The sequence below is a fragment of the Lissotriton vulgaris genome, chromosome 12 (assembly GCF_964263255.1).
Source record: "Lissotriton vulgaris chromosome 12, aLisVul1.2, whole genome shotgun sequence".
Lineage (NCBI taxonomy): Eukaryota > Metazoa > Chordata > Amphibia > Caudata > Salamandridae > Lissotriton > Lissotriton vulgaris.
Genome location: NC_141700.1, coordinates 617,421,531 through 617,493,619, shown reverse-complemented (window position 1 = coordinate 617,493,619; position 72,089 = coordinate 617,421,531).

Genomic DNA, 72,089 nt, shown 5'->3' with positions numbered 1-72,089 from the left:
TGTCTTCTCTCATCCCACACCAAAAAAACTCCAACATGCCAGTGAAATAGTTCCCTTTATAATCTCACAGCAACTCAACGGTGCCATAAGAGCACCACATATAACCAACATACCAGCAAGGCTGGTTATGGAGGGTATTCCTGGTGGTGCCATGGAAAAAGAAAAAATTACAGGTTAACCTTTCTGATCTTCTAAAGTGTTCTCTGCTGTGTTCTAGTAAGGGAACTAGGTTTACCTCATAAAGCAGAAAGTAGAGTTTCTATCTGTCCAATCCTATCACTCTCCCTCCTAAGATTTTATACCTCTATGGCTGATGGATGGGGTTAGTTGTGCCCGATGCAAAGGAATTCCCATGGGTTAATGATTCAATCAAACACTATTTATGACTTTTCACAAGCATTCATCAACCCTTTTACAGACATACATACCACATCTAGTCTTCCTTTCTCATGGGATCTCCATTGATAGTCATAACCACAGAATAGTCCCACCCACCTGCTGGGATCCCGGAGAACTTTTCAGAATATGTTTTTTTAAGTGTAGATGTTCTCCTTTTGTTCAGGTAGGCCTGTAGACAGACTTAAGACTTGAATATTGTGCAGCCTATAAGAAAGGCTATAAAGGCACATTTCTTCAGATTGCATTTAACATAGGGTAATAAATACATATGTTTATATGCATTCAAAGCCAAATGATTGGCAAAAAGTTATTTGATTACTTAAATATATTTTACAAACCCTTTTAAAAAGGAGAAGGATGAATACTTTAAACCTAAAAAGGAGAAGGATAAAGGACAAGAGGACAGTGTAGCCCTATAGGCTGCCATTATGTAAATGTGATAGCAGCGTCTGTGCCTTTAAGGGCCCAGAGACCACCATTATCCCATCATGCCCAACAGGGGGCAGTTGCGTCAGTCCTTTTTTCCGGCTCCTGGTGACAGGATCTTGGAGCACTGATCTTAGCATTTTTGGCTTTTTTTCAATCAAAAATCCCCCTAAGAAAATGTTAAAAGCTGTTTCACTGAACGGATTTCATCTGTCTCTGAGTTCTTTCTTTCTAGAATTTTTATTCTATTGGTGAAATAAAGTGCCACCTTTATTTGACAACTGCCCTGCCTGTGGAAAAAAGAAGGCTAAGTCAGACTCATCTGCCTTCCTGAGAGCCTTGTTACTAACAGATGTCCACACTGCAGGAAGTTTTCCAGTCGCACACTGAGGGAAAGGGAGAATATTCGCCTCCATGGTACAGAGGAACGATGCAGGCAACAGGCGCAGTCAGAAAGTGGGACATCCTGAGAGCGAGGAGAGGGTCAGTCCTTCTCCAGGGCTCTTCCACCTTCCTCTGAGAGCTCCAGCTATGGGAGGGCCAAAAAGAGAAGCCGACTTAAAAAACAATGTAGTTCCAGGTTGACGTCGAGACAAGGTACAGTACCTGCATGTTCTCCATCGAGGGGTGGATCGACGTTGGAGAGAATGACATAGAAGTATGAGGTCGAGGAGTATGTCGATTTTGAGATTTAGGGGAAGATCAACATCGAGGTGTCTGTCAACGTCGAGTCCATTCAGACCTGCAGAAAAGGTTACAAAAATCAAGACTCCAGTCCACTATCATCTACTGAATCAAACTATTCCAGGGTGTATTCTCCTTTGTTGCCTATATTGCTGTCAGACCCTCCTACTCTTCCGCCACCTCTTTTACCTCTGACTCTGCCTCCTCCAAGGGCGCCTCTTCCACCTCCAGTGCAAGCATCTCTTACACAACCTGTGGAAGCCCTTCCTTTGAGTCCTTTAACTTCTCCGGGACTATCTTGTTCCAGATCTCATCATTGTTCTCAACATTCCAGGTATCTCCACATGAAACCTTTGAAAGAATGGCTTAAGGATCAGTGGGACCAATACTTGTACAATTGGGAGGACAAAATCACACTCTCTCCCAAAGCAAAGCAGTGTCTGAAATGGTGGTGCTCTCTGACAAATCTGCTTCAAGGGATGCCATTTCATCAGGAATTTTCCTCTCATACATTAATGACAGGTGCCTTTCTGCTAGGATGGAGTCCATATGGATCACCTTAAAATCCAGGGACCGTGGTCTCCGAGAGAGTTGACTCACCGGATCAGTCTCCTTGAGCTATGAGCAGTTCACCTAACATTTCTCATGTCCTCCAAGATGCAATCCCTGCTTGTTCAGACAGAAAGCACGACAACTATGTACTTCCTCAACAAGCAAGAGGGAATAAGGTCCAGACCATTGTCATACAAAGCCCAGACATTTTGAAATTGGTTAATAGCCAGAGACCTGCGGATCACTGCAACTCAACTCCCAGGTGTTCAAAATGTTCAAGCAGACTTCCCAAGCAGTATCCTTCAGGAACATCACGAACGGGTCCTTCACAACGACATTGTGCAAAACATTTTCAAAATGTGGGGTGCTCCCCACATTTTGAATTATTCACCACTGCAGAAAACAAAATATGCCCAGGCTTCTTCTCGAGGTACTTCCATCCAGAGATTCTGGGGAATGCCCTATGATTCGACTTGTACAGCAAATTTGCCGACGCCTTTTCTGTGATCACCCTGATCCTGTCATTTCTCATCAAACTGATTTACTAAAGGGCCAAAATTATCTTTATTGCTCCGTAGTTGTTCTGGCAATGGTGGTTCTCAGACCGTCTACACATATTGGAGCGTCGACATCTGAACCTCCTATGCAAACCGGATCGTCTCTCGAATGCCAGATGGTTTACCCCAACCTGTCCTCTGTGAGTTTGGCTGCATGGCTCTTGAGCTAGTTAAATATGGGCATTTGGACCTTTCACAAGAATGCATGAACATTCTCAAGGAGGCTTAACGACCTTCAACATGTTCAACATTTGCATTTAAATGGAAGATATTTTGTATTTGGTGTTCTGACAAAAACGTGAATCTAACAACCTGCCACGAAGATAAGCTTCTTCCATATTTACTTTAAGTGGCCTAATCAGACTTACAATTCTCTTCCATAAATGTTAATGTGGTGGAAATTACTGCCTACAGAAAATGTCCTTCACAAACCTCTTTTTTCAAAATGTGTGCTTTCAAAGATTGTTTTAGAGGGTTTGAAAATGGTTTTCCCTCCCATAACGAATCCATATCCTTCCTGGAAACTCAATATAGTACTCTCATGCCTCATGCAGCCCTTTTTGAGCCCATTTAGAAACCCACCTTCCAACATCTCTCTTGGCGAAGTGCTTTCCTCGTAGCGATCACATCAGCACATAGGGTTAGTGAAATTCAGGCGTTCTGTTCTCGTGAATCGTACATAGTTTTTCATTCCAGTAAGGTGTTTGTAAGCTATGGGCCTGTCCTTGGGGCGGTCTTATCAGGCATTTTCGGCTCTGCCTAGTGAGCTGACAGCAGTTAGACTGAGTGAGGACGAGCTGACAAGCGCTTGTGCAGATTACCAGAGTGTGCAGCAGAATGTTGGAACAGCTTAGTGTTCCCCTTTCCCCCTCGGTTGTGAGGCATTTGTGGTGCTGCTTTTGTCTGGCTGTGTCAGCTGCTCGACCGTGCTGGCAGTGGGGCGAGGTGCTCAATTTACTGAGGAAGAGGGGGTGACCCACAAAATCTATGTTGTCTGTACTATCACGCTACTTATCTGTATTTTTGTACCATTGTTGCAGGGATTCTGTGAAATCAGAAAACCATGCTTGGGCCATAGAACCTTAGTGGGCAGGGACAGAGTTATCCTACCACCTTAGTACTCATGAGCCTGGGACCGACTAGCTATAGTGTCGCACTTGCCCTCCTACTCACTAACAGAGTATCAAGTGATTAGACACCCAAGAACACAACACTCCTGACCCTCCCAGAAATCGTGGTAACAGGACACACCGTTTCGCTCTCACACTCGTACTTGTCCACAAAAAGATCTGATAGAGACACAAGAAAAGTTAAAAATATTTATTTTAACTATCGTGCTCTAGTATGCAGTATACATGCCACAATAAGTAAAAGATGCCTAACACAAACACTGTCAGCATAGTAAGTAATCCACGAATCATGATTATAGCTGTCATTAAATAAGACAGGGTAAATTACCCCCCTCCCGTTTTACAGAAGCAAAGTAATTATATATGAAAAGATGCACTCCTTACCTTAGCATGCACAGATGAAGGGTCTACTTGCCCCAGTATTGGAACTTTCATAGATTCCCATGCTTCTGTATCATTCCCCGTCGTCGGAATGGGAGTCTCTGTAACAAAAATACCATAGCAGTAGGTACAAAAGAGAAAGTAAAAGGCCTAGGCCTCATTCCCTTTTGTAGCATATCACCCTCATTTTGCAAAAGAGACCAAACTTAGGCATCAGCCAATCAGAAGTGCCTCACCCCATAGAATCCTCCTGAAGGAACCTCAGAGCCTTAGATTTTCTACCACACGTTGTGCTTAGGGAGTCTCCTTTGAGCTCTGCTCATTTCATCTCTTTTGAAAGGTTTTTCTTCAAGTTTTCTCTTCAGGATTGTGAAAGGATGGCTGACAAGCAAAAGAAGAAGGCCCTTTTCAAGCCATGTTCCACCTGTGGCATGAAAAGGTTGTTTATGGAGGAAAAACATAAGGATTGTATCTATTGCTTCTATCCGGATCATAAGGCAGAGGACTGCAAGATCTGCCGCACTTTTTCTACCAAGACCCTCCGGGTTCGTGCTGGTAGACTTCTGACCTGGTTTCAGAAACAGAAGGAAAGGAAACACGGAGTTTCCAGTGACAGTGAGGATTCATCGTCAGCTGTGTCATCTAGAAGGTCAGTCAAAAGGGGTAGGGGTTCCCCTCTCCTTCTGTGGAACATCCTTCTAAGGCCTCAAAAAATACCCCCAGAGAGTCTGAGAGCCTAGGTCCAAGCGAATCTCCTCACCATAGTGAAAAGGAGAGGGTAGGACCTTCTACGCCTTCTAAGGGTTTGAAGACTGATCCAGCCTTCAAAAACCTTCTTCCCAATCTTCTGACAGGAGTTCCAAGTCCTTGACAATGAAGGCGTCATCGACGGAGGCGTCGTCGACGGAGGTTCCGTCGACGAAGAAATTGAAGCCAAAGTTAAAATTGGTTCCATCGACGGACTCATCGACGGGACATTCTACGACGAAGGGATCGTCGTCGAGAAAGGAAGTGTCGACTAGAGTTCCAACAGCGTCGACGGGAGGGTCACCGACGACGGCATCGTCGACGAAGGCGTCGACGACTACAGCGACGTCGACGGCGAAGTCGACGACGAGAGTGACAGCGTCGACGACGATAGCGACGACTTCGACGACGACAGTGTTGTCGGCGAGAGCCTCGACGACAACAACTGTAACAACGACGACGGCTGGATCGTCGACGATTTCATCGTCGGCGACATCGACGACGCCTATCTCGTCGACGAGTGTACAAGCGTCCACGAGGTATGTTCCGTCGACGGAGTCGACGACATCTGCACGCACAGTACCATCGTCGACAGGACTGTCGACGATTTTGGCATCGGAGAAAAGGATTGCGATTTCTGTCACAAGAATTACGCCGGAGATGACATCTCCGAGAAGAGTAACTCCCTTGCCACCAGCTCTGCTATTTGATGAAGGAGAGTCAGATGAGGATGATCAGGACACATATAGATACGCTAATAGTCCCTCTCAACTTCTGGTCAAGTGTCAGGAGACGGACTCTGAAGGAGGGTATGACCAGGAAGATGGTTATCATCATCAGGCGGCCCAATCACAGCATTAAGCATTATTCAGGTCAAGATATGGTTACGGTACCATCTTCTTTCCTACAGGACCTGCATAAGATGCTGCAGGACTACAAATCTAAGGCTACAAGGCCGGTTCCGGCTCCAGTAGCGCCTGCTGCGCCTGTCTCGTCTCCTGCCTCAGAGGCTGCTCCGGAATTATCTGCTCAGGCGTCCCCTCAGCCACAGGCATCAATTCCACAAGAGCCTTCCAGACCTGCAGACAGCCATGATGATTCCTCGGATGAGGATCGTGATTCGGATCATGAAACTGATCAAGCTACTGAATGGGATGAATACATCATTCTGGACCCTCCATCCCCATGTCCGGATCTGGTGGATTCCCCTCCAGCGGACGTAGGGGGTTTTCATCAGCTGATGGAAAGAGCAGCTGGCAGGTTCAAGTTGGCTATGCCTGCGGTGGCCACGGAATGTTTCTTGCATGACTTCAAGGAACCTTATCGGAAGATGACAAGGTCCATACCTATAGTGCAACATCTGTGGGAGGAAGGCCTTAAGGCTATGAAAAACCCAGCGACGGTGGTCCCTGTACTACTGTGTCTAGATAAAAAGTACAAAGTACCTGACGATGGACCAGCTGCCTTAACGGGCCACCCAAGACCGGACTCAGTTATTTCGCAAGCGGCGCAGAGGAAATCCCGCAACCCCTCTGCTCCCTTAAAAACTTCTCCGGACAAGGAAGGACGGAGATTGGACAATGCTGGAAAGAGATTCTCGTTGATGGCGAGTCTTCTGGTGCGAGCTGCCAATGCCCTGACAATATTGGGCAGATACGACCACCAGCTTTGGTGTGAAGTCGCTCCGTTTCTGGATCAGCTTCCTCCAGAATCGAAATCAGAGGCAAAAAAGATCTTACAGGAGGGGGAGGCGACTTCAATGGAGATCATTGACTGTGCCATGGACATTGCCACGACAGCGTTTCGTTCGTTGGCTGGGGCTGCAGTCCTCCGTCGCCAGGGGTGGCTGAAGGCGACCTGGTTTCGACCTGAGATCCAAGATAAGGGCCTAGATCTTCCCTTTGATGGGGAAGCACTATTTGGAAAGTTAATTGATGACACGCTCCAAGACATCAAAAAAGACACTGAAACCGCCAGATCTCCTTTTAAAGGGTCCAGAGGCAGAGGTACGAACTACAGAGGATCCTATCAGGAACAGCGATATTCATCCTACGGCTCAGGTTCCCAGCAATACTGCCAGCCTTATCAACAGAGGCGGGGGCAATCCTCTAATTACTCCAGGCCTTACAACAAGGGGAAACAGGCTTGCCAGGGACGTGATACGTCCAAGCGACAATAGCGGCCCCCTAGCTCTTCCTACTGTTCCCTCCTCCAAGAAGTCATCAGTTGGAGGCAGGGTAACCAAATACCTTCGGAATTGGTCCAAGATAACATCGGACCGTTGGGTGTTCAACATCATTCGAAAAGGCCATACCTTGGAATTTACGCAAATCCCACCACCCAAGCCCCCTGCAGCCATTCCATCGGAACACACGCGTCTTCTGTGGCTCGAAGTCCAACAGATGCTCCGGAAGGGGGCTATAGAGCCGGTTCCCTCTGACCAAAGAGGACAAGGATTCTATTCCAGGTTATTCCTGGTAAAGAAGACGCTGGAGAAATGGCGCCCCATTTTAGATCTCATGGAGCTCAACACCTATCTCATCTCCCTGTCTTTCCGGATGGTCTCTTTTCAAGACATCTTGCGGCTGATCAGTCCGTGGGATTTCATGGCCACGCTCGATCTCGAGGATGCGTACTTTCATGTACCGATTCACCCAGCACACAGAAGGTTTCTACGATTCACAGTAGCCAAGAGCCATTTTCAATTCAGGGTTTTACCCTTTGGTCTTCGCTCAGCCCCGAGGATCTTCACGAAGGTGCTGGCGCCAGTAGCAGCATTCCTGCGAAGGAACCATTTTCAAGTCTTCCCCTACCTGGACGACTGGTTGCTGAAGGCCCCGTCCAGGGAAGCAGCGCGGGACGCTGTTCAGGCTTGTACAAACTTGTTTCAAAATCTGGGACTCACTTTAAACAAAGAAAAATAATCCCTGATTCCGTCCAGAAAGGCACGTTTCCTGGGAGCCATCCTGGATTCAAAACTCTCAAAAGCTTTTCCGACCCTGGAAAGGAGGGAAAAACTGCAGACCTTGGCTCAGGACTTACAAAAAAGAAGATGTCTTTCAGTACGCCGCTACAAATCTCTGCTGGGGGTATTTTCATCATGCATACCTCTGATTCCTCACTGCAGACTGAGAATGCGTCCTCTGCAGGAACAACTAGACATCCAATGGAAACAGATTCACTGGCCATTCGACGACAGGGTGACCGTCACTCCAATGAGGAGAGGAGCGGCCCTATGGTGGACAGCTCAGAGAAACTTGTCCCAAGGTCTATCCTTCGTAAGCGATCCGTCTCCTCAAGTAGTAACAACGGACCATAATTGGAGGTTTGGGGAGCAGTGATGCAAGACCTACATGTCAGTGGCCATTGGCCTCCTCACGATCGACGGCGCCACATCAATCTTTTGGAACTAAGAGCAATAAGACTGGCTCTACAAGCTTTTCATCCTTGCCTAGGAGGTTTACAAGTGCTCATCGGGACGGACAACACCACGGCCATGCATTACGTGAACAAAGAAGGAGGAACCAGAGCACTTGCCAGGAGTTCTAAATGAGAACGCCGACAGGCTGAGCAGGTCATCCTCAGTCAGCCACGAGTGGGAGTTGAACCAGCGAGTTCTGGAAGAGGTCTTCAGCCAGTGGGGCAGACCAGCAGTGGATCTCTTTGCCACACCGACCAACAAGAAATGACGGTCTTATGCAAGCAGGCTTCACCACCGAGGGTCATTGGGGAATGCGCTTTCGATAGCCTGATCAAGGACATTTGTCTACGCCTTTCCCCCATTCCTCTGATCTCGTGGCTCATCAGGAAGATCAAGGTGGAACCATGCAGGATGATATTGATAGCCCCTGCTTGGCCGAGACAGTTCTGGTACACGGAGCTCCATCTGTTGTCGCTAGCTCCTCCTCTCCCCTTGAGGACTATTCCAGATCTCCTCATAATGTCCGAAGGACAGGTTTGGCACCCAGATCCACAGTCATTACACCTGACAGCATAGCTCCTGAGCAGCAAGAATTTATGAATCTCCCCATCTCAAGCAAAATTAAGGAGGTCCTCTCCCAGGCGAGGGCTCCTTCCACGAACAGGACTTACTGCTTTAAATGGAAAAGATTTTGTATTTGGTGTAGGAGAGAAAAAATTGACCCCTTTACTTCAAAGCCTCATCAGCTTCTACCTTATCTTTTGTCCCTGGCTAAGTCTGGGCTGGCCCGTTCTTCCATAAAGGTTCATTTGATGGCCATTTCGAGATACAGACGGTCTGGGTCTGGACCTTCGTTGTGGTCTTCCAGGATTGTTAAGCAATTTCTTAAGGGCTTGTTTCGGGTCTTTCCACCAGTGAGGCCTCCACCTCCTACTTGGCACCTAAATCTAGTCCTCACTCAACTCGTGAAAAACCCATTTGAACCAATTCATCGTTCTGATATGAAGTTCCTTTCGTGGAAATTGGCTCTCCTTCTCGCCCTCACATCGGCAAGACGTATTGGAGAATTGCAGGCCCTTACTATCCAGGAGCCTTTCCTACAATTTAAAAGGAACACTGTTATCTTGGGAACTAACCCTAGGTTCATACCCAAGGTACCCTCGGACTTCCACTTGAACGAGCCGGTCATTCTGAAAGCGCTCTTTCCTCAACCAGCTACACCAGCGGAAAAGGCGCTGCATTCTCTGGATGTACAACGGTGTTTTAAATTCTATCTGGATCGTACCAAAGGATTTCGGAAATCCTCTCAATTGTTTGTTGCTTTTGGTGGTCCAAGCAAAGGTCTCCCGCTGTCAAAACGGGATAGCAAGATGGATTACAAGTGCCATTCTACATTGCCATACTGCAGCAGGGAAACCTCTCACTGATCATTGGCTTCTTCAACAGCCCTCTTTACGGGGGTGCAGATTAAGGACATTTGCAGAGCTGCTACCTGGAGCAGCGTTCATACCTTTACTAAGCATTACTGCTTGGAATCCTTACAGCAAGAGGATGCGGCAGTGGGCCAGGCTGTCCTGAGGAACCTCTTCCAATAATTGGTGAGCTTTCCTTTCAATCCCACCTTCCGTTATTTTGCACATTTTGTATCTTTATGTCATGTTGGCTTTTACAATGTATTTATTACACAAAATGTGTTTGTTATTGCTAACTGCTTGCTACTCTGATACAGAAGCATGGGAATCTATGAAAGTTCCAATATTGGGGCAATAAAACAAGTTACTTGCCTGTAACTTTGGCTCCCCAGTATTGGTAACTTTCATAGATTCCCATGCGCCCACCCACCTCCCCGAGGAAAGCTCAGCCTACAACAGATATGGTGACTACCACACAACGGTTACGAAAATCTGAGGCTCTGAGGTTCCTTCAGGAGGGTTCTATGGGGTGAGGCACTTCTGATTGGCTGATGCCTAAGTTTGGTCTCTTTTGCAAAAAGAGGGTGATATGCTACACAAGGGAATGAGGCCTAGGCCTTTTTCTTTCTCTTAGGTACCTACTGCTATGGTATTTTTGTTACCGAGATTCCCATTCCGACGACGGAGAATGATACAGAAGCATGGGAATCTATGAAAGTTACCAATACTGGGGAACCAAACTTACAGGTAAGTAACTTGTTTTCATCTCAGGTGTAGTCACGATCTCTTCTGTCTATTTGCCTGTCTGTGCCAACCTATGTGACAAAGAGTACTTGTTCCCAAGTAACAGCTGCATGTGTGTGTTTTGTCTAGGTGCTAAAACCTGACCAAAACAGAATAACAAGGGGCATTGTTGTTTGACCTTGTCTACTGTGTTCAGGCTAAATCCTAGGAAAATACAGAACACACAAATAACAGTGAGTTCTGTGTGAAAGTAAAGAGTGGCACAAAGCAAAATATGTGTATTTAGAACTGAAGCACCTGCAGGGCGTGATGGGATACTGGTGATCTCTGGGCCCTTAAAGGCGCAGATGCTGTTTTCATATTTACATCCTCTTGTTCTTCATCTTTCTTTTAAAAAGGGTTTGTGCGAGAGATTTAAGTAATCAAATAACTTTTGACCAATCATTTGGCCTTACATTTATATGTATATGTGTGTGTATTCATTACCCTTTTTAGAATGCAATCTGAAGAAATTGGACATTATAGCCTTTCTTATAGGTGGTACAATATTCATGTCTTAAATGTTTCTACAGGCCTTCCTGAAGAAATGCGAACATTTACACTTAAGAAGGCATATTAAGAAAAGTGCTCTGGAATCCCAGAACTATTCAGTGCTTATGACTTCAACTGAGATTATCCTGGGAGAGAACTGGGATTACAGGTAAGAAACCATTCCATACTTGTACTCTATAAATTAACGATCTCATAAGACATTGTATAGGATTCAACACCTTACCAATAATTCTTGCCTCAAGTCCTTCTTCTTAATGCATCATTGATTTTGAAGCACGCATAATAATGAAGAACATATAGCATTAATAGTCTTGCATGTCATCTTTACATAGGTCGTTTCTTTTCTTTTCTGTTCAACTCTTCATCTCAGCATCACAGCAGAAAACGTCCAAGGTCAACATTGCTCTTCCGACTCATTAAAGATTTCTTGTCTCTACAACCCTTAGAATGAATTGCTTCATTAAAGTAAAGCAACCAATGAAGTTGGAACACAGTCTTTTCTATAAATAAAAAAAATGCAGTCTTTTCTGATGTTTACACTAGGCACAGGCGCTTGTTACCCTCGGACACAGGTCGCGACCTTTGTACAAAGAATTCCCTCTGAGAATGAGAAGTGCCAGATTATGGGCGAGACACGTGTTACCTCGAGACTATGTCCGAATCTTTCTGTATGGCCGCTGTGGTAGTGAACAGCGAACAACAGGCTCCAGAAGAACTTTTCCTCTGAAAAAAACGCTGTTTCCAAGCTCTGGCTCCGTGCTCTGCCTCCAAGGTCAGATTCCAAATTGCGTTCGCCAAATACCGGCTGGGGCTCCTTTTATACAAAGGCCCCGCCCAAGATGGCAGTAGCGCATGCAGGCACACCTGACAGTAGCACATGTAGGTGCACAGGAGCCTGGGACAGGTGGTCCCCATGAGAATCTCTCCAAAACTGACTCTCACAGGCCTAAACATGTGCAATGTCAAAGGCGATTGGACTGAACACCCTGAAGGCGCTTCATAAGGAGAAATTTAGCACCAGGCCCACTGACCGTTTCCCCTCTCCCCAGCGCCTTTTCGGTGCAGGTTTCAGAGGGAACCTGCAGTGAAACTAATGGCCCAATGTCTGGGTATGAATATGAGAATTTGGCTCAGAGGAGTCAGGTTCTGAAGAATAGTCCTTCCAAGATGCGAAGTACCAGAGAAGCTGCCCACCTTTTTAGGTTTCGCTGGTGGACAGAGCCGTTAGGCTCCGCCTCCAGAGAAATCTGTAGTTTCTAGTATGGGTGACTTGAACACGCCCCTCTGCTTCATTGGCTAGCTCCATAAATGGAGGCTAGCCATTGGAACAGAGAGGCGTCCGTCATGGCCGGAGGAGACACGGGGGCGTTCCCGAGATTCTTTGGCTTTTGGCTACGTCATGATACGTCAGCCAAAAGCCGGGAACGCCCCCGAGTCTCCTCCGGCCGGGCCGTGCTTGCTGCTGTCCTGGGCATCGTGAGTGTTTTTCCCCGGCACGTTTCCCGCCTCCCTCCCGCCGTTCGTGTTCTCTCCCGCCCCCCAGCTCCTTCGTCCTGCTCTGCCCCCCCCCTCACTCTGCCCGCAGCTCCGTCGTCCTGCTCTGCCCCCCCTTCCCTCCGCCCGCAGCTCCGTCGTCCTGCTCTGCCCCCCTTCCCTCCGCCCGCAGCTCCGTGGTCCTGCTCTGCCCCCCCTTCCCTCCGCCCGCAGCTCCGTCGTCCCGCTCTGCCCCCCCTTCCCTCCGCCCGCAGCTCCGTCGTCCCGCTCTGCCTTCCCTCCCCCCGCAGCTCCGTCGTCCTGCTCTGCCCCCCCTTCCCTCCCCCCGCAGCTCCGTCGTCCTGCATTGCACATAATGTAATACCCCCGTAACCTGCAAGGCCTCTATACGTCTCTCGTGAACAAGCTTTCAGTCGTGAGCAGACGGTCCGTCACCTGGCTCCCTGAACGAACTGATCAAACGCTCACTCAGGCAGACCACTAGAGATCAGTCCTGTTCCGCGCCGCCACCCTTTTAATCCAAATGGCGCCTATTCTGGTCAGCCCAGCCCATTAGAGGATTATAGTCCGTTCCAGAAAGGTAGTCCGTCATTAGCTGTCGTCCGCCAACTTCCTCAAAATCGGCTCGGGAAGAGGTAAGTAAATAAACTCCACAGCTCAGGATTTACGCCTCCCTCCCGCCGTTCGTGTTCTCTCCCGCCCCCCAGCTCCTTCGTCCTGCTCTGCCCCCCCCCCTCACTCTGCCCGCAGCTCCGTGGTCCTGCTCTGCCCCCTTCCCTCCGCCCGCAGCTCCGTGGTCCTGCTCTGCCCCCCCTTCCCTCCCCCCGCAGCTCTGTCGTCCCGCTCTGCCCCCCCTTCCCTATATACCAGCCAAGGCTCCTTACCCCGCACCGCCTGAAAGGACGAGATAGCATTCAGTGCATGGTGCACCGGGAGGATTGACGGAATGTGCTGCGCACACCGAGACAGGCTAGGGCGCCTCTTGGGTAGCACAGCATTACCGGGCATGCCCCCTGATCACCCTGTAGTGAGGGCGCTCTTTCCAAGGGGTCATTCTAGTGCGCAGACAGGAGCCGATATGCTATTTCGCCACTTTGGGGTCTCTTCCGGGGTGGAGGCATAGGGGCTACGAGTAACCAGCTCCCACCTGTGACCTCCCTTTCTTTTGGCAGCTGCAGCAAGGAGCACAAGTATCCCCCCTCATCCCTTAATTCTTTGGCTATTGTGTCAGTCGCTCCCCAGGACAGATGTAGTTCTCATATGTATGTGCCCCTAACATTGTATACTCCGTTACAGTGGGATCATGACAGTCAAGTTGGAGTTGTAGAAACAATATTTTAACCTGGGTTCTCTAGGTCGAGCATTGTTGATTTGTGATATTTCTCGAGAGGCTCCTGGTAGGCAAGGGGGTCCCGAGACGAGCAAAGGAATCCCTAGTGCGTTGTGGTGCACAGATACCCTGTAACACACGTTGTTCTCGTGTTCTTACTTATCTGGGGGAAGTGCGCTTTTTAACCCATATCACGAGCTTACGTGGTGGGAACCTGTGTGTGAGCCTTCCAGGTGAAGGCGGCGGATTGTGTTGGGAGACGTTACATGTAGTACTTGATTCACTTGCAAATACTACGGTTTTGTGGCGGGGGCTTAAAGTTGGTGTTCAGAAGTCGTGATTGGTATTTTCAGGGTAGCGTATTCGGCGTTTTTATTTTATTTTTACCCCTTCACCCTTTCTCTATGCACCTCGATTATGTTCTCTTCCCGAAGGAGCCATTTTAAGCCATGTACTCTGCGCGCCTGTGAACAAAAGCCGCCAGCAAAGCGCCTTCCAAACGTGGCGGATTTGAGCCGAAACCCCTCCCAAAAACAATCCATCCTACTGTTTGCTAACGATGAACATGTATAAATCCCTAATTCGATCAAACGAATTAAAGATTATTTGATTTGTTTTTAATCTTATGAGTCGTCCCAAAAAATAAAACGAAATATCCTAAAACCCAATTGGAATACTTTCCAATCCTCCTTCAGTGGTAAAGACTGCTCTTGGGGACCCCGTGCTCCCCGGGGGTTCTGAGCCGCTGTGGCTGGGAGCTGCAGTGGCAGCCAACATGGCCTCCTCCCTCGCTCTCTGCCTCTCTCCCTCTGTGCGGCTCCCCCCTCGGCTCCCTGTTTATATAGAGCCATTGCAGCTCTCTAATATAGACTCTGCAGGATGGGAAGGTGCTTTGGAGGCCCACGTCACTGCCTCTCCATTTATACAACCGGGCCAAAATTTTAAATAGGGAGACGGGCTTTGGCTGCCAGCAAGGGAGGTGCTGCTGCGGTGGGAGGGTAGAGAAAAGGATCTGCGGCGCTGGGAGGTAGCGAGGCAGGGGAATCGCTTATATATGGGTTGTGACAGTGCGAGGATGACTACAAATGGAGGAGGAAGCAGGGACTCTAATGTTGAGCGATTTGTTATGTTTGAGGCAGGCTTGGCGAATGATCTGCTTCGAATTCATTTCAATGTATTCGATTTGTGTGGTATTTCTGAGTTAGTGGGGTAGTTCGAGTGAGGGCAGGTCCATGAAATGAGCTCCTGGCTGGTGATGGCGACAAGAAGAAAGGCTTTAGGCTACTGCTTACCGGGCATGTTTATCACAAAGGCGGCTCTCGAAATTAGTTGCTTTGCTAGCTCTCCCGAGAGTAGTTGTGCATCCCCAGTCAGATGAACACTGAGATGCGAGCTTGTGCCAATTCAAGATCGCTCTTGCTGTTTAGTTATAATTGTGCACTGTCAAATAAATATTCTTCACTCTACGCTGGAAGTGGTAACATTCAGTTTCCGACTTCTCTTATTTTACCGGGCTGCTGCTTTGCAATTTTAAAATAACAACCATCTTGCGCATTATTCTATGCTTTATGTTTAGTAATTCAAAAAACGAAACTTTAGCATTATATTACAGTGCAGGGTATTTATGATAATTAATGCTGCTCTCTGTCGTGACTTACTCTTTAGCTTCATATTTAGTCATAACATACCTATAAATTGTCAAGGCACAGCAGGTTAGTGGGGGTCGATATCATTTAAAAGCAAGGGGGTCCGTGTGGTAGGTGGGTGTGTGTGGCTCTGTGTGTGGGTGTGTGTGGCTCTGTGGTTCTGTGTGTGTGTGTGGGTGCAAATGCAATAGGTCACACATTTGCGAGAGATTAAGCTATTGGCATTGTAAATGACAATGCCATTTATTTATCTGTTTTCAAAAACAACACATAAATAAAACGTTTGTCATTTAAAATGCCAATAGCTCTAACTTTTGCAAAGGCGAAACCGTTGCATTGTAAATGCTTGTTGAGTCCTGCAATTGTTCCACCTCGTACTCCCAGTGACCGTCCCAAAAGACTGGGGCAGTGCACAATACTGAACCGCTGAAGCCTGTTTGATTAATCTTGTCTTGTAGACTAGGTGAATTCCGAGGGTGGGCTGGCAATTTCAACTGAAATGCCACAAGATTGATCTGTTTAATGACTGATATTTGAAATGGATGTTCTTGGTGGATTGCCACACCTTATCCCCAGGGTGATAGATAGGACCCTTCTGCCTGTGATGATCTGCCCATTGCTTATAGTTTGTTTTGTCAGTTTTAAAATGGGTTACACACTTTTTCCTAACGTTTGGATAGTGCACACATGTTTAGCAATGTCAAGAATCAGAGTGGCTCCAGCTAAAATGGGCACAGGTAAGGTTTGAGGATGAAATCCGTAAGTGGCATGAAAAGGTGATGTCCCAATAGATCTGTGAAAACCGTTATTATGTGCCAATTACACCAACCAGAATTACTCTACCCTTGACTCTGCTGCATCAGAAGTATAACAAAAAAGATACACTTTTAAGGTTTGGTTTGACGCTCTAATTGTCCATCGGATTGAGGATGAAAACTCTGGACATATTAGAAAAAATATTCAGAGGATTGCCAAAATTGAGCCCTGAACTGCAGGCCGTAATTGGTAAGGATAACATCTAGTAATCCATGTAAACTTATCACACTAGATAACAAAAGGTGAGCCAATTGAATTTTTACACGTAATGAAGTGGCCAAATCTCATGAGACAGTCTATTATGATAACAATTGCTGAATAATCTTTTTTTTTTTTTAACTTAATTTTTATTGCAGGTACAGACATTGCATAATCACAACAAACCACATTCCTGCTTTGAGTTAAACAAGGCATAAGACGTGCAATAAGACACTACCAAGCTTTCAAGCCCGCATCTTGAAGGTTAGGCAACATTGTCCATAGAAGCGCTATATGCAATGTGGCAGGATACGAATAACACTGTTCATGAAAAAGTCTTTGCCCCACCCCCCCTCCACCCATACCCCAACTTGTTGCCCGAAACATTTGTACTAGGTTGCATAGAACTGGACTCTGTAGTCACGTAAGCAGCTGCGGCCCTCCCTCTAGCACCAGTCCCTCCCTCCCAAAGAAAACCCACAGCGCACATGCGGTACATCACAGAATTGTAGAAAATGACCATATATCAAAATTCCAATTTCTCTATCCCCCCTCCATCTCCTTCCGCCCTCCCATACATACATCGCTATCACCCCGGTAGACTCAATCATTCCCCAGTCCCCCATCGAGACCATGGTATTGTCTCCACTTGGTCCAAATTCTGCGGAACTTCTTAGGGCACCCTCTAGATTTGTAGGTCACCCTTTCAGCCGCCATGTAGAGGTCTAGCCCTTGCCTCCATTCCTCCAGGTCCGGGGGAGTAGGGGACCCCCACCGTTTCGCGATGTCCCTTTTTGCCACCACCAGTGCTAAGACCAGAAAAATCAACAGTGGGCGGGGTAAATCCACATCGTTAGACATCCCTAGTAGAGCCAGCTTCGGCTCCTGTGGCACCGGGACTCCGAGTACATCCTGCAGTTCCGAGAAGACCTGGGACCAGTATGCCTGAATCACTGTGCAGTCACATATTGTATGATAGAAGCCCCCCCCCATTCCCCTGACACCGGAGACATTTGTCATTCTCTATCTTCCCCATTTTATACAACCGTACCCTGTCGTAGTATGTCCTATGTAGTATATTATACTGGATGAGGCGGAGCCTCGATTTTATCGCTACCTCTCGGGGGTGCATCAGAACTAACTCCCAGTCTAGATCTTCCAGTGGGCCTACCTCACTTTCCCATGTATCCCTAAGCTTCGCCAGGTCTCCCAGCATGTTGTTGGTTAGTGTTTTGTACGTAAGTGAGACTGCTTTCCCCTGAATCCTCTCCTGCAGGAGCCGCTCCTCTAGCGGAGCGTACTCGGGCAAGTCTGACAGCTGTATCTGTTGCGCTTTCCACGCATGTCTGAACTGGGTGTACTTAAACAGCTGCGAGCTTTGTAGGCCATAGTCAGCTTTCATTTTCTGAAAGGACTTCAGTTCTCCCCTGGCTATGACATCGCCGATGGTGGAGATACCAATGTCGTCCCATCTTTTGAAGCCTTTTAATTTGTGCAGCTCGCGCAGCCACGTACAGTGCCAGAGGGGCGTCTGACGAGTGGGGGTCTCGTCCCACCCTGTGCGTCTCATTGCTTTCTTCCAAACTTGTAGTGTCAGGCGCGTAGCCGGGAGCAGTTTACTCTGTGTCGACCCTCCGTATAGGTAGTGCAATAGGTTGTGTGTGGATAGTGTGTGTCGCTCTAGGGCATAGGTGGGAGGATCTGCTGGCAAGTGGAACCATTCATTAATCGGGGTCATGTGTTCCGCCCAATAATAGGCTTCCAGGTTTGGGAGCGAGATACCGCCACTATATTGGTGCCTCTGAAGCGTGGTCAGCGCTATCCTAGGTTGCTTTCCTAGCCATAGAAATGCCCGGAGATCCGAGTGTATCCTATTGAGCAGTGTGTCTGGGAGGGAATAATATTCATTCTGTAGGGCATACAGGTATTTGGGAAGTATGATCATTTTATAAAGGGCGGCTCGTCCTAAAAGTGTAAGTGGCAGGCTTCGCCATCTCTCCATGTCTGCGGTCGAGTTCTGTGAGACCCTATCTATATTCTTCTGAAGTGAGAGTGACTTGTCAAGAGTGATAAAAATCCCTAGGTATTGGAAGCCCTCCGTAGTAGTTATTAGTTGGTGGGGCAGAGTCGTCCAACGGCCACCTCCCCCTGGGTCATATAATATCGATGTATGCCAATTAATTTTATAACCAGATCAGGCACCATAATTTTCCAGTTCCCTGAAGAGCTCCGGGATGGTCGTCTTCGGGTCCGTGATGTATAGGAGGACGTCGTCCGCATATAGGGACAACTTTTCCTGAGCTGTATCTGCGTCTGTCAATCTGAAACCGCTAATTGCCGTGTTCTGTCGGACCCTGGCCGTCAGGATTTCAATGGTGAGCGTGAAGAGAAGGGGCGACAGAGGGCATCCCTGGCGGGTCCCTCTCCGGATCTGAAATTCTCAGGACATGCTCCCGTTCACTCTCACCCTGGCTCGCGGCGCCGTGTAGAGGAGACAAACCCATGCTCGGAATTTTGGGCCATCAGGGAGCCTCCCGTCTTGGTAGGAGCCCGCAAAGAGGTTTCTCAAGTGCGGAGTAAGGATGTCCGTCGTGCATTAAAAAATTCTGCTGGGAATCCACTGGGCCCCGGTGCCTTTCCAGGCCTCAGTTTACTGATTGCTGATGTGATCTCGTCTGTCGTAATGTCACCGTCCAGGGCTTTAGCTGAGTCTGGTTCTAGGGATGGAATGTCCACCTGACTTATATAACGGAGAGCATCCTCGCTCGAACCGTGATCCCTTGCTGTATAGAAACCCTCGTAGTGGACAGCGAAGGCCTCTGCAATGTGCGAGTCTTGACAGGCAAGGCCCCCAGTTGCATCCCTAACCTGCTCGATCCACCGCCGCCCGTTCCCTCCTACTAAGCCATGCTAGTAGTCTGCCCGACTTGTCCCCCACGTCATAGAGACGGTGAAGGGTAGCCAGGTTTTGTGTCTTAGCCTCATCCGTCACTAGGTCCCTGTATAGCTGTTGTGCATCTACCAATTTCCTCAATGCGATGGGGGACTTGGTGGACAGGTGTTCCCTCTCAAGATCCACGATAGCCTTTTCGGCCTCCGCTACCGTTTCCTGAAGTTTTTTCTTCTCCTCCCTAGTTCTGCTCATTATCCTGTCCCTCATAACCGGCTTCAGGGCTTCCCAAAGGGTTACTCCTGAGTCCACCGTTCCCTCGTTGTCAGCAAGATAGACTCGCACGTCGGTTCGCATCCCCTTCAGGAATACAGGGTTTTTGAGGACCCAGGCGTCCAGATGCCAGGTGGTCCCCGGTGTGCAATGTCTGTGGCCTATTCTGATCAATAGAGGCGAGTGGTCTGAGATTCCCCTCGCCCTGTATTCAGCGGCAGAGTCCGTGGTTAAGTCTTGCCTAGACATAAAGATATAATCTAGCCTTGAAAACACTTTATGGGGAGCCGAATAAAAGGAGTATGTAAGTTGCCCCGGGTGTAGCCACCTCCAAACGTCAGTGAGACCAATCGTGGTAATCATTTGAGCCAGTGGTGTCTGGGTGTTCTTAGCCTGCGTCGACCCTGTGCGATCTAGTCGCCTGTCCATGACATCATTGAAGTCCCCGCCCACCAATTGGATGGTGTCGGCCGATTCTAGAAGTATGTTTGCCAGCGTCTTGAGTGCGTTAGCCTGTAGTTTGGGGGGGGGGCATATACTGACACTAGAGTGTACGTGCGTCTACGCCATTTCCCCTGTACTCCAACACATGTGCCCTGCGGGTCTACCCACGTGCGTGTGATGCTGAATGGGAAGGTAGTCTTAAGGATAATGGCCACACCCCTTGAATCTGACGTGTACCCCGCATGGGCCAACACTGTATATCGACCCCTGGCAATGAAGGAGCAGCTAGACCCCTTGAGGTGTGTCTCCTGTAGAAGTATGACATCAGGACCCAGCCGTTTAATGTATGCATTCACAAGCCCCCTCTTAATCTTATTACCGAGGCCATTCACATTCCAGGTCAGGAGACTGAGTCTGGAGGGGTCACTCAGTTGTGTGTCTAGTGCACTTGCCATTCCGACGTTGTGGCGTGGGCACGTGTGTGTTTCCTAGTGCGGGAGCAGGGAACAGCGCAGCAGCAAACATGACCAAGTACAAGCAACCAGGGTCCCCCAACCCCCCCCCCCCCAGTGTCTCCCCCAACAAACTGTCCAAACACCCCTCGGCCCTCCCCCCCCACCCCACCTTTTCCCCCCACCCGTCCCATACTTGTAACCATAAGCACGAGACTCTCGGGCGGTAAAGGTCTATCGCCCTCCCACCAACCACCCCAACTTAAGAGAACGCTAGGGCTCCAGGTTAGGCCTCCACCAGAGAAAGTGTCAAACCAGGGCACGGGCTAGCCCCACGGACCCCCGATAGAGGTACCTAGTCAATCAAAGAGCACCAATGTCAAAAAGATAGCACAAAAAGGGGTGTTTGTAACTTGCGTGTCTCCGGCAGTGGCTCTCCTGCCGTTCCGGATACCAGTTCCATACTTCCTTACGAGTGGGAATCCTGAGAGACCATGCCACCATCATCCGCGCCTCCAGTGGCCCCCTGTTCCATCTCTCGGATCGCCGCAACCAGTGGATGTAGAGAGTCCTCTTGGGTTTCCTCTGATTCAGATGAACGTGCACTGGCCACGTCTTCCATCTCCTCGACGATGTCGTGTCTCCCACTGCTAGTTCCGTTACCCGTCACCGGGTCCCCCTCCGTGATGACAATTCGACCTCGGTCTCCTCCGGCTGTCGTGGGGTGCGTTAGATTCAGTGGGGACGGAGTGTGGCGTTGCATCCTCGGGATGTGGGATCGCTGGGACCTGGGCGGGTTCCTCCGGAAGTTAGCTGCTGCCATTTCGGAACGAATCCTACAACCCTCTTCCTCTGCTTCTCGGAGCAATGGTCGCTCCTCCAGCCACTGCCAGGCCTCCTCCGGGCGGGTGAAGAAATGCGATCTACCCTTATACAAAACCTCAGCTTAGCCGGGAAAAGCAGCATGTAGGATATTTGCAGGTCGCGCAGTTTTGCCTTGACTGAGTCGTAAGAACGCCTCTGTTTCTGCACCTCCTGGCTATAGTCCCGGAAAATCATAATGTTAGCATTCTCCAGTCTAAGTTCTCCTTTTTTCCTTGCCTCCCTCAGGATGAGGTCTCTATCCGCAAAGTTGAGGAACCGGGCAATGATCGGTCGCGGTCTCGCTCCTTCTGGGAGTTTCATAAGCAGTGCCCTGTGTGCCCATTCTATGATGAAACAGTTAGAGAAAGTGGCCTGTGGAAACGTCGTCATCAACCAGTCATGGAGGAACGCCGCCACGTCGGTCTTCTCAATTCCTTCCCTAAAACCCACGAAGCGGAGGTTGTTGCTTCGTGCCCGGTTTTCTGCATCATCTACTCTCCACAGCAGTTGTCTGTGGGATGCCTGCAGCTCCGCCATGTCTTTCTTCAGTGTATTGAGGGAGTCCTCCGTCTCACTTATTCTGGACTCAGTGACGGTCACTCTCTCTGAGAGGTTCCTGAAGTCCTGGCGCAGTAGTAGGACCTCCGCCCCACCTCTCCGATTTTTGTCTCTAGAGCCTTTCTGGAGTTCTGTATATCTGCCCTTGAGGCCTGTATAGCCTCCATTATGATAGTGGTATCCGCGTTGGTGCCAGGCGGCGCCGGGATCGTCTCCCTCCTGGAGCGCGCCATTGCATAACTGTCCATGGTTTCTTGTCTGGCAGCCATTTGGGCCAGGTATCGCTTCCCCATGTTGATCACAGGCCCCAGCCACTCCTTGTGCGCAGAAAATCTAAATAGGCCGCGAAGGGACTACGGTGAGAAAGAGTGTCCAAGTGGATGCCCCCCAATGCCAGCCGGGTTCACCGTCCACTATTACGCTTTACCGGTGGTCAGCCGCTCATAAACAGTCACTCGTGGTCAGAGATGGGGACAGGGCCTCCCAAGACCTCCAACACGGTCGTCAGTCGAGGCTGGCGCCGAGTACTCCTCCCAAACAGAGCCCCCGGTAGTATTAGGCTCTACTTTCCTTGTGGTTCAATTTCTGACTTCCCCCCCGTAGGGTCCCCCTAGGGAGCTATCGCAGCGGCCGCCCCCGATCGTCCCCTCCGTCTTGCCATGATGAGGGGGTGGGAGGGGGGGAAGGGGGTTCGCCCGTAAGTGTTGTGCCGGCTCGTGCAGGGCCCGTCCGCAGTGTTACTCCGCGGCCTCCTGACTCCCTTTCCCTTAATGTCACCGCCAGCCGGGGGTTCTCGGCAGCCCCCGCAGTGCGACCGCGGCGGCGGGAAGCAGTCTCTGGGGCAGACCAGCCCCGCACCACCAGGACAGCAGGCCCGTCCGCCACACCCCCAGCTGTACAGGCCACAGGTACGGACGGGAGTGGGGGAGGGGGGGAAGTCCCGGGTCCCGCGGCCTCTTGAGCGGGGCACCTCCGGACCTTACCCGGAACTTGGCTGCAGTTAGCCCCGCCGCCTCGTCCCTCAGTCCCGCAGCCGGCCGCCGCAATCACCAGAGCTTGGCTCTCCTCAGGTCTCTCACGAGCCCGACGGGGCCCCTCTGCTCCGGACCTCCGCTCCGCCGGCCAGTCCGCTATTCCCGTCCCCACCGGGAGGAGGGGTGAGGGGTTCCTCGGAGCCGGGCGGATCTCCACTCAGTGCCGCAGAGCGGGCCCGGCCGCCATCTTGTCGTGGGTCCGCTTAGCCTTTCGCGTTCTCAGTGTTTGCACCAAATACGGACTCTTCTGGCCCCCAATTTCGGCAAAACAAGCGTCCGGGACAGTATTTGCGCTCCGATATCAGGTGGGAGAGTTTCTGGAAGTTTGGAGGACAGGTTCAAGACGGATTAGTGCAGGGAGCCGGGAGCCGTTCCGAGGCACGTCCTACTCCACCATACTGCTGGCCACGCCCCCCAAAATTGCTGAATAATCTTGATCTAGAGGCAGTCCCGTCACAAAATCAATACGTCTGTGTTTCCAAGTTCTTGTTGGTGCTGGTAGTGGTTGTAACAGTTCTCTGGTGCAAGAACGATTGGTCATGGATCTGGCACAAACATCACTTTCCTTGACCTATTTCCAAACATCAGATTTTAGAGTTTAATAACAAAATTGTCTGTGCAAGTGCTTGATAGTTTTATCAATTCCTGGATGACAGGCTGTTAATACCTCATTTCACCAAAGGCCTTTCTCTGTAGATTTATTGTAGGAAGGAACAACCCAGTGCCATGAAACAGAAGACCCTTTTGAATCTTCCAGCAAGGATGACAGACCTCCCAATTGGACCAACAGATGGAAGCATAGGCACTTTGACTAAGCCCAAAAAAATTCAACTTTAATACTGCATAAAACAGTGTCTTTGCGGAATGATTCACTGAAAAAGTAGTTCCAAACATGCTCTGTATGAGTCTTGACGAGACAATGCATTGTCTTTCCTACTATTGGTTCCAGGTCAAAACGTTACTGCAAAGTCAAAAGTAGAGAAAAATTGCATTCACCGAAGTTGTTGTGGGGAAAACTGATGAGAGGAATTAATAAATTGAAGGTTCCCGTGGTCAGAGTATGCGGTCACAGTGTGTTTATCCCCAACAAATGATGTCTCCAATCTTAAAACACTCCATTGATGGCCACAGGTTTCTTCTCAGCCACTGTATACTTTAATTCTGCAGTGTCCAATGTCCTAGACATAAAGGTTACTGGATGTCATTTACCAGTTTTCACATCTCGTTGGTACAGTACTGCTGCAATAGCCACAGCAGAGACATCCGCCTCATCTAAAAAAGGTTCATCAGGATTAGGATGAACTAGGATTGGACTTGAAGTGAACACCCTTTTCAAAAAATTAAACACTTTGCTGCATTTAAGGTCTAAGAAAACTGAATGTTATTCTTGAAAAAAGAGTGATAGGGGCCACAAGATGTGATAAAGTATGGATGAAATGCTGATAGTAATAGATGAAGCCCAAGAAGTATTGTACATCTCAAACTGATTTAGGAGTAAGCCACTCATGCACTGCCTTGACTTTTCACTCCACTATTCTCATGCCTTTTGGGGTTATCATTACTCCTAAAAATACCGCTTCCATAATATGAAATTGACACTTACTTAGTTTGCAGTACAGATTGTTTTGTCTTAACTTTAACAACACAGTGATAACATGCTGAATATGAGCAACTTAATTGTATGAGTATATCAATATGTTATTGGTATATGCTACGACAAATGTGTCTATAAATTCTTTAAAACATAATTGAGTAAAAAACAGCATAACTATGTACTAAAGCTATCCATACCTGGTCATAAAGGCCGTTTTCCATTTAACGCCCTACCACATTCTGACCAAATGGTAAACACCTCTTAAATCCAGTTTGGTATGCATTTGATCCTTTGTGACTTGTTCTAGCAGGACAGGGATGAGGGTCAAAGGATAGCAATTAATTATGGTGTATATGTTCAATACCCTGTAATCTGTACAGGTACGTAATTCCCCATTAGCCTGGTGAATAAAAACCAAAGATGAAGCTGTTGGGGAACAATAAGGTCTTATAAAAGCATTGGCCAAATACTTGTCAAGGTATTTTAAAAAATGTCTAATTTTAGTCTCTGAGAGGATATAGATCTGACAATTAGGGAGAGTGGCTCCTGGGATCATATCTATCTGACAATTATAAGGCCTATGATGTGGAAGGGTCTCTGCTTATTCTTTCTTCACTGAAAACATCTTGTAAAGGTAGATGCTCACTAGATAGGCAGTAGCTATGAAATGTGGAAGCCAGGGCTTGTAATGGGTTGTCGAAAACCTGTAACCAAACACTCAGGAGAGAGAAAGCTGAGTGTCTTTTGTTTCCAATCAACTAAAGGATTATGTTTGGACAGCAAAGGTATACCCAAAATGAAACCGCATTGGGGTGTCAATCACATTAAACTGAATTTCTTCCTCATGAATCCCCTGTTCATACTTGTGTTCTAATTTCACTGGGGCAGTATGTACTAAACTGGGCTATAAGACATTGGTTTGCTATCCACAGCTTGTACAGATTCAAGGATATTCTTCTTAATCGTGGGAAGGCCTAACTTGTCACCCATGCCAGGATCTACAAAGCTTTGGATCCCACAGTTCCATTATGGTGCAGATCAGTTCAGTGTTATTTGGGGCAGATGAGACTGGTTGCAGCAATACCATTCTCCTCTCTGCAAAATCACAGGCAGCAAGTGTTGGGGGGGCATGAATGGAGGTCCACCCAATTTGCCCTGGTATATACAAGTCACTGCCCCCCCAGTGAAGATTCAGAGTAGGCCTCCCATGTACATGGACATCTGCATATGTCACTAGAATGAAGGATCGGCCGGTCCAAAAACGCTGAATATTTGATTTTCTACAGTTGCAAAAAAAATACAAATTGAACCACGTTAATATACAGGTACCACTCATGCTTTTTTAAAAGAAAATTCCTCCTCAAGAAATACTCTTGTTTGTTGGAATCTATTTTAAAGTGTTTATTTGCCAAGCTGAAATTGTGCTGAATCATCCAACTGTACAGTTCCAAAAGTTCTTTGGACAATATTAGAGGCATTTTTTTAGGAGTACAAAGGGTATTCTAATCATAATATGTCTTCAAGTCAAGATCAATTTACCCAAGGGGAAATGTTAGAAAAAAACACGAAGGTGTAGTTTGAAGGGTGTCATGTGCAATAATTTATTATAATGGAGTTCCTCTATAAGGTAGAAATAGGACATCTCAAGGTATTTGATGCCTTCCACCTAGTGGTTCCTTCTGCCATATACTGACAAACTTTATCAAGTTCTTGGAAGGGATGTAGTGGGCAGCTTTACTGAAGGAGGTTTCAGCAACTAGTTGTTTATGATTATGAAACTGCTGAGAATATATTGTTTTAGTAAGCTGTGACAACTGCGAGGCACCCCATGAAGAGCTTTAGCACTGATCTTAGTTCAAAGAGAAAAATGTTATGAAATAGGGTTTTGTTACGCTCTAAATTGTAGGAATCATTTGTTGATGAACGCAATCTTAAAGTAGCATGTCACTAAAAATGGTTCTTGGGTTGCCTTTTCCAGGTCGCCTGTTTCATCTTGTCCTACTTAAGCACCCCAACTCCAAAAATTTATTTTCAGTTTCCAGTAGAAGGGCCAGGAAAAAAGTCATTTTAAAAAAAAAGAGCGAAGTAATTGCACTGCTTAATGCAATGTAGTCAGAAAGAAAGAAGTCAGCATACCAGTTACATACTTCCAAGAGTGACCAAGGCATGTTCAATTAGCTAAAATGTATCCCGGATGCAAATCTTTCCTATCCTCTGAGAATTAGTCTTAGTTTGTGTCAAAATCCACCAGAAAGACACTGTCAACAGCTTTGAAACATGCATATTTGGCCTAAAAGTAGCTTACACTCTAACCTATTTTGTACTAATCATCCCACTGTATGAGGAATTGAGATGGCTGCATCTACACTCCATTTTGTTTTTGATTGGGCTCTGAAGTGTACCAAAGACCATTACATTCTCAATTTTATTCCCAAAAATGTCTGAGGGATGTTTAAAACTATGATTTAGTATCTATGGTGCACTGTCTTCTTTTTTATGGATATTGTCTAGCATTAATATGATGAATTGTACAAATTGCATTTCTAAAACTACTAGTGGTCCAGTAGAGTAATACTAAACTTGGTAACTTTGCTTCTTAAAATGGTGTTAAACATACACTGCCCTAAAAAACACTGCACCTGTAATGTTTGTTTATTCTTTTATACATTTGTGGTCCCTCAGTGAGGTATAATAAGCTGAGCACAGCTCTAATCTCTCAGTGACCTTATCCTGTTACTTTTCCAATCTACCCTAGAACCAAACCATCCCTACCTTCAGCTTTCAGGGAACAGTAAGTTGTTTTTACGGTACATTCTCTGTCTAATCTCCACTTTGTGGGTCAGGGAAACCTCTTCTCTGTCAACGCCTGTCTCATGACTGACAGAGCAAATGAATCTCTTTTCAAATCCTGCCCAACAGGTGGACCGAAAAAGATCTATATTGATGATCCACAAGAGCAATTTATTTATTGCCTTTATCCATTGCACAAGGCTTTGCGCTGTGACATTTGTCAGATTTTTGGATCTAAGATGCTGAAGGACAGGAAGAGGAGATTCGTACTGTATGTTTTAGAAAAGAACATATACCTTAATACTACCCCCTCATCTGGGTATGATTCTGTGAAAAGTGCCTTACTGAGCACTTCCACGAACACAGTGCAAAAAAGGAAGCATTCAGGCCTTCCAGCATTGGTCTAACAGGCCTTCGGGTATTAGTCTAACAAACTAAAGCGCCTGCAGCCACCTCCTCACAGGAAAAACCTGGAGTGTTCTCTATAAAACAAAACAGGAAGTACAAACTCAAACCTGTGCAAAAAACATCGTGAAAATCCGGTTTCTATGATGTCCTGTCTCAAGTGCATCCTCAAGATTGAAAAAAAAAATTACTATACCATTACATCCATGGCACAAGCCTTGTTGACGACTATGAGAAGGTCATCATCGATGATAACAGCACCGTCCAAACCATTGTCAACAATAACACTGTTGACTACCTCTCCAAGGATGCCTGCCCCATTCCTCCTTCAACGGGGACACCATCAACTTTGACACTGTCATTGTGAATGGCTAAACCGTTAACAATGGCAAATCCGAGAATAGTGCCAACAGCATAGTTGATTATGAATTTTCCTAAACAAGCTGCATTTTTTCTATATAGGTGACCGCAAGCCTGTCTACCCAGATTTAGGACATCAGAAACCAAGACACCTCGGAGACAGCCCACAGACCTACTCAACTGGAAAAGTATTACGTCACAGAGTTTGAGGACCAAGCTATAGACAAAGAAGAAATGTATCAGGATTACGAGTGTCAACCCCAGAACTTCGTAGTTGACAACCCTCCTCACTCTTATGAACTTCCTCATTATGGTAAACAACCAGAAGTCATGCAGGTGCCTGTCACATTTTTGTCAACATTGCGGCAAATGATAGACAATTTTTAAAGGATACTTCCTTTGCAACCTACATGGCAACATTCACCTGCCCCATTCCTGATACCTACTGTACCTATTCTATTTCAGCCTCCACCAGCTACGCCTCCTCTGATTCATAAGTTGAGCTCCCACAGGAAGATGGCAGAGGTGATCCACAATGAGATGGCTTCATTTTACCAAGACAAGGTAATAAATCACCCACCCAACCAGATCTACCTGCAGACAATGTACACTGGTTTTATGCTCAAATAGAGAGACTGGCAAAAAAGTGCAATCTCCCAATCACTTTAGTGGAGTAGCAATGCTTTCTTTATGATTTTAAGAAAAAGCCACGCAAATCCACACAATCCAGTCCCATACTGGACCACGTCTGGTCTGAAGGCCTAAAATTGATGAAGATTCCAGCTGTGATTCAAACTGTGGTTCCATGTCTGGCATAAAAAAGTACACAAAACTGGATTCATCCCTGTTGGACCTGGATTACCCAAGCCTACATATGGTAGCTTGGCACAGTAGTGGTCTACAGCTAACTCAAGGCGCTGGCTAAGTACTTACAAGCTTTACCCACAGTAACACAGTGATGAACCACTAAAATAAAGACACAACACCTCTGTTTGGAAAAATACCGTTACCTTTTATAAAAATAATATGTTTTTCTGTTATGCTTTTTAGTCAGGGATAAAAGACAATCAAGTTACACCTTTTACATGAAATACAAATCACACTTCAATATTTTTCCTGTTCAAAATTTGAGAATCAAAGGTACATTTAAGGTTTAGAATTATTCAGGTCACAATACACTTCACTAGAACTTTACATAAAGGAAAATGCAGCCTGACAGTGCAATATCTACTAAAAACACTCATTAGCAGGTACTTTACCCCACAGTTCTTAAGCACTGCTCAACTCACAGCATGACCTGGTTGTAGTTCTTCACTGCATAACCCACCAGTTATATAACTAAAAGGGAAGATACAATAATATTAGCACGGCTCCCCTCTAGCTGATTTACAGACACACCTATCTGGTAGAGGATCCACTCCCTCTGCTACCAAAACTCTGTAAGGGCTTTGGCCCAGGAACCCTGTGGTTCCCTTTACAGCTCTCACCTCTCTTTTCTTTGCACAGTTATTGGATAGGTTTTATTCTTTATCAGCCAGTTCACTAACTCGTTTTCCCTCGAATTAGGCTTTCCAACTGTTAATTGTTGGGGTCATATCCCCACTGTCTGGCTTCTTCGGCATTCAACACTGCCGCCTCCCGCTCCCCCACTACCCGGCTTACTTGTGGGGCTTGTTGAGCTTATTTGGTCCAGGCGCGCTCCCACTGTACAGCGCTGGGCCGAAGGGACCGGTTTGGTAATCAGCGCGTTGCACTGACTCCGGTGACTGGGGCTTGAAGGGGCTGTGCGCGCTTCTCTCCGTCAGATGCGCCTCCGCTTTCCAACGCTGGGCGGTGGGGAGCCTCGCTGCCGATCGGCGCCTTCACTCCTCGCTCCACTGGTGTGAGGCTGTCCCGTCTTCCGCCGGTTCTCCTCAGCTTCTACTGGGAAGAGTCAACACCTCACCGGGCATGCGCGATGCTCTCCTTCACTCCGCCTCCCACGTCGCGCTGCTCCTCGGCGCCTGCGCGAACCTCGCCTCTCGGGGTAGACGCTGTTCTCCTGGGCCTGCTCGAACCTAGGCCCCTCCTGCCTCACCAAAGCGTTTAGTTGCTGGACATGCGTGGAAGCGCCGACTTCCTCACTTGACGCGGCCGGTGCCCCCGGGGTCCCGATGCCGGTCGGAGCAGCGCCGCTGCTTCACTTCAGACACTCCTCACTTTGGCCTCACAGGAAGGATGTCCACACACGGCGCCCTCGCTCCTCAGGTCGCCAGGGTGCCACAGACACCCGCCTTCACTTCAGCTACTCCACGAACCCGGTAAGCTCAGCGCTGGATAGGGGCAGCCAGGAATATCTCCAATTAAGGGTATCCTGAGAGGATTTAATGGGATTCCAAGTTTTGAGTGGCTGCTTCCTCAAGTAGATCGATTTCTTTGTCAGTAGTGGTTATCTTGAGAGAGGGATCGGTCAAAGGTTGAAGGGGGAACAATCCTCTGAAGTAACTGTCAGCCTCAGTGACAAACTAGCTGCTCTCAGTGTGTCCACCTCCTCTCACCACTGCCTCACTCCTCTAGTCTGGGGTCAGCACAAAATGGCTGCTGGTCACTGGCCTTATATAGGGTGGCCTGAGACCTGCAGAAGTCTCTAGTTAGTTCCAGAAAGTTCCCTAATGTTATCCTATGGACCTGTCCTCCAGCAGTGTCCGTTATGACAGTTGGTGGACACCATTTTAGGTCTCTGGAGATCCCTAGGTTTTCAAGGGGGGTGACTAGGCCTCACAAGTTATGAGGGAAAAATGGCGTCAGCGCCAAGGAACACCTAGCCCCCTGACAGCATTAAAAAACTCCTGATGGACACATGTAAAAATAAAAAATAGAAACTCTGGGAGGCTAAGGGGGACAAAAATAAATCATGGTGGTTAGAGTCTTCCCAGAAGCAGACAGGTCTAACACGCGTCCCCCCCAGCTGAAAGTGGGGAGAACTACCCAACCCCTTGGGAGTCCTCATCACTAAGGCGGAAATACCTGGATAGACCGTCTGCATTGGCATGGTCTGCCCCAGGTCGGTGTTCCACCCTAAAGTCCATTCCCTGTAGGGAGATGGACCACCTTAGCAACTTGGGATTCTCCCCCTTCATTTGCATCAGCCAACGAAGGGGGCGATGGTCAGTCTGAACCAGGAAGTGCGAACCAAACAGGTATGGTCGCAGCTTCTTCAGAGCCCAAACCACCGCAAAGGCTTCTCTCTCAATTGTACTCCACCTCCTTTCCCTGGGGAGTAGTCTCCTGGACAGGAAGACCACGGGTTGATCCAAGCCCTCATCATTTAGCTGCGATAACACTGCCCCAATGCCATGTTCTGACGCATCTGTTTGGACAATGAATTCTCTAGCAAAATCAGGGGCCTTGAGAATTGGAGCGGAACACAATGCTTGTTTCAAGGTCATGAAGGCTCGCTGGCAAGCCTCCGTCCAGACTACCCGTCGGGGTTGCTTCTTGGAAGTAAGCTCAGTGAGGGGGGCCACGATAGTGCCATACCCCTTCACGAAGCGACGGTAGTATCCGGTGAGGCCCAGGAAGGCTCGGACCTCTGTTTGAGTCTTGGGGGGCTCCCAGGCGATGATAGCCTCAATCTTTGCCTGGAGGGGCTGCACCGTCCCTCTGCCCACCAAGTGACCTAGGTACACCACCGACCCCTGTCCGATCTGACACTTGCTGGCCTTGATTGTCAATCCAGCCTGTTGCAGGGCATGAAGAACAGCTTGCAAGTGCTGCAAATGGTCCTCCCAGCTGCTACTGAAGACAGCAATGTCGTCCAGGTATGCAGCAGAAAAAGCTTCCATTCCAGAAAGGACCCTGTTCACCAGCCGCTGAAAAGTGGCAGGGGCATTCTTGAGCCCAAAGGGCATCACACGAAATTGGTAGTGTCCCTCAGGTGTAGAGAAGGCTGACCTTTCCTTCGCCTCCTCGGTAAGGGAAATCTGCCAGTACCCTGAAGTTAGGTCAAAGGTACTTAAGTATTGAGCAGCTCCCAGCCGGTCAATCAGCTCATCCGCCCGTGGGATGGGATGTGCATCAGTTTTGGTCACTGAGTTCAAGCCTCGGTAGTCCACACAGAATCTCAATTCAGGTGTGGTGCCTGGTGGGGCAGCCTTTGGTACCAAAACCACCGGGCTAGACCAAGGGCTTCCAGAAGGTTCAATCACTCCCAGTTCCAGCATCTTGGCGACTTCACCCTTGATGCTGGCCTTCACCTTGTCCGACAGCCGGTAGATTTTAGACTTCACAGGTGGGCTGTCTCCTGTGTCCACGTCATGGGTACACAGGTGGGTCCTACCCGGGACAAGGGAGAACAGCGAAGAAAATTGCTCCAGGATCTGGCGGCAATCACTCTGCTGTTCAGGAGTTAGGGATGGCGAGAGAATTACTCCCTCCACCGACCCATCCTTTTCTTGGGACGAGAGAAGATCAGGGAGAGGTTCGCTTTCTTCTTCCTCTGCTCCATCGGTTACCATCATCAAGACAACCGCGGGCCTCTCATGATGTGGCTTGAGGCGATTGGCATGCAACACCCTGTGGGGCTGCCTCGGGGCCTTAAGATCCACCAAGTAGGTGGACTTCCCCTTCTTCTCCAACACCTCAAAGGGGCCTGTCCAACGGTCCTGTAGGGCATTTAGCTCTCCAGGTTCCATCACCCACACCTTCTGTCCAGGCTCCAGTTCCACTGGGTGAGCGTTGTGGTCATACCACTCTTTCATCACTGCTTGGCTGGCCTCCAAGTTGTCTGAAGCTTGCTTCCACAACTTAGCCATTTGGCTCCGGAAGGCCAGCATGTAGCTCACCACGTCCTGGGGAAGCTTTCTGGGAGTCCGTTCCCATCCGTCTTTCACCAGGCTGAGAGGTCCCCGTACAGGATGCCCGTACAAAAGTTCGAAGGGGCTGAAGCCCACTCCCTTTTGTGGTACTTCCCTGTAAGAAAACAAGAGACAGGGTAGGAGGATGTCCCATTTCCTCCGCAGGCTCTCAGGTAGACTCCGGATCATACCTTTCAAGGTTTTATTAAACCTTTCCACAAGACCATTGGTTTGTGGGTGATAAGGAGTGGTAAACCGATAGGTAACTCCACACTCCTTCCACATAGCCCGCATGTACGCTGAAAGGAAGTTAGTCCCCCTGTCGGACACAACCTCCTTGGGGAAACCCACTCGGGTAAAGATCCCCATCAGGGCCCTTGCCACCACAGGTGCAGTGATGGTCCTCAGAGGTATGGCCTCTGGGTACCGTGTGTCATGATCCACCAAAACCAGTATGAACCGGTGACCAGCTGACGTTGGTGGATCCAATGGCCCTACAATGTCGATGCCCACCCTCTCAAAGGGGGTGCTAACGACAGGTAGTGGTTCCAGGGGAGCTTTAAGCTTCACTCCTGTTTTCCCACTAGCTTGGCAGGACACACACGTCCGACAGTATGTGTCAGACGCCACTTTCATTCGAGGCCAATAGAAGTGGGGGACAAGCCGGGCAAAGGTCTTGTCCTGTCCTAGATGCCCTGCCAATGGTATCTCATGAGCCAGTTCCAGTAGAAAGGCTCTAAAGCATTGAGGGACCACCAAGGCTCTGGCTGAACCATGGCCAGGTGCCTTGGGCTCACTGTAGAGGAGTCCATCCTCCCAGTAAATCCGGTAACTCCCTTCAATGTTTCCTGCTGCCTGGGCGTTGGCCTGTTGCCGCAGCCCCTCGAGAGTAGGACACTCTTTCTGAGCTTCACAGAATTCTTCCCTGGAAGGACCTCCCTCCACATGCCATTCAGTAGGGATGGGTAGGTTCTCCAAGGAAGCAACATTCTCCCCTGTGGACTCCAGATCCACCTCCGCAGGTGGTCCAGCTGTCTCACGAGGTGGAGATGTCGAGGCAGGGTCCTCCGGCCTCTTGTCCTTCTCCTCTCTGGCAGCCGGCTGGGCCATTGTTCCAGGCTCCAGCGTAAGCAAACTTCCCCTTCGGGCAGTCGCTGACCTTGTGCTGACACAAGTCCAGTCAGGGGGTCCCAGCATCGCAGAGTGAGTCTGGTACTCCACCCTCCTCCAAGCATTGTGCTCCATATCATTCCCTAACAGGCAGTCAACAGGCACGGCAGGGCTTACGGCAACTCAAAGTGGACCTGCAACCCCTCCCCACTCAAAGGGAACCTCAGCCACAGGGTAGTGGCCCAATCTGCCGTCAGCCATTACGGCGGGATGGAGTACATCTGGGATGACCTGCTCTGGAGACACCAGCTGACTCCTTACCATAGTCATGCTGGCTCCTGTGTCTCTCAGAGCCTCCCCTCTACGGCCATTGATGGTGACCCACTGCTCATACTTAGTAGTATTAGAGGGCAGCTGGGTCTTGGGAACCATCTCCTTATCTCCCAGGGACACTAAGGTGACACCCGCCCGCTCCCCTCCATTAACCAAAGGCATCTCCTCCCCGAGCACTACACTAGTGATTCCCGGGGCTTTTCCTCCAGTGGGAGGGGGTGGTCTTTTTGGGCATCTCACATCTCCTTTATAGTGTCCCACACCACCACACTCAAAACAATGAACAACCCTTGGCTGCTGGCTTTGGCCAGGGGTAGGGTTGCGAGGGGGGTTACTCTTGGGGATGAATCCTCTGCCCCTTCCTTGCGAAGTATTTTGTGGCCCTTTTGAGAACTCCCTCTTAGTTTCCCCTCCCTCTTTCTTCTGGGGGGCGCCCTGTCCTTGCTTCTGGGAATTCCCTCCAGTCCCCTTAGTCGACACCCGGGTACTAACCCAGATGTCCGCCTCCTCAGCAAGCTTCCTGGGGCTGGTCAGCTTGCTGTCCACCAGATGCTGTCTTAGCTCGGGAAGACACTTCTCGAGTAGGTGTTCCTTGAGTATGAGGTCATATAGTCCCTCATAGTCCCCTACTTCGCTGCCTCTTACCCAACCCTCCAGGACTACTTCCTGGAGTAGTCCAAGAAATCTACCCAGTTTTGGGTGCCCAGCTTGTAGCTGCCCCGGAACTTTTGTCTATATTTCTCAGGGGTCAACCCAAACTTCTTGAGCAGTGCTAGTTTCATAGCCGGATAGTAGGTCTGTTCACTCTGGTCAAGGGCCAACAAAGTATCCCTGCCAGTGGGGGGCATGTATTTGTATAACCCACCTCCCCAGTGGACTTCCAGAATCCCATGGGCCCTCAGCGAGACCTCGTAGGCGGCTAGCCATTTAGCAATGTCGTCACTGGGTACATAACAAGCCATAATGTCTTTTGGTAGGTACGGTCTAGGTTCTCTGGTGTTGGTTTGGTTATCGCTGCCACCATTCTCTGGTTTGGGGGTACGTAGATTCAGGGCTTGCAAATCCATCTCTTTGATGGTCCGCTCATGCTCCAACCTCTTTTCCTCCCTCACCATGTCCATCCTGGCTAGTTCTATTCTCATCCTCCTCTCCTCCCTCCTGTCTTCTAACTCGGCGTCGGTCAGGCCCCTCTCTGACACACTACTGCCCACTCTAGAAGGTGTTCTAGGACCTGTTACAAGGTTCTCCCCTCCCGCCTGGTACAGTGTTGCGGTCTCCAGGACAGTGTCCTTGTCACTCTCTTCAGGATCTACCTCCTCCCCGGAATGAGCCTCTACCCATGCCCGAATACTGGTCAGCAGCTCAACTTTTCTGGCGCCTTTCTTGAAAAACACCCCCTGCTGTTGACACCATTCCTTCAATTGAGGCACAGTATAATTGTCTAGCTCTTCCACATTTATCTCCATTTTTATTTGAAGTACAAAATGCTACACAGGAGAAATCCACAGAGTGACCTAAGGTCAACCTCCACCCACCGCTAGAAGTCAATTTAGAAAAATCAAAAGTGTAAATTAGGAGGGCCGCAGGGAGAAAACTCCAGGTGGGGTCTCGTGGTTGGCACTGCGTTACTAATAAGTAAGTGTAAGTACAAATCCGCAATCCCACCGCTGAAACACCAATTATGTTGGACCTGGATTACCCAAGCCTACATATGGTAGCTTGGCACAGTAGTGGTCTACAGCTAACTCAAGGCGCTGGCTAAGTACTTACAAGCTTTACCCACAGTAACACAGTGATGAACCACTAAAATAAAGACACAACACCTCTGTTTGGAAAAATACCGTTACCTTTTATAAAAATAATATGTTTTTCTGTTATGCTTTTTAGTCAGGGATAAAAGACAATCAAGTTACACCTTTTACATGAAATACAAATCACACTTCAATATTTTTCCTGTTCAAAATTTGAGAATCAAAGGTACATTTAAGGTTTAGAATTATTCAGGTCACAATACACTTCACTAGAACTTTACATAAAGGAAAATGCAGTGCAATATCTACTAAAAACACTCATTAGCAGGTACTTTACCCCACAGTTCTTAAGCACTGCTCAACTCACAGCATGACCTGGTTGTAGTTCTTCACTGCATAACCCACCAGTTATATAACTAAAAGGGAAGATACAATAATATTAGCACGGCTCCCCTCTAGCTGATTTACAGACACACCTATCTGGTAGAGGATCCACTCCCTCTGCTACCAAAACTCTGTAAGGGCTTTGGCCCAGGAACCCTGTGGTTCCCTTTACAGCTCTCACCTCTCTTTTCTTTGCACAGTTATTGGATAGGTTTTATTCTTTATCAGCCAGTTCACTAACTCGTTTTCCCTCGAATTAGGCTTTCCAACTGTTAATTGTTGGGGTCATATCCCCACTGTCTGGCTTCTTCGGCATTCAACACTGCCGCCTCCCGCTCCCCCACTACCCGGCTTACTTGTGGGGCTTGTTGAGCTTATTTGGTCCAGGCGCGCTCCCACTGTACAGCGCTGGGCCGAAGGGACCGGTTTGGTAATCAGCGCGTTGCACTGACTCCGGTGACTGGGGCTTGAAGGGGCTGTGCGCGCTTCTCTCCGTCAGATGCGCCTCCGCTTTCCAACGCTGGGCGGTGGGGAGCCTCGCTGCCGATCGGCGCCTTCACTCCTCGCTCCACTGGTGTGAGGCTGTCCCGTCTTCCGCCGGTTCTCCTCAGCTTCTACTGGGAAGAGTCAACACCTCACCGGGCATGCGCGATGCTCTCCTTCACTCCGCCTCCCACGTCGCGCTGCTCCTCGGCGCCTGCGCGAACCTCGCCTCTCGGGGTAGACGCTGTTCTCCTGGGCCTGCTCGAACCTAGGCCCCTCCTGCCTCACCAAAGCGTTTAGTTGCTGGACATGCGCGGAAGCGCCGACTTCCTCACTTGACGCGGCCGGTGCCCCCGGGGTCCCGATGCCGGTCGGAGCAGCGCCGCTGCTTCACTTCAGACACTCCTCACTTTGGCCTCACAGGAAGGATGTCCACACACGGCGCCCTCGCTCCTCAGGTCGCCAGGGTGCCACAGACACCCGCCTTCACTTCAGCTACTCCACGAACCCGGTAAGCTCAGCGCTGGATAGGGGCAGCCAGGAATATCTCCAATTAAGGGTATCCTGAGAGGATTTAATGGGATTCCAAGTTTTGAGTGGCTGCTTCCTCAAGTAGATCGATTTCTTTGTCAGTAGTGGTTATCTTGAGAGAGGGATCGGTCAAAGGTTGAAGGGGGAACAATCCTCTGAAGTAACTGTCAGCCTCAGTGACAAACTAGCTGCTCTCAGTGTGTCCACCTCCTCTCACCACTGCCTCACTCCTCTAGTCTGGGGTCAGCACAAAATGGCTGCTGGTCACTGGCCTTATATAGGGTGGCCTGAGACCTGCAGAAGTCTCTAGTTAGTTCCAGAAAGTTCCCTAATGTTATCCTATGGACCTGTCCTCCAGCAGTGTCCGTTATGACAGTTGGTGGACACCATTTTAGGTCTCTGGAGATCCCTAGGTTTTCAAAGGGGGTGACTAGGCCTCACAAGTTATGAGGGAAAAATGGCGTCAGCGCCAAGGAACACCTAGCCCCCTGACAGCATTAAAAAACTCCTGATGGACACATGTAAAAATAAAAAAATAGAAACTCTGGGAGGCTAAGGGGGACAAAAATAAATCATGGTGGTTAGAGTCTTCCCAGAAGCAGACAGGTCTAACAATCCCTGCTTGTCTTACGGGTCCCCCAAAGTCAGACTCTGTTATGACATCAGAGTCGCAGTTCAGATCAGAGAGCCTGATCATTCCATCATCAGCCCCTTCAGACAGAAACAGCCACTGAATTGAAAGTTTGAGCCAAATAATTAATTCAGTGGCGGCAGCATCAATCAAAGCTGCAAATACTTTAGCACTATTAGACCATTGTGATAGCCATCTGTGACATGACATCTCGCCATTATTAGACCTCGTTTCTAGAAGATAAAAGGAAAGTTGCCAGAATGATAGTTAAGGAGGGAGTAGTAATCTTTACAGGAATCATTGATGCCACAATGGACATTTGTAATGCAGGCTTCTGTCAGCATGGCAGGGATGGCTGAGGAATACAGCTTTCCATCCAGAGATCCAAGCAAAAATCCTCAATGTGCCTTCAACAGTCACACCCTGTTTGGAAACCATATAGATGTGGCCCCGCAGACCATTAGGACAAGCATGGATACCGTAAAATCACTAGGAGCACCACACTATCAAGGTCTTGGCTCAGCCACTTTTCGTGACTCAAAATTTCAGGTAAGCTTTCAGTCAGTATAGGGGATCATGGCCGACCATATTACCCACCAAGACAAACCCTTATGACCAATGGTCCATTACTAAACCAAATAAAAGATGAGGGTATGGCTGATCATCCTGTTGGAAGAGGAATGCCTCTCAAACATGCTCTAACAACAACCAAAAAGAAAACTTGATTTTCCATAGGTTCCACTCATATCCTCTCAATCGCACCATGTGGGGGTAGAATTTCCCTTTTTCTTTCCTGCTTGGGAATACATAACATCGGGCCAATAGATATGGCATATTGTACATGCAGAACATACATTGCAGTTTTACAGAAGCCACTTGATTGCCAATAGCTTTGGGCCATAATACTGGCCCTACAAGCATTCTTCCAAATAGTGGTAGGTCAAGCAGTTCTCATGACAGAGAATACAATATCAGTGTTTAGATCACGAAGCTAGGGTGAAGAAGGCCCAGACCTCTCTCAGAAGAGATGCAACAGCTATGGGACTGGGCAATTTCCTAAATCAACATCATCCTGGAACAACGATTAAGCAGATGCACTCAGTCAAAAACTGTCATGAGTGGAAAATCCACCAGGAGCAAGTTAATTCCATCTTTCAAAAGTGGGATCATCCCACACTGGATTTATTGGCCACCCAGAGCTGCAAAAAATGCTATCTCTCGGGCAGCAGATTTTGGCAACTGCAAACAATAGGCAATGCATTTTTGTTCAAAGGGCTCAACGTCTATGCATACGTCTTTGCACCATTTCCGCTGATCCCTAGGATTCAAAGGAAGACTAAAGGAATCATTGCACCCTGATTATCATTTCATAGACCTTACCATGCCAGTGCTTGTATAGTGAACTCCTCCAGCTATCTGAGTGTCTGCCGGTACCACTAAAACCGCACTCCAGGCTCCTCTCCAGGCACCGTGGGGAGATACTCCATCACAACCTCAAGTTGGTGAGCCTGACAACATTGTACTTGACCACTTAGAGTTTAGTCACATGGATCTGTTGACGGAATATAGAAATATCCTGGCACAGGTACAGGCACTAGCCACCACGAGAACATATAAACCAAGGTGGAAGTGTTTTTGTGTCAGCAAGAGTGTTTCTCAGTTCATGTGGCATAAGTAAAGAATTTAGGGATTGTGATTTCCTAATTGCGATTCTTTACAAATCGTAATTAGGAAATCAGTACCTAATATGCAAAAACCTTGAAGTTTGATATAGCAATTTTTAATGGGGTTACAATAGATCTACCTCATGAATATTAATGAGGCAAGTCGCAGATTGCGATTCGATAACAGGTTTCCAAATCGTAATTTATCTTTTGTACATAACTACTTTTATTCTGCCCAAACCCCACAGATTCAGCAGAAAAGTCATTTCACTGGGTAGATGTGTTAGATTTTATATTGAAAAGGCAAAGGACATATGTTCATCAGACCATCTGTGTACTCCAGCTTACCAGAAAGGAATCAAGCCCTGTCCAAGCAGGGTCTAGCACATTGGCTTGCCACCAGCATCACTTTTTGGCAAAACCAAGCGTCTGCTCTAGGGCTGAATGACAGCACATTCTACCAGGAACATACCCACAGCTGCTGCACTCTACCCTGATGTATCCATTCAAGATATCTGATGTACAGCTGGTACATGTTCCCTAATCACTCCTTCCTCCATGTGAAAGCAGATGCCGACTCAACTCTAGAACAAGTAGTACCCTGGAACCTGTTTCATTAAAGTTGAACAAGTTTCCCTCTTTCTTATATTTCTTATACTTGTGATGTACTACTTACTATTCTGATTCAAACATGCAAGCATGCAATCGATCTTATGCAGGAGAAAAAAATTGCCATTTACCTGTAACTCCAAAGCTCCATAGTTGGTATCTGTTATATATTCACATGCTACCCTAGCTCCTCCCTGGTCAGAGGCTTGTTTTTTATATACTCCACTCTCAGTTTGTGCTATGAATCTGTGCTATGGTGGCCTCCAGAGAGAATAGGCGAACTAGCACTTCCACCTCATTGGTTGAAGTTCAGATTGTTTCAAATGCGGTGGATGTGTTACTAAACAAACACTGTTGTTGAGGCATCGGGCAATTTTAACCTTGTTCACTGCTACTTAACATTACTGGAGATCCCAGGCTAATGACTGAGTGATTTAATCATGTGAATATATAGGTGATAAAGCAAAATCAAAGGGGATGATGGACGGAGTGCTGAACATTGCAAACACTCACCCCAGTCAACTGATCTGGGTTTAATCCATAATCATTCTTTAGCTCACTCCGCCACCCCAGTTCAGGCATGCCCATATGCAAATCAGTCTTACCATGTGCCTCATGGGAACAGTCCAGCCCGAACTGCCAAGCCATGTCTTCCCTGGACCGGAAACAAGCATCCTGGGACCGATTTCTGGTTTATAACCCTCATCAGCCAGGCTATCTTGAATCCTGTGGCAAAGTGAGCAAGGGACGCACGTCTGGGCATACCCTGCCAACTTAGGGCGAACAAAGCAAAACCAAGAGGGATGATGGACGGAGTGCTGAACATTGCAAACACTCACCCCCAGTCAACTGACCTGGACGTAATCCATCATCATTCTTTAGCTCACTCCCCCACCCCACATCAGGCATGGCCATATGCATATCAATCTGACCCTGTGTCTCATGGGAACAGTCCAGCCCGAACTGCCAAGCCATGTTTTCCCTGGACTGGAAACAAGCACCCTTGGACCGGTTTTGGGATCATAACCCTCATCAGCCAGGCTAGCTTGAATCCAGTGGCAAAGTGAGCAGGGGACCCACGTCTGGGCATACCTTGCCAACTTAGGGCGAACAAAGTAAAACAAAAGGGGATGATGGACGGAGTTCTGAACATTGCAAACACTCACCCCCAGTCAACTGATCTGGGTATAATCCATCATCATTCTTTAGCTCACTCCGCCACCCCAGTTAAGGGATATATGAGCGATACCAACACTGGAGAACTAGAGTTACAGGTAAGCAACTAGGCATAAACAATTGTTTGTCAACAGTGATGTCATGAATGATGTAAATGGTGAGATGATCTTACACCACCTGTGATGTCATCACATATGACATTTGCAATGTTATGTGTGAGTTAACGAGGAACCTATTGCAGGGCGAATTTCAAATGTATTATTTACCTTAAAAGTGAGTTTCAGGGGCGTGGCCGGGCAAGATGGCCGAACAGACGTGGACTGTCTCGGGTCCCGGTCCACACACTGCTCCTGCAGCGATTTAAGGCTGACCCGGCGACCCACGGACCTTCCGAGTGGGCTGCCGCTGTGGCGGAGGATGCCCTTCTCACGAGGGTGTCAATTTCCTGCACGGGTTCGGCAGAGTTCATCCAGATTGGTATTGTTACCCTTCCGTGCCGCTGCTTTGATCCCTTCCCAAATGCCACACATCCTCATCAGAACCAGCAAACCACCCTCCCGCAGCGAACACGGATTGCTGGAGCCCTGCGGTGAGAAACCAATGAGGGTTTAACTCACGCTCGCCACAGCTATAGGTCGCATGTGCCTTGACCTAACACGCGGCCGTTTCGCATTAATGGCGGTGCTTTCGGCTCTCCGTGGGCGGCCTTGCTGTTCTTCCCGCCATCAGCTCCCACGCTGCGGGTGAGTCTGGTTACGTTTGGAGCGGAGGTCACGGGGTAGAGACCCTGTATTTTACCCTGCCTTCTGGTGCTGATTTAGGACTCTATTTTCCCTGAACACCTTGCCCCCCCTGGGTCCTCCGGTCTCACACTACATCGTCTTTACCTTCTTGACGGCTGTTGTCTCTTTCCACATCACCCTCAACAGCGCCCTCTCATCTTGCCTCAACTCGGGTGCTCCCACGTGGTGGATTCCCACACTAACGCCCCCGGACTGCAGATCCGGCCCTGAAGACGGCGCCACTTTAGACTCTCAGTGGTTAGGCCCATGATCTACACCACATGGTCATTGGCCCTTTTGTGACACGAATACAGCAAGGGCCTTCGGGCCTGTACCTAGCATTGCCCCATGGTCCCCACTGCAGTGGCATGTCTGCTCCTCCGTCGCGGACCACTGATCACATGACTTTCTAATTTTCCTGCCCCCAGGGGGCACTCTCACACTTGCCGGGCCTTATGTTCTGCTCTGCCAAGGAGCTGTCATGAGGCGGAGGAGCCTACGCTGAAGACAAACCTATTGAGCCCCACCTCAAGCAGCTATCCCCGCAGACACGAACATGGTTCCCACGCATTTGCTGACATCATCGCTTCCCTTGGGGGTGTCGCCCTACGCCGCCAAACAAATCTACGAGAAAGGCTCCCGTTAAGGTCTCAGACTTCTTCTCGTCTATAGAAAAGCGAGCCTCGCTGAGAGGTGACTCCGGAGTGGCGGCGATGGCTCTCACGAAAGCAGAACTTCTGAACATGTTTAAAGGCTTTAAATCTGACCTTCGTAAAGACATTGGTCAAGACATCAAGTCTTCCATTGATCAACTGCGGTCCGATCTGTCAGAGCGTTTTTCTGCCTTACAGCAAGATGTTGACTTCATGGGTACGAGAGTCCTTGACCTTGGAACGCACCAACAGGAGCACGAGCGCCGCTCGATAGAACTCCAGGAGGATGTCAAAACGCTCAAAGACCAACTACTCCAGGCACACCTTAAAGCGGAGGACCTCAAGAATAGATCTCGGGGGTAGAATCTACATATTAGGGATCTGGAAGAAGGTGCAGAGGGGGCGGACCTGGAGGCTTTCGTGATAGGCCTCTTCTCAGAGGTTGTCGCCCCCCAGTCTCTTAAGATAAATTTGGACAGAATTCATTGTGTGGGGTCACTGCAGCAAGGAGAGAAGAAGCGGCCACGGGATATCTTGGCGAAATTCCATTCCTACAAGACTAAAGAGACAGTTCTACAAGTAGCGAGGGCTAAAGACTCCATCACCTTCCAGAACCTCTCCTGTAGCATCTACCAGGATGTCGTCCCTGCAACCCTAGCCCGGAGGCAATCACTCAGACCTGTTACCACTAAATTGCGCGATGACAAAATCAGATATAGATGGACCTATCCCTTTGGGCTCAGCTTCGAATTTCAGAACAAGCGACGCCACATCACCAACCTTCAGGAAGGGCTGGACCTGCTTGGCATTTCCACGCCTACAAAGTTACCAATGTCAGACAACCGTGGAGGATCTACTGCGGGAGGCCCCTCCACTTCCGCTTGGTCGCGTCGGTTGCAACGCGGATTCTGTATGACTGGCTCCTCCGCCACCCCCCCACCCCCCCCCCCCCCCCCACTGCTTAACAGTGCTTTACTCTGTTACTACTCCCTCCTGCGGACCTGCGGTAGGGGCCTGCATCTACCGGGTTAGCTGAGAGGGCCCCGCTGCGGCCCCTGCCTCTGCGACTATGGTAGCTTCCCATTTGAAGACGAACCTTTGGCCTCCACAGACCCTTCTCGGGTCTACCTATAGTAATCCTGCTTATCTGTATGTCCAGTTATGACCGAGTCTCATGTTGCTTGTCTTGCTTCTTGATATGTTTGCCTTATGGGTGTCCGCTTTTGGGGTTCGGTTGTGATCACCCGTCTGATCTCTCTATTATGACCTTAAGCACTGCCATGCTGCACTACTGATTTGATTGCCCGTTGGAGCGGGCGTGGACCGGGTCCTCGGACCCGAAGTCCTCAATGATCTCACAGGGGTCCTATCGACCCCGCAATGAGATCGAGCTCTTAGTTCTTTTCTTTTATTTGTTTTTCCCTATTCTTGTTTTTTTAGGGGGATTTGGGGGATGGTGGTGGCGGCTTTTTAACTTCAGTTTTTTTGGGAGCTGTGATGTTATAAGACAATGTTTTCAGCTGTCTACAGCCTCACGCAACTTCGTGGGGCATCCTCGGGAGGGGCTGTGTGGGGTCTCAGTGGGTGTGAGGGGATAGTTGTCTCTTTCCTGCTGCTATGATGCCGATCACCATTGCAACCTGGAACGTCAAGGGCCTTAACTCTCCGCAGAAACGTCTCAAAGTCTGGAAATACATTATTAATCATCATTTAGATGTGGTGACACTGCAGGTGACTCACTTAGCTAGATCTGATGGCTCCCGTCTTAAGCACAAACTCTTCCCACTAATTTATAGATCCCTGGCACACACGAAACACTGGGGGGTGGCCATAATGTCCTCTGGGGGTTCAAAGCGATAAAGACGGCTGTTGGATCATGATCAAGGGCTTCTTAAGGGGACGACTTTGCACTTTTGTGGCTCTATATGCCCCCAATGCAGGCCAGACGACTTTCTTACACACATTTCTGGGGAAATTTACAGGCTTTGCAGAAGGCCAACTGATTCTAATGTGCGATTTCAACTTAATCTGGCAGAAAGAGCTTGACAGCACCCATTTACAGTGTGCAGATGCGGGCTCCTTCTCGGGGCACACACAACAGCAAATACGAGACCTATGCCTTGTAGATACATGGGGCACGCTTTACCCGCAAACAAGTGACTATACGTTCTTCTCCCATGTTCACCGCACCTACTCCCGTTTGGATTACATTTTCATTAGCCAGTCACTACAGGGCGATCTGCAAGAAGCTAAGATTTTTCCTCTTTCGGTTTCTGACCATAGTTTGTACTTTGTATGCCTTCAATGGCGGGGCAATGCGCCGGCTACACCCAAATGGTACTTTCCCCCCTCCCTCGTTCGTGACAAGGAATCGTGTACCAAATTGTGGACCGTCATCACTGAATTTTTTAAGGTTAATCCACCAGAACACACCTTAGAGTTCACAACCTGGGACGCTTTAAAGGCTTTCCTAAGGGGTGAATGTATTGCTCTTAATGCCGCACTAAACAAACAGCGCCTCGAGAGCGAGAATCCCTGGAAACTGAATTATCCACCCTCGATCATCTCCATAAAATCATCCCCACGAGGCAAACACAACGTCAACTTACAGCTCTTTGGGGTAAACTGCGGGCCATTTATACTAATAGAGCGGAATTCACCCTTCTTAAACTGACCCACCTCTCCTACACCCAAGGTAACAAAGTGCGTAGACACCTAGCCCGACAACTGAGGGACAAGCGAGAGAAGGAGTACATTGGTGACATTTTGGACCCATCAGGGGCGGTAGTGCATAAAGATGAGGATAAGGCTGCTATTTATGGATCTTTCTATCGGGACCTCTACACAGGGGATTCTTTAGATAAGATAGCTCAGCAAGAATACCTCCAGTCGCTGTCTCTGCCACTAGTTTCAGATGCGTGGAATGACCTACTCACTGCCCCCATCACCTTAGATGACATTACCTCAGCTATTAAAGCCTTGAAACCTAATAAAGCCCCTGGGCCTGATAGCTGCACAGCTCTTTTTTGTAAGACTTTTGCCCCTGACCTTTCTCCCTATCTTGTCACCCTCTTGTCATCTCTGGTACGATTTCAGAAGCCGTGATCTCAGTCATTCCCAAGCCGGGAAAAGACCCCCAAATCTGCGCCTCTTATAGGCCTATAGCCCTGTTAAATCTAGATGCGAAGCTCTACTCTTCCATCATTGCCAAACGCCTCAACGATCTCATGCCCATTCTTATCCACCCTGACCAGTCAGGTTTCATTAAAGGTCGCTAGACACACGACAACACCTGCAGAATCATACATCTCATAGAGAAGGCCAATAGGCGCCAAATCCCAGCGGTTCTAGTAGGCCTGGACGCCGAGAAGGCCTTTGACATGGTCGATTGGGCTTTCCTCTTCCGCAAACTTACGGCATTTGGCTTCGCACCCAAATTTCTCAATATGATTAGAGCTAATTATCGTTTCCCCCGCTCCAGGGTGGTCGTCAATGGGGTACCCTCGCCTACCTTTAGGCACTCGACAGGGACCCGACAGGGTTGTCCCCTCTCCCCCTTACTTTTTGCCCTAAGCATCGAACCTCTGGCACTAGCTATCAGAAATAGTGCAGTTATTCAGGGAACACCGTTCACGGGGGAACCTCATTAAATATCCCTATTTGCGGATGATGTACTCTTATTCCCGTCGGAGACGGAAACTTCCCTCCCAGGTCTACAGTCTGAACTCAAACGCTAGGAGCTAGTTTCTGGATTTTAAATTAATGCTAGTAAATCATTCATACTGAATCTTACCCTCCCTCCGGACGCGGCCCTTAGACTCAGATCCCTCACCTCTCTGGCTTGGGCCTCTACAGCTATTCAGTATTTGGGGGTCCAATTGACAATGGGTATCCACAGGCTTTATGCTGCTAATTTCCCTTAGCTCCTCACACACATCCAAGCAGAGCTCGAAAAGTGGAAGCCACTCTTCTTATCATGGCTAGGTCGCATTCATGCTGTGAAGATGACCCTCCTGTCCAAGCTTCTTTATCTTTTCAAGTCTTACCTATTGAGCTGGAGTGCGATTTATTTCAGAGAATGAAGACCATGATCCTGCGCTTTATTTGGCAGGGTGGCCGAGCTCGCTTCTCTTACTCTTTGCTTCGTCACTCCCGTGCTGAAGGAGGGGTTGGTTTACCAGATATTCATCTATACTACAAGGTGGCCCAACTGAGGGTTTTAATCGAATGGTCCCAACGAGACTCTGAGAAACACTGGTTACATATGGACCGTAGCATGACGGGTCAGACTATTTGGGATTTGCTTTGGCGCCCTCGTAAGGACAGACCTCTAAACACATATATTAGTACCCCTACACGGACCACTCTTAAAGTCTGGGACACAATATCTCGCGACAATAGGTGGACCTCTTTCCCGTCACCCTTTACCACAATCCAGCATTTCCCCTGGCCCAACATGAGGGGCCTTTTGAGGTGTGGAAGAAGGGAGGCTGTCTCGCTCTAATACACTTATTTCCCAACTTTGAACCCCTCCCTTTCGACGACTGTAAAAGAGAATTTGATTTAGACAACACAGAAAGGTACCACTACACGCAACTGATGCACTGGGCTCTCACTCCTCAGCTTCGGGAGGCTGCTACTCGCCCCCTCACAAAATTTGAAGCCTTCCTTTCCACAACCTCTTCTATGAAAGGGGTGATTTCCTTCATTTATAGTCTCCTGCTTAAGACTGCGCTCTCTCCACGCCCTAGATACATGTTCATGTGGGTAGACTTGGTTCAGCGCCCAATCTCCGATGAGGAATGGACTCACCTCTGATCTGACATCTCCCGCTTCAATCACTCCTCTGACCTCAGGGAAACCCATCTCAAGACTATGATGGACTGGTATTTACACCCTTTCAAGCTTTGACAGATCTTCCCCACTTCCTCGGACAGATGCTGGATGGGTTGTGGGCTGCTGGGTGACTTTCGCCACATTTGGTGGGACTGCCCTTTCTAGGAAGAAATTCTAGCCCAAATGAAAGACATGCTAGGCTATCCCATCCCCACCACTATAGCAGGGATCCTTTTGGGTCTTTGTGACCCCTCTCTTGAACATCAGACCCAAGCTGACAAAATGATTATGTGGCTCTGCATTGGCGTGGCTGAGATCACTCTGGCGGCCGCATGGAAGGGGAGGGAGGCTCCGGCGATTTCTCTTTGGCATTCTCGTCTCTGGAGATTACTTAGCCTGGAACGTATGGCTGACATCTTAAGGGACGACTATAAGAATTTTGAATTCAAATGGGGTCCCCTGGTTTCCTTCCTCTCTCTGGCCTTTCTTCTGCTGTTTGCCCCCCTTCCATCAGAGCCCTCCATCTTTTTCAATTTTGATATCTGTACTAAAAGCATCCAGTCTCCTGGTTGTTTGTTCAGTACCGCCACCACGGGTAGGGTGGGGGGAGGGTAAAAGGGGGGTTGCGTTGTTTTTGTTACTGTCATATAAACGGGTGTCCCTTGTTGGGACACGCGCTATTGAGCTGGCTTTCATTCCCCCATAGCACTCCGGAGGTACACTCTGGAGAAGGTGCTGTCATGGTCCCAAGAGGCGTTTGAAGCTGATCCGCCTGACTGTCTAGCAATATTGCAGGAAGGTTATGTTATTACCTTGTCCAAGAACACGGAAACGCTCCGACTGTTAAGCAGCTGTAACTTTTATCTGGCCTTCTGAGTATGCAACAGAGCTGATTCCTTGTGATTGATGCACTCAGCTTATTCACCATCTTTCTTAGTGCCTTCTGTTCCCCTGCATGGGATCCCGTGACGATACAACTGTTTTTTCTTTTGCCTGTGGAATGTATACACCAAATTTCTTATTAAAATATCTTTGACAAAAAAGTGAGTTTCAGTAATTTTCCTTTCTGAAATTGGAACCATTAAGTCCCTGATGCGTTTTAATAAATTTGCTCATATTCCTTAGATTCATCATTTAAAATATTGTGTAGGTTGGTCAGGGGGGTTACAAGAGTTACAGGAAGGGTCCCAAAGCTAGAACTTGTAGGGAATAGATTACTTTATTGTTGGTTAGAAATTCATTCACAAGCTTTTGAATTTTTTTAAAGGAAAAAAAATAATTATAGTACCCCTTCAAAGAATAAAATTTTTAATGGAAAACAAATCTCATTTGTTAGAACATTTTTTCTCCTGTTCAATTTATCTTCCATTGGGGGAGGATGTGAAGGGGGGAGAGACGAGACATCAGCACCCACACCCCCTGTCTGTCGGTAGCGCATGTTGCACCCGCCAGAAATAGATACCAACTTAGATCCAATTTTGAGCTACAGATGTCCGGTACTGGATATCTGAGCAACCCTGTGACAAAGGTAACACCACTTACCCCAAAGGGGAGGAAGAAGGAAAAAAAGGACAAAATTGTTAGAGCAGGGGAGCCCAAGAAGCGGAAATCACCTAAACCTTGTATATCCCAGCCAAAACCTACACCCTCTTGAAGAACGTACTTTAAAATCATGGAGCAGGCTGCAGACCCTAAGGGGGGAAATCTCCCACACTATCCTCTACTCCCAGTTCCAACTCTACTAAAGTCATTCCAGACAAGCAATCAGAAGTACGGACCACTGTGTCACAACCAGCGATCTTGGAGAACACATACACACTCTTAGCAGATGTAGAGGATCAAGTGCCGCCTGAAGAAGGCCTACTTAGTCAAAACCCCCTACAAGCAGCTCAGGGCTTGTCCACTTTAGTCTCTACTCCAGAGGTGGTGGCGGCTGCTAAGGCACAGGCGGGCGGCAGCGACATAGGAGGTAAGATAGTGTCGGCTGCCCTAGATGGAGGACTTTCACAGGTTGAGTCATTCCTTTATAACTTGAGAGGTGATCTACTATCCAAATTCGAAATTTCGGAGGTGAACCAAAGAAGTATCCAGGAACAGTGCTCTAACTTGGAGGCTAAGTTGGATGACGTCTGTAAACGTACTGGCATCCTGGAGGAGAAAGTTACTTTACTAACAGGGGCCACTAAAAGGCACGATAGAGACTCTCAGAACCCAGAATAGGACTCTCCAGATGGATATCGAGAGGCTGGAAATTCACTCCAGGAGAAATAACACCTCGACACCATAATGCCTTATAGATGTATAGGTATATTTTGGTATATTTTGATACATTGATCCTAGAAAATAACACAAATGTTCCCCAAGCATAGACAGTAATCACTAGGGGGAAAGGGTGAATAGTCAGGATATAGCTAGTAAATAAAGTAAAAAATAAAAATAAAAAAAAGAAGAGAGAGTAAAACGAAGGGAAAAAGAAAAAAAACAAACACAAAAAAAGTTATACACTAAAAAAGTGGGTAAAAAGAAAATGATATGTATAATAACTTACACTTATTTAATTAACAAAGGATAAGGTATTAGAGTTCACAGTTTGGTGCCTATTCTCCGTTTATTTGAGGGGAAGTCCCGGTCAGACACCAGAGGGCTCTCAACCGGCGACAAGATCGCCAAAACAGGTATGGGGGGTTCCTCATGGGAGGTGGGTAGTTAGTTGGGTGGTAGGGGTAAAGAAGGGAAAAAATATTCCTCATGTCCAAATGAAGATGCAAGGTATTTTAGATGGGAGCTGGACAGCGAACCTTTTTAAAAGACGATCCACATGGCCAATATGACATGCAAATTTAAAATTATCAGCTGGAACGTAAATGGTTTAAGGGACAGGAGGAAGATACACAGGGTACACGAATATTTTTATAACTCAGGAGCACATGTTTGCCTGCTTGAGGAGACTCATCTAGAGATGCAAGTCCGCATTTAAAAAATGTGGGTGGGTTCAGGATATCCTCTGCTCAGAGCAAAGCGGCAACACAAGAGGGTTGGCAATACTAATTAGATCAAATGCCGGGATCAGGCTAGTAAAGTCTGAGACAGATCACTCTGGGAGATGGCTGGTGGCATCCCTAATAGCTGGTCAGACCGCCTTTGTATGTGCAGTTTATTATGGGCCCAATCAAGATGCTCCGGGGTCCCTTATGAAACTCAAAACCAGTTTATTGGAGACTGTCGGACCAGTAATACTTGGGGGCGATTTTAATCTGATTTTTGATGAAGTATTGGACCGCACTTCCAGGGTAAGATTTACACCTCCCCAAAAATCACGATTGGAGCTTAAGAATGTCATGAGGGATTTTAACCTTATAGATATTTGGAGAGCAAAAAACAAAGGGAAAAGGGACTATTCTTTTTATAGCAGAAGATACAGCCATCATTCTAGAATTTTTTTATTTTTTATTGGATAAAGCACTTTTTTCAGCAGTCGACTTCATATCTTATTTACCGGCTATACTGTCTGATCATTCAACCGTTGAGGTTGTAATTCAATTTAAACAAAAGGTACAGCAGAGAAGGTGGACTCTCGATAGAGCACTTTTACTACAAGAAGGGCTCAGGCTGGATCTAGCAACACAGACTGAGGAGTTCTTTAGGCTCAACAATGGCTCAACAAGTAAGCAGATAATATGGGAAACATTCAAGGCCTTTATTAGAGACTCGTTGAGTGCCCTGACGATCAAGAGAAATAAATTGACGAGGGAAAAGAAAGAAGAACGCCTTCTGAAGCTTAAATTAAAAGAACAGGAGCTTCAGAGAGCGTCAACAGACCAGCCAGATACTAGGCCCAACTTACAAAAAGAACTGGATATCCTACGGGCTGAGTACCAAGCAGATCTAGACAAAAACTTAAAAGACAGATGGGACGTGAGCAGGCTCCAACATTTTTCGTATGGAGAGAAGTGTGGTCGCCTACTCGCATGGAAATCCAGAGCGGACAGAACCAGGAACCAGATTAGCAGTTTATTCCGAGCTAGTACTGGGGTAATCACGCATGACGACTAACTTATTAGAGAGGAGGCGAAGGCCTATACACAAAACCTGTATAAAAATAACTCATGCTCTAGTAGACAACGGGTGGAAAACTGGTTAGGTAAGATACAGCTTCCCAGTCTGTCAGAAGACGATAGATCCTTCCTCAGCTCTGAGATTAGAGAAGGCAAGGTAAGAGTTCAAATCTCGAAAATGGCCAGTGGAAAAGCAGCGGGTCCCGATGGCCTTCCTGTGGAGCTGTACAGGATAGTCTTAGAACAAATAATTTCTGATTTAACATTATTGTTTAATGGAATTTTTCTACTGGGAGAGCAGGCCCCAAAGTCGTGGTCGGAAGCCACTGTCACTTTAATATTGAAGCCGAACAAAGATTCAGAAAGGATCGAGTTCTACAGACCGATTTCATTATTAAATGTGGACTACAAAATCTTCGCAGGTGTACTAGCGACAAGACTGGCCAGGGTAGATAAAACTATTGTCCACTGCGATCAGAGGGGCTTTATCCCGGACAGACAACTCAATGAATTAACTTTTCAAGATATGGCTGCAATAGACGTTGCTGTAGAGAAAAAATTGCCTTTGACCTTGGTAGCGGTTGACGCCGCCAGGGCATTCGATCAGGTAGATTGGTTATATTTATGGACAGCCCTGGCTAGCTTTGGTCTCCCAAATAACATTATAACAGCTATTAAATCTCTATATAGTGCACCATGTGTTAAAATTTTAGTAAACAGGTTTCTTACCGATCAGATACCCATTGCCTGTGGAACCAGGCAGGGTTGCCCCCTGTCGCCTCTTTTGTTTAACCTATATATCGAGCCCTTTGTGTGTCTTCTTAGGTCTGACCCCTTAATTAAGCCATTTATGATCTTTGATTTAGAATTGAAATTTGCGTTATATGCCAATGATTTATTAATGTATACCTCAAACCCAGCGGAAGCGCTGCCTAGATTAATACATTTAGCAGAAACTTCTGGTTATACAGTTAATAAAGACAAGACAGAGATCATGGAATGGAACCAAGAGGTAGAGACAGCAGGTTCTAAGACAAGAATGAGGTATGGGGGGGTACATCTGGCTAAAAAGATCGAGGATGTGCCAAAAATTAATCTAGACAGAGTCATTAAAGATGTCTGTACCCTACTTCACCGATGGTCATCTCTTCCTATAAATATATTCGGGAGAGTCAACTTAATTAAGATGATTATCCTTCCGAAGATCGCGTTCCTATTTAATTCCACACCTTTTTCTTTCCCCATATTGGCAATTAAAAAGTTACAAGGGAAACTAGGATCCTTTATCTGGAACTCAAAAGCTCCATGAATTGCCTGGAAAAAACTCAGGAGAAGTTTAAGAACAGGAGGGCTGGCTTTTCCAGATCTATTCGTCTATTGCCACGCATTTCATTTTAAACACTTTAGATTATTGGCTGGTAAAATCGATCAATCTTCTTTGGGGCTACTATTTTCAGCACTATTGCAGGACATCCCACATGAACAAGACTTTTTTCTCTTTAAGTTTGGGGATCCAACATTTTTTTAAAAAGTGAGACTTAAGATTCTGGGGACAGCCCTAAGAAATTGGGCATATGTTAGGAAAAGGCTCAATATCCCATACTACACAAGGCAGGCCCCGATATGGGATTCCCCAGGGACCCCAGCTTGCCTTGACGATCAATTATCCCGGCCCTTGAGGTTGGCAGGGTTAGAATATTGGGGGGACCTACAGGAAGATGCACAGCTCTTAAGCTGGGAAGTGCTCTCCAATCTGACTGGGGGAACACTCACCAGATTTAAATATTATCAGCTATCAGGATGGTGGTCAACCAGAATTCGAGTCAACAATAATCCGAACCCGAAATTTGATGCAGCGACCAGGCGCGAAAGGTGGAAGAGTCAAATCGCATACTGGTATTCAGCTATGCTTGAGGTTGAGGATGTGACAGAGCCAGAGATACAACAAATTTGGAGCAACATCTCAATTCCGAATAGTAGAAACCTCAAGGACTTGTGGTTTGATTCTTTTACCATCCAGCAATCAGTAGTCAAGCCTGCAACACTAAAAAGAAATCATTTGTACACCATGTATAGGGTTTATACAACCCCGAAGAAATTGGCTAAAATCACCAACTCAGAATACCATTGTCCGAGATGTAGGTACCCCAATGCGGACGATGTCCATATGTTCGCTGACTGCCCAGAAATAAAAGACTACTGGACAAAAATTCGAGACTTTTTGGAAGACGTCCTTCAAGTGCCCCTGGTGGTAAATACAAGTACCATACTATCTGGTCTGTGCATAGATTACAATTTAAATGATCCCCCTACAAAATTTGTATTCTATGTTATGCTCCTTGCAAGGCACGAAATTTGTAGAGCCTGGAAGGACCCAACCCGCCCCACCTTTCCGAACTGTCTGAGGCATATTATCTTTACCAGCAAATCTGACGTGGCATGCGATCCAACAAGTTTGGTTAAAATATGGGCGGTCCTTGTGACATGGCAAGACGGATGATTAGTTTTCCAATGATTTATCTGGGGCCTTCCTGGTTCCCTTGACTTCAAAGTAGCACGGGGCGCCAACTAGAGTGTGAAATGGAGTACAGCTGGGAAAGCAGTGGCTACTTGAGGGATCAGGCCTACCACTTCGCTATTGGCCAACTAACACCAGGGCTGGATCAGGATGACCAAATGCGTTGAGGTCGCCAGTTTCCCATCAGGACTTCCAATTATGGTTTATGAGGAATACCAACAAAAAAAAAAAAAGAAATTCATTCACAAGCTTTTGAATTTTTTTAAAGGAAAAAAAATAATTATAGTACCCCTTCTAAGAATAACATTTTTAATGGAAAACAAATCTCATTTGTTAGAACATTTTTTCTCCTGTTCAATTTATCTTCCATGAACTACCTCAAACCCTCCAAACCAGACCGCTCTAATCAGCTTGGGAGATTGTCAGCAAGATAGTGGCTGGTATAAGTAGGAGTAAATATGAAATGTCAAAAAATAATAAAAGGAGACTCTGATTGTTTAAAACTAGAAAATATCTGCAACAGATTCATCAAACGCCATATGTAAGAATGGCAAAAGGACACAGGTGGAAAATTGGCGGCATCACTTTTTAAAACATATTGGGCCAGATGTAGGTAAGTAACATTTACCGAATCTTAATTACCGAAAATTACCGAATTTTACCGATTCGGTAATTAAGATTCGGTAAATGTGAGGGGTTGGTATGTAGGGAATCCAGATGTTCCCTTTTACCGAATCGGTAAAATTCGGTATTTACCGATTCGGTAAATACCGAATCGGTAAAGCCTATTGATTCCTATGGGCTTCAAAGCCCATAGGAATCAATAGGCTTTACCGATTCGGTATTTACCGAATCGGTAAATACCGAATTTCACAAGGGTGCAGGGGGTGTCACTTTGACACCCCCTGGCACCCCCTAAACAGGCGTGGGTGCCATGTGGCAGGCATACCTGCCCTAAGGGCAGGTCTGCCTGTCACATGGCATAGGTGTGCATGCACACATGTGCATGCACACCGGAATCGGTATTTTACCATGGATTTGTTTTCCATGGTAAAATACCGATTCTGTAAGCCATGTGCAGGAGGTACATTGCCTACCTACATTGCATTTTCGGTAATTTTACCGAATCGGTAAATATTACCGAATCGGTAATTATTTTACCGATTCGGTACATATTACCGAATCGGTAAATTTACCGATTCGGTAATGATACCGATTCGGTAAAATTACCGAAAATGTGCCCCTACATCTCAATAGCCCTTTACCGATCGGAAACGGCCGAAAATCGGTATTTTCGGCCGATTCCGATCGGTAAAGGGCTACCTACATCTGGCCCATTGTCATTTAAAGCAAACATTTTATTTGACTACCTTTCTTTTTTACTTTCCATTCTTATATGTTGATGAGGTTTCAACATGTGTTCATTGACTTAGAGTATAGTTCATGCCCGTTTGATTTACCCTATGAATGGAAAGTTTCATAGCTTTTGTAACAGAAAGTTTCAATTCTATTAACCCCTTCGCTTCTAGCTAAGCCTTTTTTGACTATTTGGTGTAGTCCAGGCTTCGGTCCCTGTAACATTTTGTCCACATAAGATATCCTTGTCAAATTTGCGTCCCTATTTTCCAACACCCTGAGGATTTTAAAGGTACCAAGGCTTTGTGGATTCCCCTGAAGGGGACCCAGAAATTAGCCAAAATACAGCTAAATGATTATTATTATTTATGTAATGGGGAAAAAAGTGTTGTTTCTCCCCCTGAAAATGGTATCAACCAACGGTTTGTAGTGCTAAAATCACCATCTTCTTAGCTTTCAGTGCCAGGCAGACTTTTGTCAGAAAACCACAATTTTCTACACAGTTTTGGCATTTCACTGGGACAAATGTCTATTTTTGCTATTTTTTGTGCTTTTAAACTCCTTCCAGTTAGTGGTAGAAGTGGGTGTGAAAGCAATAATGGATCCCAGAAGGCTATACATTTCTGGAAAGTAGACTAAATTCCAAATTCCGCTAGGGGTCATTTGTGTGGATCCTTCGAGTTTTTGTTATAGAAACTAACAGTTGAAAATAAATGATATAAAACTTGAGTTGGAAAAAACAGCAATTTGTGCCAACATTTTCACCTGTAACTTCTTCTAAGTATCACAGTTTTTGAAAGCAATTACATCTGCTTGACCCTTTTGGTTGCGGGGATATATAGGACTTGTAGGTTCACCAAGAACCCGAGGAACCCCTTGCCAATAACTTAGGTGCGTCTTGCAATAGTTTTTCATTGTGTATCGGGTATATAGCAATTCATTAGGTAAAATAAAAAGAGTGACAAATAGGTACCAAGGAAACCTATATATTTCTGAAATGGGAATAAAATATAGAGTTTAGAAGCAGTGGCTATTTGCACTTCTCGAAAATTGTGGGTACCCATACAAATTAGAGATAGTTTTTCAAAATGATTAATTTTTTTGCACATTATTTTACATTTGGAAGGCAGAAATGCATAGAAAATCAATTTGTAATAACACTTGTTCTACTACTCTGTGATCTCCAACGTCTCCCAATAAAAATGCTACCTCACTTGTGTGGGTAGGCCTAATGCCTGTAACAGGAAATGGGCCAACCTGTAAAGCTGACATAGCACATTTTACCAGTGAAAACTGACCCTTGATTTGCGATGTGCCTAGGTTCTGTTACCCAGAATCCATTGTAAATTTCTAACTTTGGCAAAAAAAAAAAAATTCCTCACATTTCTGCGATGGAAAGATCTAGAATCTGTAGGGAGCCACAAACTTCTACTCACCCAGCGTTCCCAAAAGCCTTCTGATAAAAATGGTACCTCACTTGTTGGGTAGGCCTAGTACCCGCTACAGGAAACTGCTGAAAACACAACTTGGACACATCACATTTTTTCAGTGAAAACTGACCCTTTTTTCGCACTGTGCCTAGTTGTGGATTATGGACCTTAGCTCTGCTGGCACCTAAAGAAACCCAGCAAACCTATACATTTTTGAAAACTAGATATCCAGGATGAGGTGCCTTGTGTGGCTCTCAACAGGTTCTGTTACCCAGAATCCCTTGCAAACCTCAAACTTTGTTAAAAGAAATACATTTTTCACACATTTCTATGATGGAAAGTTCTGGAATCTGTTGTAGATCTACAAATTTCCACCCATCCAGCATTCCCCAAAGTCTAGTGGGCTGTCTGCCCCTCCCCCCAAGTATAAAAGAATTATAATCCCTGGTGCCCAGTGGGCTTTCTGGCCCCCCAGGAGGCAAATCAGGTGCCGTCACCCCCATCTGCCTCCTGGGGGCCAGAAAGACTGGCATTTTGTGGGGGGTGGGTTTCAGGTGGAGTTCTATTGGTCCCCCGTCCAGCGATCCCCTCCACGTCCTATCCTCTTCTCAGACCAGGAGGCCGTTCTTCTTCAATGGGAGGTGCAGGAACTTTTGTTTAAAGGGGCGATTTGTCTTTCAACTCCCTATCTGGCAGAGTTTTTAAGCAGATGCAGAAACAGGACGGAGGCCAGAGACCAGTGATAAATATCAGGGAGTTCAACGAGTGGTTAGTTTACCATGACTTTAAGATGGAAGGAATCCATCTGCTTCGGGATCTCCTTCGTCCCAACAATTGGATGGTTCAGCTGTACCTCAAGGACGCGTGTCTTGCGATACTAATTTTCCCTCCACATTGTCGCTTTCTGCAGTTCCAATGGCAGAAGCAAACTTTCAAGTTCACCTCGCTCCCTTTCGGCATATAGTCAGCTGCTCAATGCTTCACCAAGTTCTACGTACAGTGATAGAATGCCTGCCCGCAGGAGGCATGAAGATGAATGTCTATCTGGGCAACATGCATTTCATGGATCAGTGCCCTCTGGCCCTTTTTTGCCAGTTGCGTAAAGCAGTGGAGCTCCTTTAGTCACTAGGGTTCGTCATCAGCCAAGCAAAGTCCAGCCTTGTGCCCTCTCGTTCGATCACCTATCTGGGGTTCGTTATCATTTCTGTGGAGGCCACTCTGAGCCTGCCTTCCAGGAATATGGCAAAGATCCAACACAAAGTGCAGAGGTTGTTAGCCAAACCACATACCTCGTTGCACAACATTTTCAGGGTGGCTGGTCTCTTGTCATCCTCGGTCCAGGCCATTTTTCTGTGACCGCTCCACTTCTGGGCCCTGCAGAGGCTCAAGGCATTCCATCTGTGTTGCGGTCTGTCATACGTCCAACGGGTACTTTTGTCAGACAAGGCCAAAGAGGAGTCTAATTGGTGGCTCTCCCATATGGAGGCATGGAAGGGACGGGCCATTTTTGGCTCGCTTTCGGACCTCGTAATCGAGTCGGAGGCCATCTGTTTGAGCTGGGAAACTCATTGTGGAGAGTTCACCACCGGCAGTGGATGGTTCGCCAAGGAGCAGTCGCTCCACATCAACTGTCTGGAGTTAATGGCAGGCTATTTCGAGGTCTGATGCTGGACCAAGGCCCGGGTGCAGTCCTGTTTCCCGCTGAAGATGGACAATGTGATGGCAGTCTGCTACATCTACCACCTCAGGGGCACGCGTTCAAAAGCTCTGGCGGATCTGGCCAAGAACTCCTGAGAGTATTGCCTGGAAAATCAGTCTTGGTGAAAGCGGAGCATCTACTGGGGTTATCCAACTAGGTGGCGGACTGGTAATCTTTGGGTTTCAAGTCTTTGAAGGTTGTTCCTCCCAATATTTCATGCCTTGCAGGTGAGGTGGAGGCCCTTCTCGATCTGTCTCTTCATGCCATGCCTGGATCACCAGCTTCCCTAGTACTTCAGACCCAGGAGTGGTGGTGTCTGATACCATCCTACAGGTTTGGACGACGGAGCAGGGTTACGCCTTTCCCCCATTCACCATGATCATGAGGTTGACGACTCAAGTGCGCCGGCAGAAGGCGGATCTAGTGGTGATCACCCCAATATGGAATTTGCAATTGTGGTTTCCAGTTCTGAAGGAACTTTCTTGGGCTTCTCCAATCTATCTACAACCATTGCCTCATCTCCAGAGCGAGTCGTCTGGCAATCCTCACCCTCTGGTGATGAACAATGGACTTCCTGCTTATGGCATAGAGGATTACCAGTCTCTATGGCTAGTCCCAGGACTTTCAAGAAGAGCAGCAGATCTCCTTTTCCGCGCCTGGGCAGGTGGTACGGTTAAGAGATACCAATCGGCCTGGTCTCGCTGGATGGGTTGGTGCCTACAACGAAGTCCGGTTCCCATGGATGCAGACGTTGTTCACATCCTCAACTTCCTAGCCACCCTTGTGGCTGCAGGGATGGTTTATCACTCAGTCAACACCTTTCGATCACTATTTCGGCAGGCCATGCGAAAGTGGCGGGCCTTCCGATCGGGGCAGACAGGCTGGTACGGAAAGTTCTCTCCGTGATCAGGTTATCTCTCTCGCCAGAGCAAAAGGTAATCCACCCTTTGGGATATGAATAAAGATTTACAGTTACTGTCCGGATGGTCAAGCAATAAATATCTCTCTTGTAAGCAACTGTCGGCCAAGTTGGCTATGCTGTTGTGTTTCATCTCGTGTCGCAGGGTGTCGGATGTCGGAGCCCTAGACATGAAGGGGGGTCCTTCTCTCCAGACTGGGTTACCTTCCAACTCATTCGGCCTACGAAGTGTCATTCCCAGGTAATTTCTTATCTGGCATTTCCAGACGTTCCCAAGCTATGCGTGTTCAGGTGCATTGAGGCATATAAAGCCATGACAGCGGAGCTGCATCCTCACGGGTAGAATTAGCTGCTGATCGCAAACCTTTTGAGGCGGTCTCTTCCTCGATCATAGCGAGATAAGTTCAATGGATTATGCTGGAGGCCGGCATTGATGCCAAAGTTTTGGTCCACATTTAGCTCAGGTGCAATTACTTCAAAAGCTTTTGTGTTAGGAGCCCGCTTAGAGGATATCTTGAATGCAACAGACTGGTTGTCAGATTCAACCATGAAGAGGTTCTTTTTAAAACTAATCAAAAGTGGAAGGATCACTTGTCCTACATGGAAGGATCACTTGTCCTGCATAACATTGGGTATGCTGTAACGGTTCTTAAATCCCAATAAAAAAACCCTCATTCACGTGTTTACTGTTGGTTATGTTTGAGCGGTATATTTTCGTTCTCCGCTTCATCCACACGTGTTTGCAAAATCATGGGGTTTAGTGGTTATGCAACCTCCACCAGGAGGTAATACCCTTTGTTACAACAGTAGTGACCAGAAATGGTGCTCGTGAGATAGTGAAGTGTGTTAAAAGTCTCTAAGTTGCAGATGTAACTTTTTATTCATTCCAGGTTCTTTAGAGGCAATAAAAACTAATGTAGGTGACTTGGGAGCTTATTATGGCTCCATCACACAAAGATTGTGAGAATAGGTCGACATGTTTCAGCCCCTGTTCGCCAATAGGTCGGGTGGGCTTTCTTCAGGACCATAGGGTGAGGTGAAAGAAAGTGAGAAATACTCCTAAGTATTACTTACTGTATCTATTTCAGAACATAATTTCTTTTTAAACCAGTTTACTTTATTACGGCTCTAGTGGTGGATAAGCTTTGAACTAGTCTAATCCTTGCCTCCGTGTCCTGACATAGAATGAAAAGTGTTCTAGCTTTCATTTTTTTTTTTTTTTTAAATATATTTTTATTGCAGGAATCAGTAAATCAGTACAGTAGCGACCAGCATTGTATCATAAGCAATATTAACAGAATAAAGCCCTCTGGCCCCCCTCCGTAAAGTCTGTACACAGCCAACTGGCCCACAACCCTGGGGTCGGGCGGCGAAATGCAACGGGGGTCAGTAGGATGCTGGAGCTGGTCCGGATAATACACTGTCCGTCATCTGCTTTTCCAAACAAGCCTAAAACTCCCAAAATAACCCCCCCCCCCCCCCAAAATGTCTACTAACTAAGAAACCCCCCCCTCCCCCCCACCACCAGCGCCAGGGAGCTATCAACATAGGATCTGCTATTTGACCCACGGGGAAGGCAAGAGGATTGTCAGTGCTGACGTTCACCGGGACTCGGGGCGAGTCGCTTCTTCACTTTCAGAGTCGCTGGGGGCACAATAATCCCTGAGGGCCTGCACCAGCATTTCCCACTCCAACGCGGCCTCCTGCGCCTTCTCATTACCCTGTCTCCAAGCCAGTTGATATCTCAGCGCGCTCTCTCCCGCCGCCCACTTCAAAAGCTCACTGTGCCATCTGCTGCCTGCCGGACCAGATCGTGCCTTCCAGTTCCTGGTCACCTCTCGCTTAGCAAGGAGGAGCCCCAGGTCGATAAATTTACTGGAAATTTTATTCCTGGGGGTATGGGGGAACCAGTGCAAGAGCCCCACCGCCGCATCCAATGATAAGAGTCTCCCTGTCACCTCCTCCAGAGTCGTCGCTACCTCCTGCCAGTAGGACGTCAGTCCTGGACAGGCCCATAACATGTGTAGGAGGTCCGCCTCCTGAGCCGGGCATCTAGGGCATTCCGCCGAAGCCGTGGCAAAATAACGCCTGATTTTCACCGGGGTCAGGTACGCTCTATGGAGAACATAATAGTGGACCAGTTGGAAACGGGCGCTACGTGTGCCCTTCCAGGCTCGTCTCACCAACTGGGTCCAGGTCGTCTCCGGGATCTCCCTACCAATGTCCTCCTCCCAGCGGGTCCTCAAAGTGGTGAGAGGAGCCAATCCCTCAGTAATCAACCTGCCGTAAAGGCAAGTGACCGCCTTCACCGTGCCCGCCGACATCATTACGTACTGGCACACCTGAGACAAGTGGGGTTCCTCCTGCCCGGTCTTCCAGTGTGCCTGGATTGCTCGTACAATGGCCGAGTGCAGCAGAAAGTCACCCCGGGAGATCCCGAAGCGGTTAATGAGATCCTGAAAGGACAGGAGCGCTCCGTCCTCGTACAGATCACCGACGAGCTGTAAACCGGAATCCTCCCAGGCCGCCAAACGTGACCAATCCCCTCCGTGGGGGAGGGCCGTCAGCATCCCCAACGGTATTTCAGGCGCATACGGTGTTCTCAGGTGGCCTCGGGCGTGGGCCCGATTCCAACACAGTCGGACAGTCCGCTCCTCCATCGACAAGTCCCGCAGGACCAAACGTTGTTGCAGCGCTATAAAGGAGAGAACATGCCTGGCCATACCCGTCCCTCTACCGTCTTCCGGGCCCCGGAATTCCCTGGCGATCTCCTGGGCGAAGGTCTGGAGCTGCGCCGCCAGATAGTACTTCTCGAAGTCCGGCACAGCTAGCCCCCCCTCGTCTTTCGGCCTCATCAAGGTATTGAGGGCCACCCGCCGCCGGCCCGTTCCCCAGAGGAATCCGACCACCATAGAGCGTAAGCGACGAAACGTGGCCGGTGGGACCCAGATCGGCAAAGTTCGGAAGTAATACAATAACCGGGGAAGCGCCACCATTTTGAGCAGGGCGATACGTCCCGCCACTGAGAGCGGCAGCGTGGCCCAAAAGTCCATGCAACCTCGGAGTGCTCGAATGCAGCGGGCAATGTTCCCATCTAGGAGGTCGGGTTGGTCGTGGTAAACGAATACCCCAAGGTACTTAAAGCAGTCGGGCTCCCATCTAATCTCCCTACGTAGCGCAGGGGTGGGGGTACCCCTGCGTACCGGAAAAAGACAGGTCTTAGACCAATTCACTCGGAGGCCCGAGACCTCTCCGAACTCCGTGAGTGCCAATTCCGCTCCCCGTAAAGCGTCGACCGGGTCCTCAAGGAAGAGCAACAGGTCGTCCACATATAGCGAGACATAATGCGGGCCCGCAGACGTCCACAAGCCCGTATAGTGGGCTCCCGAGCGAAGGTGCATCGCCAGTGGCTCCACCGCTAGCGCAAAAAGAAGCGGGGACAAGGAGCACCCTTGCCGCGTGCCTCGTTCTACCGGATACCGCGATGAAATCAATGGGCCCGCTCGGACCCTGGCCGAAGCAGAAGCATAAAGAACCGCGGTCCATCTGACAAATCCCTCCCCGAGGCCGAATCTCTGTAACACCGTGCAGAGGTAGTCCCACTCTAGGCTATCAAAAGCCTTTTCCAGGTCCACCGACAAGACTACCGGGGACGGGGCATCCAGAAATGGTTCCCCCAGCAAGCGGAACAACCTACGAATATTCATAGTCGTGTTCCGCCGTGGGATGAAACCGGCCTGGTCCTCATGCACCAGGGAACTCATATGTCCCAGCAGCCTCGAGGCCAAGATGCTGCTCAATATTTTGTAGTCCACCGTCAACATAGATAGGGGACGGTAGGACCCCGGGTCGGATGAGTCTCGGCCCGGTTTGAGGAGAGGAACCACCAACGCCTCACACATCGAGTTCGGGAGTCGCCCCAGCCTCTTCGCCTCCCTGTAGACCACCAGTAACCGAGGGGCTAGGAGGTCAGCGTAAGCTGCATAGAACTCCACTGGTAGGCCATCTAGGCCCGGGGTCTTGTTCCTCGCCATCCGTTTAATGGCCCCGCGGATCTCCCCTAATTCGATGTCGGAACCCAGAGTTTTCGCCACTTCCTGCTCTACTGTGCGGAGCTCCAGTGGGCGAAGATAATTATCAAGCCGTTCTGGGTCACGTGCGGAGCGACTGCGGTATAAACATTCATAATAATGCCGGAAGCAACTAAGGATCTCCGGTTGGGTGCATACCTCGGTTCCGTCTGCCCCACGCATATTTGTCGTCGTCTGGGACTGGCGCGTAGGGTTGGCCAACCACGCCAACAACGCACTCGACCTGTCTCCCTCCGCGATAGACCAGACCGTATAGGCCTTATAATCAAAACAGCGGAGCCGTTCGACCTCCACCGCTACCCTTTCCCTCGCCTCCGCCGTTTGTGCTTGCAATTCCGGGTGTCCGGGGCGGCGAACTTCAAGCTCGCGGAGTGCCCGGTCCGCAGTGTCTAAATCAGCCAGGATAACGCGCCTCATGCCCACCTTCTTAGAGATACAGTAGCCCCTCACCACTACCTTAAAAGCGTCCCATTCTAACGCCCTAGTACCCGCGGAGCCGCCGTTGGACGCAAAATAATCCGATATTCTCTCCCCCAAGTCCGCCTTGAAGACATTGTCCTCGAGGATCTCGGGTTGCATCTTCCAGGTGGGCACCGCCGGCGTCCCAGGAAACCAGCGAAGGTCCAGTAGGAGGGGGTCATGGTCCGAGATGGTCCTCGATAAGTACTCCGATCGGACCGCTGCCGAAACCAGTTCGGGCGAACCAAGAAAGCCATCTAGTCTGACATGCAGCTCATGGAGGCTCGAGAAATATGAATAATCCCTAGATGCGGGGTGATGCGCCCTCCAAATATCCGTCAGACCCCAGCGGGTCTGCCAATCCTGACGACCCTTAGCCGTGCGACGGACCGGGGAATCGGGGAGCGGGGGATGCGAGCGGTCTATGTCCACATCCACTACGGAGTTAAAGTCTCCCCCCAACAGGAGGGGCCCGGCGAAAAAGTGGGCCAACGAGCCCGACAACCTGGAAAGGAAGGCAGTCTGGTCTACGTTAGGAGCGTATACACAGCAAACGTTCAGGTCTCTCCCTCCTAGAGTGCCTGAGATGGCCACGAAACGCCCCTCCGGATCCAACACTGTCCTCGTGACTTGGAAGGGGACCCCTGCCCTGATCCATATTAGCGCCCCCCTGGCATAAGCAGAGTACGACGTGGAAAAGACCTGCCCCCGCCATCTACGCTGAAGCGCCGCCCCTTCCGCCTTGTTCAGATGAGTTTCCTGCAGCAGCGCCATTTGCACTCCCCTACGCACTAAATAAGCATGGACCTTGTGGCGCCTGGACATAGTGTGAAGCCCCCTCACGTTCCAAGTAACACATTTCAAGTTAGCAACATCAGCCATTGTCCCAGATTGTTCTTGCACAGTCCCCCCATCCGGGTCCCCACAAAGAAAAGGCATCAATCCTCCCAGCGCTGATGGCGGCCATTTTCCCCAACCAAAACCAAACAACCCAAGAACCAACCAAACCCCCCTCCACCCACCCCAGAACAGGACCCAAACTGCACCATCTAGATCCCATCCAAACCTCGTCTTTCATCAACCCCAGAACCCCCACTAATCCTACGGTCGCCACCGTAGGAAGGCCTTATGGGCCAGGTGCGGGCTGGGCGGAGGCAGTGGGCCCTCGTCGCCCAGGCCACCAGGACTATAACAAGCCCCAAACAGTGCCAAAACCTTCCGGGGCAAAAGCAGAGGCCCCCCAACCCTCTCTCCCTCTTTGTCAGCAATAAAGGACGGCAACCGCCTCCCCCCTGCCGGGCCCCCACCCAAAACAAGGCAGTATACCCCGTTACCCTTGTCCATCTAGAAGGTCCTCCACCGATTTCGGTGTGATCACCGGTGTATGGGTACTATCTGCCACTGAATCCTCCGAGTCCGATGGTACTCCCTCAGCACCCGGGTTTTCTTCCTCCTCGATGGCTTCATCCCTTGCTCCCGACAGCTCCGACAATACTTCCAGCACTCCCCTCTGTTCCGATGATGTCTCCGCAGTCGAGGGCCCTCCCGTGCGGCCGCGGCGATTCCTGACCCTCTTGGATCGCCTCCTTTGTTCCAGCTCATCTGCCTGTTGGGACGAGGAGCCAAAACCATCTTTCCCTGTCCGGTATAGTTCGAGCCAGTCACAGACATCCTCCGGGGTGTCGAAAAACTGGGTTTTGTCATCGACAATGACGCGGAGCCTTGCAGGATATAGGAGTGAATACTGAATGCCCTCGCTCCTGAGCTCGCGCTTAACCGCTAGGAAGGAGAACCGCTTGCGCTGCGTCTCGTAGGTGTAATCAGGGAAGATGTTCACCTGACTGTTCGCTACTTGGAACGGGCCATTGTGCCTGGCGGCATTGAGGATTAAGTCCCTGTCCCGAAAATGCAGCAACCGCGCCACCACCGGCCTCGGGGTACGTCCCTGCTGTGGGGGCCGTGCTGGGACTCTGTGGGCCCGTTCCAGAGTGTAGAAGGAGGACAGACCCTCCGGGACCACCGTGTCTCGGAGCCAGGTCTCCAAGTATCGCACCATGTCGCCATCCTCGATCTTTTCCGGCAGGCCCACCACTCGGATGTTGTTCCTCCTGTTGCGGCCTTCCGCATCCTCCGCCCTCCGTTCCAGGGTCTCAATTCGGGATAAGGCGTCCTTCATCGTCGCAGCCAAGGTTCGCTGCGCCGGCTCCAAAGTTTTCACCGTGCCCTCCACCTCCTTGACCCGGTCTGAAAGTTTGCCATGGTCCGCCCTGAGGAGGCCCAGGCTCGTCGCCACCTGAGCAATGTCCTGTTGGAGGGCTGATCTCGTAGCCTCTATCGCCCCTAGGACACGGTCGAACTGTTGCTGCATCGGCGCGCTACCAGAACTTTTTGGGTCCCCATGCTCCTCTTTGTCCTGGGCTTCAGAGTCCGAGGTGGTCTGGGTGGATCCCTTGGCACCTCTAGGTTTCCCCATGCTTCCAGGGGCACTCCGTGAGGGTCCCGGAGTAGGCGTCTCCGTGTACAGGTGTTGACCACGACCTTCCCGGGTGCTTGTCCTCAATTCGGGTATGGGCGACCTCCTTCTCCAGAGCCTGTGGAGACTCCGCCGCTTCGGCTCACGCCACCGCCACGGCGTCCGAGGGCACCGATGAGGGGGCGGAGACAGCCGTCGCCGAGTCGGGCAGACCCGTTCACCCACTGTAACCCCGGGGTGAGGGCCACCAACTCCCTCGGATGATCTGTGGCGTCAGAGTGTCGCGCCTCCCATGTAGGTGGACTGGCCAGGAAGACGTAGCTAGTTGCGGAGTCGCGAGGTGGGCCACCGCTTGGATCACAGGGCGTCCGCTCCCGGTGCCCTCCACTGCGTGGGCACCCGTCCGGCCATCCAACCGAGTGCAAATCCGTTGCAAAAGGCCCAATCCAGTAAATGCCCAATGTCCAGAACAGTCGGGGATGGCGAAGCCGGGCGCCAGTCGACACCCGCGGCACCTCTTCAACTCAGTAGTTCCGACCAGGGGGACAAAGGAGTCCGGGCGCCATGTTGGGTCGCACTCCGCAACTCCGCAAACTTCGGTATTACTCCGGAGCAACCCTCGTCCAAGCTCCACCAGGGGCCCCGGCAGGTTGCCGTCGGCACGCTCAGCAGAATGCGGGGTCTGGGGTGCCCCGCAGCCTCCGATTTTCAGGATAATCCCGGGCTTAGTCCCGGAGCCGAGCTCTCAGGCGACCATCGCCATCGGCGCCCAAGCCACGCCCCGAGTGTGTTCTAGCTTTCATAACGGAAAGTTTTAATTCTATTAAGGGCACAGAGGCCCTTTATTAATAGCAATGTCCTATTAGACATAGCACATAAGGCCCTAGGCCTTAAAACGTTTGTAACGTATCCTTGTCCTTTTGTAAAAAAAGGACTAAAACTTAGAACCTGCAAATCAATTGACACCACCCTGTAGAACCTTCCAGAGAGAAGCTCCAGTCCGTCAGATTTTCTACTGCATGTCGCGCTAAGGGAGTCTCCACTGAGCTCTGCTCGTTTTTTCTCTTTCTACTCTTGTTTTAAGTGTTTTATCCAGTCAGATATACTACCAATCCTGTATATTTGTGTTGAGGTGGAGTAAACTGATGCCCATCATGTCAGATACACCTAAGAAAGGTCTCTTCAGATCCTGAGGTACTTGCAGGAAGAAAAGGCTTCATATTGATGATCCAAACAAGGACTGCCTTAACTGCCTTTATCCTGGACATAAGCCTAAGGATTGCAAGGTATGTTTGACTTTCTCTACAAAAACTTTAAAAGATCGGGAACGAAGGCTTCTTTTATGGCTTCAGAGGCTTAAAAACAGAGACCGGTGGTCTCTGATGAGGAAAGTGATGCTTCTTTCAAATCCTTCAAAATGCCTCGAAACAGACCCATAGATGACCCTGCAGGTGCATCTTTGCAACCACCCAAGAAAGCCTCTAACAAATCATCTGAATCCATTCAATAGGATACTGAGTCTGTTAGCAAAACTTCCGACCAAGAAAAGAGGTTATTGTCTGCCAAAAAGCCAGCTTCAGAGCTTTCTACTCCTCTTCCGAAGCTAAAGCATACCTTCAAGAAGCCTACCTCAGCTCCGCCGACGGACAGCTCGTTGACCACAATTCCTTAGATGAAAAAATCCTCTCCCAATGTGGCTTTCGTCACGTCGACTGTGCCTACAGTCACTACCGTCATCGTCGACAGGTCAAGCTCCAATATCATCGACGACGCAGATTGTTTCCTCAATATCATTGTCATCGAAAAGCCATTTCTCGACAACAGTCCATCAGTCGATGATGCACCTCTCATTGTCGACCTTGTCGACGGTGACATTGACTTCTCCATCGTCCTCTGCCGTCGACATGGGTTGTCTTGTCAATGTTCCCCTCAGTCTCCCGAGTAAAATGATACCGCACTTGTGTGGGTGGGGCAAGGGCCTGTGACTGGGAAGAGACAAAAACATAGGGATTAAGGGTATAGCACTGAGAATTCTAAGCACTACATTAAAAAATATATGTTTTTAGCCAATTCTGCATTGGACACCCACACAAGTGAGGTATCATTTTACTCAGGAGACTGAGGGGAACGCTGTGGGGTAGGACATGTGTGCCTGCACGTGATTCCACACAAACAAATGTGGAAAATGTGTTTTTTTCAGCTAAATTTGAGGTTTGCAGGGGATTCTGGATAGGAAAATGTTGGGGGATCCACGCAAGCCATACCTCCCCGGACTACCTCGGGTGTGTAGTTTTCAGAAATGTGTGGGTTTGATAGTTTCCCAAGATGGCCGCCGAGCCCGGGGCCAGAAACCCAGGTGACCCCACCTTGCAAAAGCAGGTTGTTTTGTGATAGGTAATTTTGATGTCTCCTCAATACGTTTTGGGCCCTTGCCTGTTGCGGGTACTTGACCAACTCATGCAAGTGAGGTACCATTTTTATTGTGAGACCTGAGGGAACACTGGGTGGTAGGAAACTTGTGGATCCATGCAGATTCCAGAACTTTCCCACACAGAAATTTAAGAAAAAGTTGATTTTTTCAGCTAAATTCGAGGCAGGGGATGCTGGGGTGGAAAACGTTGGTGGGCCCACGCAATCCATACCTCGCTGAACTCATCCGGGTGTCTAGTTTAAGAAATGTGTGGGTTTGATAGGTTTGCGACAAGGTTGCGTGTGCACACTCAAAGCCTAATGATCAACAAGTTGAATCCTTGTTCTAGTTCTCTTGTGTGCATCCACGCTGGGTGTCTGATCCCTAGACACCAATTAACATGCTGTATACAAGGTTGTGAGAGGAGCCCCTTCCTACTAGCTGGAGCACAACTTTTGCAACAACAAGTTGCTTTTTTCAAATTGAAATCCACTGTGAATCCTGTTCAATAGGCAATTAAACTTGATTCCTTTCATAGATTGTTTATTCTTGATTTTATTTCTTGATCATGGCAGTAAATGATAAATCAATTCCAACTGCATTCAATCATATTGAATCCCCAACCCAATGCATTTCGGGTTGATGTCTTGACCCTTCATCAGGGGTCCTGATTCAAATTTTCTACAAAGCAAAAGCACATGAGTAAGGACACTATAACCTCCAAAAAATGTCTGTCTAACTAAAAATGCCCTCAGTGTGCCTCAAAAAGTGACTAGTCAACATGAAAATTAAAAAATACTCGTGATACCGTGCTTCAGTGCTGTGTCACAAATCTTAAGTGCGCTTTCTCCAAAAAAGGAAACTCAATTTAGGAAGGCATTGAAGACATGGATATACAACAGCTCCGATGTCTGCTTCCTTGCACTAATTTAACCGGGACACGACCTGGTATGTTATAGGACCCACTTCCATCGCCTATCCCTCAGTGCCAGGATACTCCTTGCGGAGTGACAGCTTGGGTTTAATAAATGCCAATTTACATTACATTACAAATGTGCTCGAAGTTAAAAAAATGGGTGAAATTATGTGCAGAACAAAAACCGAAATGACATGCCACCGCTGTTAGTCAGAAAGTGATGAATGGTCAGAAACAATAATCCGCTTTGCTGGCATGGTCAAAGAAACATATAATTCCCTGTAAACCAACACCCGTGTTAAAACAAGCTAATTGGGAAAAGAAACAAGAAACAAAAAACAGAAAAGCTCGAGCTCCCCAATTAAAACGTGCGCCCGAGTTGGCATATCAAACCTTTGTGCGGTGACACAGTGTTCACCATGAAAGTCTTAAAAGAAAGGTTTACAGGACTAAAGCAAACAGAAAATGCCTCATGCCGGCTTACCGACTAAGCAGCGGTTCTTCTCCCAAAACGTATGCGGTAGAGTGAATACCAGTAAATGACGTGTGCACATTTGAAATTGGGAGCTTGAGCTTTTCTGTTCATCACTATTTGGCATGTCATTTCGGTTTCTGTTCAGCACATAATTTCACCCATTTTTTCAACTTCAAGCACGTTTGTGTAGAACACGCACTTAAGATTTGAGACACAGCACTGAAGCACGGTATCAAGAGTATTTTTTAATTGTCATGTTGACTAGTCACTTTTTGCAGCACACTGAGGGCATTTTTAGTCAGACAAACATTTTTGGGAAGTTATAGTGTCCTTACTCATGTTCTTTTGCTTTGTAGAAAATTTGAATCAGGACCCCTGATGAAGGGTCGGGACATCGACCCGAAATGCATTGGGTTGGGGATTCAATATGATTGAATGCAGTTGGAATTGATTTATTTATCATTTACTGCCATGATCAGGAAATACATTCAAGAATAAACAATCTATGAAAGGAATCAAGTTTCATTGCCTATTGAACAGGAATTACAGTGTGTTTAACATTGGATTTCAATTTGAAAAAAGCAACTTGTTGTTGCAAAAGTTGTGCTCCAGCTAGTAAGAAGGGGCTCCTCTCACAACCTTGTATACGATTTAATAGGTTTCCCAAGATGGACGGCGAGCCCGGGGCAAGAAACCCAGGTGACCCCCCCTTGCAAAACAGGTTGTTTTGTGATAGGTAATTTTGATGTCTCCTCAATAGGTTTGGGGCCTTGCCTGTTGTGGGTACTTGACACACCCACGTGAGTGAGGTACAATTTGTGGATCTACGCAGAATCCAGAACTTTCCACCACAGAAATGTGTGGAAAGTTGTTTTTTTGACAAAGTTTGAGTTTTGCAAGCGATTCTGTGTAACAGAACCTGGTTAGTGCCAGACAAGTCACCCCACCCTGGATTCCTCTGGGTGTCTAGTTTTCAAAAATGTATAGGTTTGCTATATTTACCTTGGTGCTGGCAGAGCCTTGGGTTCAAAATCTACAGCTAGGCACTTTGCAAAAAAAGGGTCAGTTTTCACTGTGAAAATGTGGTGTGTCCATGTTGCGATTTGGGCCGTTTCCTGTTGCGGTCACTAGGGCTATCCACACAAGTGAGGTACCATTTTTCTCGGAAGTCTTTGGGAAATGCGGGGTGGGTGGAATTGTGTGGATCCCAGCAGATTCCAGAACTTTCCACCACAGAAATGTGAGGAAAATGTGTTTTTTTAAACAAAGTTTGAGGTTTGCAAGGGATTCTGGGTAAAAGAACCTGATGAGAGCCAGACAAGTCGCCCTATCCTAGATTTCCCTGGGTGTCTAGTTT